Raw genomic sequence first — 72089 nt, 5'->3', positions numbered from 1 at the left:
AGTTGAAGAAGGAATAAGTGAAAGTAAACCAAAAACTCTTATTTTTCTTATTCTTAATCTATCTAACAGATAACAGTTTGTTTAAAATAACAATGTATTTGATTATGTACGCTTACGAATATGTATGCTTATGTGTGCTTACATATAAGTGAAATGAATAACAGCAATGATACAAGGGATGGGAGTAAGGAATTAGGATTATTTTGTTATTATAAAATACTTATGCTACCCAGGAAGTAGTATAGTGTTATTTGAAAATGGACTTGGATTAGTTGTAAATATATATTGCACTCTAGGGTAACCACTAAAAAAGTTTTAAAAAACTGTAACTGATATGCTAAGAAAGGAGAGAAAATGGAATCATACAAAATGCTCAATTAAAACCATAAAAGGCAGAAAAAGAGTAGAAGACAAAAACAGGAACAAAAAACAAAAGAAACAGGGGCCGGCCCAGTGGCGCAGCAGTTAATTGTGCGTGCTCTGCTGCGGCAGCTTGGGGTTCGCAGGTTCGGATCCCGGGCACGCACCAACGCACCGCTTGCTAAGCCATGCTGTTGCGGCGTCCCGTATAAAGTAGAAGAGGATGGGCACGGGTGTTAGCCCAGGGCCAGTCTTCCTCAAGAAAAAAGAGGAGGATTGGCATCGGATGTTAGCTCAGGGCTAGTCCTCCTCACAAACAAAAAAAAACAACACACAAGAGAAACAAATAGAAAACAGTAATGAATATAGTAAGTATACGTCAGCTATATCAAAAAACACTTTAAATGTCAATGATCTAAATGTACCAATTAAAAAACAGAGAACGTCAGAAGGGATCAAAAAACATGACCTAACTATATGTTGTCTACCAGAAACCCACTTTCAATACAAAGACACATATAGATTAAAAGTAAATGGGTAGAGAGAAATATACCATGCTAACAATAATCAAAACAAAGCAACAGTAGCTATAGTAATCTCAGACAGAGCAGACTTTAAAGTAAGGAAAGTTATCAGAGATAAATAAAAGCATTATATAATGATAAAGGGGTCAATTCTCAAAGAAAACTTAACAATTCTGAACGTGCATGTGCCTAACAACAGAGTGTCAAACTATGTGAGGCAAAAACTGATAGAACTATAAGCAGAAATAGACAAATCCACTATAATAGTTGGCGACTTCAACACCCTTCTCTCAGAAATGGACAGATCTAGCAGGCAGAAAATCAGTAAGGACATAGTTGAACTCAACAGCATCATCAATCAACTAGATATAATTGACATCTATAGAGCACTTCATCCAATGATAGCAGATTACACTTTCTTCTCAAGCTTGCATGGAGCATTCACCAAGATAGACCACATCCTGAGACATAAAACACCTTAACAAATTAAAAAAAATAGAAATCATACAATGCCTGCTTTCAGACCACAATGGAATTAAACTAGAAATCAATAATAACACTTTACATGTTTTAACTTTACATAATTCACTCTTTGTGATGTATATTTCTATGGATTTTGACAAATGCATAGAACTGTGTATACCATCACAGTCATGATCCAAAAAGTTTCATCACCCCAAAAATTCCTGCTTGCCGCCTCTTTGTGATCAACCCCTCCCCACACCCCACTCCTGGCAACCTCAGATTTGTCTTCTATCTCAATAGTTTAGCCTTTCCCAGAATGTCATACAAATGGAGTCATACAATATGATGCCTTTGGGTTCTAGCTTCTTTCACTTAACAAAATACTTTTGAGATTCACACATGTTGTTGCATGAATCCATCAGGGTTACTTTCTCCCTTGTGTTGCTAAGTAGTATTCCAGTGTACAGATATACCACAAACCGTTTATTCATTTATTCACATTTGAGTTGTTTCCAAGTTTTAACAATTAAAAATAAAGCTGAAATAAACATGCGTGTACAGATATTTGTGTGCACATAAGTTTTTAGTTCTCTTGGGTAAATATTTGAGAGTAAGACTGCTACTCCCATATAAGAATAAGTAAACATATAAGCACTGTATATGTTTAAATTTGTTTGTTAAAAAAACTATTAAACAGTTTTTCAAACTGGCCATATTGTTTTATAGTCTTATCAGCAAAGCATGAGGATTCCAGTTGTTCCACATCTTTGTCAACACTTGGTAGTGTCAGGATTTTTTTTTTTACCTTCTAATAGACGTATAGTGGTGTTTCATTGTGATTTTACTTTGTGTTTCCATCATGAGTATTGGCATCTTTTCATATGCTTATTTACCATCAATATGTCTTTTTGAGTAAAGTGTCAGTTCAAAACTTATGTTTATGTTTTTTGAGTTATTTCTTGTTGAATTTTGTGAATTCTTTATATTCTGAATAAAAGTCTTATTTTATTGAGGTATAATTGATATGTAACATTATATTAGTTTCAGGTGTATAAAATAATGATTTGCTATTTGTATATATTGGGAAATGATCACCACAATAAGTCTAGTTAACATCTGTCACCATGTATAGTTACAAAATTTTTTCTTGTGATGAGAACTTTGAAGATTTACTCTCTTAGCAACTTTCAACATGTGGTACAGTATTAACTATAGTTATTATGCTGTACATTACATCCCCACTACTTATTGATTTTATAACTGGAAATTTGTACCTTTTGATCTCCTTCACTCACTTTGCCCACCCCCCCACCCCTCAACTTTGGCAACCAGCAATCTGTTCTCTGTAGGCATGAGCTTGTTTTTTCGTTTGTTTGTTTTAGATCCCACATGTAAGTGAAATCCTACAGTATTTGTCTTTCTCTGTCTGACTTATTTCACTTAGCATAATGCCCTCAAGGTCCATCCATGTTGTCATAAATGGCAAGATTTCATTCCTTTTTATGGCTGAATAATATTTCAGTGTCTATATACACCACATTTTCTTTATCCATTCATCCATCAGTGGACACTTAGGTTGTTTCCATGTCTTGGCCACTGCAAATAATGCTGCAATGAACATGCAATGAATATGAAGTCTTTTGTCAGAAATGAGACTTCTAAACATTTTCTCTCAGTCTGTAGGCTTATCTTTTCCTTCTCTTAACAGTGATTGTTTCAGAACAAAAAGTTTTAATGTTTATAATTGCTCACGTTTTGGCAGCATTTGACATTGGCTTTCTCATCCTTCAAGACTCAGTTTCAGGAGGCCTACCTGAATTAGACTCCTCCAGCTCCTTTATCTTAACAAATTTCTATCATATTACCCTATACATTTTCTTTACGGCACCTCTCACAAACTGTAACTATTTTATTCATTTATTATGTTTATTATCTGTATTCCCCACTACATTATAAGCTCCGTGAGGAATGGGGGCTGCATCTGCTTTTTCACTAGTACTATCAATGACTAATACAGCGCCTGGCAAATAACTATGGAAAGGAAGGAAACAAGGAGAGAAAGAAGGAAGGCACAAAGGAAGAAAAGGAAAATCTTGAAGGAGAGGTCCAAGATTATTCTGAGAATTCAACTTCAAGAAACTAGCTAATTGTTATGATTTAAATGGAAATAGAAAATACAGGATTGAACAGCAACTCCCCACTTCCAGCCCACCCCCCATCAGCCCTTGGCAACCACCATTTTACTTTCTGTTTCTATGAGTTTGACTACTTTAGATACCTTATATAAGTGGAATCATGCAGTATTTGTCCTTCTGTGACTGACTTATTTCACTTAGCATAATGTCCTCAAGGTTCATCCATATTGTAGCATATGATAGCATTCCCTTCTTTTTTAAGGCTGAATAATATTCCATTGTATGTATGTACCACATTTTCTTTATTCATTCATGTAAGTTGTTTCCACCTCTTGCCTATTGTAAATAATGCTGTAATGAACATGGGAACGCAAAATATCTTTGAGATTCTGTTTTCAATTCTTTTAAATAAATATCCAAAAGTAGGATGGCTGGATCACATGGTAGTTCTATTTTCAATTTTTTGAGGAACCTCATACTGTTTTCCGTAGTGGCTGCACCATTTTAATTACCATCAACAGTGCACAAGTGTTCCAATTTTTCAACATCCTTACCAACAGTTGTTATTTTCTGGTTTTTTGACAATGGACATCCTAACAGGTGTGAGGTCATATCTCATTGTGGTTTTGATTTGCATCTCCCTGATAATTAGTGATGTTGAGCATTTTTCGTATACCTGTTGGCCATTTGTATGTCTTTTTTTTGTGTGAGGAAGATCAGCCCTGATCGGATGGCACCCTAACATCGGATGCCAATCCTCCTCTTTTTGCCGAGGAAGATTGGCCCTGGGATAACATCTGTGTCCATCTTCCTCTAGTTTATATGGGACACCACCACAGCATGGCTTGACAAGCTGTGCGTCGGTGCGCTACCAGGATCCAAACCTGCAAACCCTCGGGCTGCCGAAGTGGAGCACGCACACTTAACCGCTGCACCACCGGGCAGACCCCTGTATGTCTTCTTTGATGAAATGTCTATTCAAGTTTTTAGCCCACTTTTTAATTGGTTGTTAGTTTTTCAGCTATTGAGTTTTATGAGTTTCTTATATATTTTAGATATTAACCCCTTATTGGATAACTGGTTTGCAAATATTTTCTCCCATTCTGTAGGTTGCCTCTTCATTCTGTTGATGGTTTCCTTTGCTGCACAGAAACTTTTCAGTTTGATGCGGTCTCACTTATCTATTTTTGCTTTTGTTGCCTGTGCTTCTGGTGATATGTAAGAACAAACCTTTTAGCAAGGTACTCCCGGCTTTCAAATTCTGACCCCAGCCTGCCTTTCTTCTTTGAGCTTCACCATTACACCACTGCACACCACAGTCCAGGCCACTGGACCACTCCCAGTCCCTGAGAATGCCATGCACATGTATGTGTCTCTGCATATTGTCCTTTCTTCTTGGAATATTCACCCTCTGCTGTCTACCCAGCAGGTGCAGTATTACAAAAGTCTCTGGTGGCTTTCCTGATCCTCTTCCTCCCAAGGAAGAATTAGTTGCATTCAGCTTTGTTTGGTCCCCTAGTGAAGTATGTACTAGATTTGTTTACAAAATTGTTTCCTATTCTAGACTATATCCCAGAAATTAATATCTACCAGATAGTGTATGCTATTTTTTAAATAAATTTGGTCATTTTGTCTCGGTTTCTTTATCTATAAAATGACAGTGCTTTTAAATTTGCTTGTCAATAATAACCAGCCGAAACTCATTTTTGAAATACAGATTCTAGGCTCCCTCCCATAGCTTATGATTGCAGGGTTCCAGGAATTCATATTGGAAATAACCTCACTATGTGATTCTTATAATCAGGTATGTTTAAGAGAACTGAGTTAGATTACTCTAGGGCCCTACCCTGCTCTAAATTTTTTCCTTTTTTTGTCTATAATTTCTTATGGCATAGAAGAGAATAAAAGTGAAGGACAAAGGTGAAGGGCATGTTTTAAGGTGACTAGCCGGAGTTTTGGTAACTGACACCCATCCCCTCTCCTTCAGTTCTTATTTTCAAGGGCAATTTTGAAATTTTAAGCCTGGTAAACATGTGGAAATATGATTAGAGTAAAGAGAAAGTAAGAGGAGAAACTGATTCGATGTATATATAAATTACAAAAATGCCTTAGACAATTTTCCATCAATAATCAAAATAACACCTTACACCGGTACAATGCTTACAACTTGCAAAATACTTTCCACTTCCTTTATCTTTTTTGCACTTTATAACCACACTGTAAGTTCAGCAGGGAAAAGCAGGACAGCAATCATTATTTCCATTTTATACAAATAATTTTTAAGTGCCTATGTCATATGAGGAAAAAATAGAGTATTTCATATAGAAAAAGGCTATGATCTTCTATGTGTTTAAGAGAGGTAAAGTTCTCAAACTGTATATGCCCAGGTAAAGAGTTATTGGACTGAGTTGGAAAGATATATTATCCAGATATTTCGAGGCCATCGAAATCTTTTTTTCCCAACACCTATGCAAAGTTATTTAGGGAACTGCTATAAATGCCCTCTTGACTTTTCAAATTTGAAATAATTTCAGAATTACAGAAAAGTTGCAAAAATAGTAGTTTCCATATACCTTTCATCCAGCTTCCTCTAATGTTAACATTTTACATACCACAGTACAGTTATCAAAATCAGGAAATTAATATTGGTACAACACTAGTGACTAAACTACAGACTTTAAACATGTTTCCACTAAGGTCCATTTTCTGATGCAGGATCTAATCCAGGATCCCACATTGCATTTAGTTGTCAAGTCTCCTTAGTCTCCTTCAATCTGAGATAGTTCCTTGGTCTTTCTCTCTCTTTCGTGACCTTGACACTTTGGCAGAGATACTGGTGGAGTTATTTTGTCGCATATCCCTCGATTTGGGTTTGTCTGATGCTTTCTCATGGTTAGATGAAGGTTATGCATTTTTGGCAAGAACACCACAGAAATGGCATTGTGCCCTTCTCAGAGCATAAAGTCAGGAGACATGGTGGTCTCTGCCAAGTTTCTCCATGTAATTATTCCCCTTCCCTTGTCATTAATAAATATCTTAGGGGAAATACTGAGACTATGCAAATATCCTGCTTCTCCTCAAACTTTTCCCCACTAATTTTAGCATCCTTCAATATATTTTGCCTCTGATAATTATCACTATGGTGTTTGTCTAATGAAGATTTTCTTTCTTCTTCTTCTTCTTTTTTTTTTTTTTTTTGGATATCTGATCTTATTGGTTACTCTTAGAAAATTTCATTTTTGACTGGACTCAGACTTAGAGGTAGAAGCTCTCAGGACAGCCCCCGTCTCTTGGCAATCTGTTCCTGGTGTTTTTCTTTGGCCTCCTTCACTCTCTTGGCCAAAAGTTCAGCATATTCTGCAGCCTCTTCCTTGTTTTTCTTAGTACACTGTTTCTTCAGAGCAATAGGCCGCCGTTTGTGTTGCAGGACACGTGGAGTAACAAGATGCTGAATCCTAGTGGATATTGACAGACAATGTGAAGGATCATCACACTTTTCTGAGGCATGGTAGGGGATGGGCAGTAGAAAATTTTTTGGAGGGAGCTGAGGAATTAGAGTTCCTTAATATTATTTGCTCCTCCTTGTGAGTCCCATTCTTATGACTAAAATTTCACTTTCTGGCATTCAATGTAAAAACTCTGGTGTTAGACACAAGGTGGCAAAAAAAAATTATGTTGCAATGCAATGGGCTTCCTCAGTAACTTCCTGATCTGGGTATATATTCTCAGACCAAAGGCAAATTGGCTTCCAATAATTGTCAAATTTGCTCCAATCTACTTTCATCTGAGAACTTTGTTTAGAATTCCTCTCTTTTCTAATGTAGTTTCCAAAACTCCATGTACAGTCACTGCCACACTTGACATTTTTTATATTTCCCTACCAAGTTCTCTAAAGCCCTACCTCAGTGACTATATAGTTGGAGTTCTAAGACACTATTGGAGAAAGCCTGTGTAAATGATTTACTATTGCATAACACACACACAAACAAGTTCCCATTTTAGGGCGGGAAAGTCTTTATTGCCTGCTACCCCACCTTGATTCAGCCAGTTGCACTTTCTCTGAGGTTTGTTATTTCCAACCCCATTCACAGTCAAACTGGAGCAGGACTCTTCCAGTTGTAATTGGCTGAAATTCACTTAAACCAGTTTAAGCAAAGACATGACATTGTATTATAAGGATAAATTACGATAAATAATTCAAAGATAGGGAGCAGACTCGACCTTCTCAAAGGACTGAGATCAGGAATGGTAAAACTATCAGGAACGAAGGCAGCTATCAGATCCGTGTCTGATATGTCAGCACTGCTCCAGGAAAGCACAGACTCTGGAGTCACACTGCCTGAGTTTTATTTTAGCTTTAGCCCTTACTTAACTTAGTCAAGCTTCTCAGTTTCCTTACCTATAAAGTAGGGATAACAGTACCAACCTCGCAGAGTTACAACACTTAGAACACGGAGTGACGTGGTAAGTAATCTGAGAGTATTCTTGTTCTACAACACACCTCTAAATCTCCACATGCTGCTACCAAACATGGCAGCCCTAGCCTAAATTGATAGGTTTCTTAGAACAGATCAGCTGTCTGATAAACTTTCTCAATCAAGTTTAAATTCTCAGGACAATCTGATTGGTCCAGACAGGGTTCAGGTTTCATCCTTGCTAAAGCCAGAGGCATTAAGTCACCTAACACTTACACACCTGCTGAGGCCCACCCCTAAACGTCTGTGGATATTTCTCAGTGGTGGGGGATCACAAATCAAAGCTAAAATCCCCCCCTCCAAAAAAAAAAGAAAAGGATTTTTCAGTACTTCTCTCAACTCACTGCTATTCTGTTCTTCCATAGTCACAAAAAGTCCTGATATGAGTAACTTGCTCAATATCATATAGCTAATAATGAAGCTGTGGTTCAAAACTAGGTCTGACTCCAAATCCAAAATTTATTTTCATTAAACAATGCATTAGAGTTGTTTATATTTATTGAGACCATACTACGTAGCTGACCCTGTATTTAACCAAACATTTGAGATGCAAGACTTCGAGTACTTCAAAATTAGGTTTCCTGGGTTTTTTTTCCTAATTTTTAATTTTTAAAAATTGGGGTATAGCATATGCACAGTAAAGTTCACAAAATTAAAATGTTCAACTTGATGAGCTTTCTCATACATATACACTCATATCCACCCAGATCAAGATATGGAACATTCCCATCATTTTATAAGGCTTCCTTATGCCCCTTCCAAGTCAATACCCATGCCTAGAAAGGTAACTACTATCTTGACTTCTATCATCATAAATTAGTTTTGGTTGTTCTTGATTTCATATAAATGGAATTATATAATATGAATGCTTTTGTGTCTATTTCACTCAACATAAATTATTGTTTGTAGCAATTTATTCTTTTTTATTGCTGGGTAATATTCCATTGTATGAATATACTTCACTTTGTTCCAGTTTGAGGCCAAAATGAATCAAACTGCTAGGAAGATTCTTATACAATGCTTTTAGGAGACACCTGCATTCATTTCTCTTGGATATACACGCAGGAGTGAAACTGCTGAATTATAGGATAGGCATAAGTTTAGCTACAATGTACACTGCCTGTGAATTTTCCAAAGTGGCTGTAACCAATTTACACTCCCACCAGCAATAATACTTTCAGTTGCACTACAGTCTTTTTTTAAACAAGGAAAATAATATAATCAGTCTATTGTGCTAGTCACATTTCTTAGTTCTGCAAACGTATTTTATTTGAGGCTCTTTTGTTGCTGGTTACAAGCAAGGCTTAGTTTTAGGCTAAGTTGTTACGTAGAATAGATCCTCCTCATTCATTAGCACCCTTACCAAACCACAACCCCCACCCACTGAGATTTCACTAAAAGATACTACCTAGTTTGCCATCCTTTATAGCCGGGTTTCTCAACAATGGCATTATTGTCATTTTGGGCCAGATAATTCTCTGTTGTGGGGGGCTGTCCAGTGCATTGTAGGATCTTGAGCAGTATCCCTGGCCTCTGCCCAATATATGTCAGTAGCAGCCCCCACCCGATTCATTGTGACAACCACAAATGTTTCCAGATTCTTGCCAAATATCCCCTGAGGTGCAAAATCTCCACCCACCACTGCCCTGTTAATAACCACTATTTTCTAAATAAATATTCTGGCCTCTCCACACTTCATCCAAACCAAATGTCGTGAGTCAATGCAGTGTTAATACAATGATGTCCATAGTTTTTCAATACTAACGGCACATTGGAATCATCTTTTTAAAAGGGGAGCTTTGAAAGAACGCATATGCCAAGGCCCCACCTTAGAACAATGGAATGAAATCTCTTAAGGTAAGTCATGAGCATTTTTCTTTTTCTTTTTTTTGGTGAAGAAGATTAGCTCTGAGCTAACATCTGCTGCCAATCTTCCTCTTTTTGCTAAGGAAGATTAGCCGTGAGCTAACAGCTGCGCCCATCTTCCCCTATTTTTGTACATGGTTTGCCACCACAGCATGACTTGATGAGCAGTGCATAGGTCCGCAGCCAGGACCCTGAACCCGCGAACCCCAGGCCACCAAGGCAGACTGCGCGAACTTAACCATTACACCACCAGGCCGGCCCCTTGAGCATTTTTATTTTAAAGCTCCTTAGGTAATTCTAAACTTCGGCACAGCTGAGAACTACCTTCTTAACATATTACTCTTCCCAGGAATATATGCTTTCAAATAGATTTCTACCAAGACTTTTCAAACATTAGTAGAGCATGAGGCATGTATGTGGGGAGTAAAAGACTCACAGAAATTCTCAAACTACACCAATTAAGTGTCTATAGCCCATAATTAAAAACAGTGATATATAGTGTTCAGTTCCCGATAGGGAAAAAAAAGGTATATGTGTTAATTCTTACAGCTAACTCTAATATATTCAACCTCTCTTTCAAAGGGATATTTCCCACTGTCTTTGAAACACCTTAAATCTGTCACCTAAACAAACAAAAATCCACAAGCCCCCCCCCAAAAACAAACAGAAAAATTCATATTCACTCTCAAGTCAAAGTCAAACTGTCTGAGAGAGAAATTGAGACTCACTGATTCCATTTCTTCATTTATCACATCCCACTCCAATCTGGCTTCTGGTCCTATTATTCCAACAAAATAGTTCTTGCTAAGGTAAATGACCCTTATGTTACTAAATCTAATGGATATTATTCAGGCCTTAGTTCACGTGACTTCTCAACAGCATTGGACACTACTCACCACTCCTTCCTTGAATCATTTATGCCTTTGTCTTCCATTGCACAACACCCATCTGATATCTGCAACTCCTTAGCCAGCTCATCTTCCTCTACCTAGCCAAAAATTAATTTAAATTCTCCATTGCACACACCTAGGTTGTCTGCTAAGTCTATTTCATGTATACTCAAGACTTTAATTTCTCCCTACATACTTAACAGTTAGTTTTCAGTCTAGATCTTACTTCTCAGCTCTAGACTTCAATCCAAAAGCCTCTTGATGACTCAAAGGCATCAGAAACTCAGTAAGTCCTACACCAATGATCTCCACACCTACTCATCTCCAAACATATTACCTTTCAAACGGATGTCATCAATCAGCTCCATCCCATTCCATTGTATGCACAGCTTCCCTCCTCCTCCTGACCTTGAATCCAATTGCATCAACAAATCCCTCCTCGCGCCCAGTGGGGAAGGGGAGCGAGCAGGGAGCTTACGTCGCGCGGCGGCGGCGGCGGCGGCGGCGGCGGCGGCTACGACAGAGACGGCTGCGCTTGCTCTGTCGGCGTTATGGCGGCTGCCGGGAGCCAATAAGCGGCGGGAGCGGGAGCGCGCACGTGGCTGCGGCGACGACGACGGCTCGTTCCTTCTAGCTCTGGCTGCCCTCGCCGTTGGTGCTTCCGCCATGAACGGATTGTTGGATCCGCTCCGCAGGGATCGCGCGTGGGAGCCGCGGGCCGGGGCTTCCCCTCCCCCTCCCCCTCCCGGACTCCTGCTTCCCCCGAGACCCGGAGCCCGAGGACTCACCCGGCGGCGGAGACCTGAGTGGGCTCCCTCCGCCCCCGCGAAGCCTGCACGGCCGCCGGTAAGAAAGGGGGCGGCGGGGGGGGTCAGGATGTGGCGGGGAGGCCGGGAGCCGGCCGGGCGGGGGCGGGGGCGCCGGGCGAAGGCCGGGGCGGCTCTGCGAGGGCGGCGGCGGCGGCGGCCGGGCTCGGCGCGCGGGGGGCGCGTGAGTGGCGCGCGGGCGGCTCCGCGGAGCGCGTCCTAGCGCCGGCGGGCGGCGGAGCCCGGGCCTCCTCGGCGTGGGCGCGGCGGGGCCGCGAGGGCAGAGCCGCGGGGCACGAGCGGCGAGCGCTTGGCCGGCGCGTCGCCCCCGCCGCGACCCGGCCTCCCGGCACGTGGGGGGCGGCGGCGAGGGGGAGGGGCGGCGGCCCAGGCGAGCCCGGGAGGGCGCGGAGCGGGGCGGCGGGAAGTGTGAGGCGGGAAGAGAGACTCGGGGACCGGGAGGGAGGCCCTGGGAGGGACGGGGGTGGGAGTGTGCGTCCGGCCGGGAGACTGACTGGAGCGAAGCTGCGATGGACGGAGGCGGGAGGAGGAAGGCTTCCAGCCTCCTTTCGAGCCCCGCTTCGGAAACTCAGCAGGAGCAGAGTAGCTGTTGAAGGACCGGGCACAGGGGAGGAGGGTTGGGGAGGTTTGACTTCATTGTTGAGACGCGGGAAAGGCTGGAGAGAGCTGCGTGCGCCTGGAGCTGCAGCACTCAGGGCTGTGAGCAGGGCCTCAGAAAGAGGACCGACTCGGGGAAGGCAGATGAGGGGGAAAAGGAAGTTAGAATGTCCAGAGAAAGCCGTTTTGAGGAGCGAAAGGAAGGTGGAAAGGAAAACGAACAGAGGAGTGAACTTTCTCAACGCAGAGAGACTTTCGGGAAAGAGGCGGTTTGTTAGAGTCCCTAGATTTTTAAGACTTGTTGAACAGTAAAGCTCTTTGAGGGGTTGGAATTAATCTTTAACATGAGGAATAAATGTTGCGTGGAAGAGTTACTTTTTGGATAACCAGTTCTTGCAAAGAGTCTACTGGACCTTAGTCTCTGGAGAATTAAAATCTCGATCTAGATGTAGAGTTTGCTGTGATGAAGTTGGCAACAGCCTGTTTTCCTCCTCTTTTTTTTTGGAATGGAAATCATCGTAGGACTGAATTCTCTTTGCTGAGGTCGGAGGACAGCTCTGCTCTCAGTCGGCTGTCTCGGTCCTTTCTGGCTGGGGAAGGATCTGACGTCTCCTTCCCCCGCTTCCTCCTCTCCCTCCCCTGCCAGAGATCTCCTTTGTTTATTCGTGGATGGCTTGTAGGTGACTCTCCAGTGTTGTGCTGAAATCTTGAAAGGTGGGAATGCTGTGTCTTGGTCCGTGATTTCTGCCCCAAACCCGTTACTTAAAAAATCATAGTGTATATTCCATTACCTTTTTTTTTTTTTAATGGAATCTCCGCAAGTGCAACCTGGATAAATATTATTTAAATTTTATCATTCCAGTGTCGGCTCACCTGTGAAAGTACACGTTTATTTTGATCTGTACAGTTTTTGCGAAGATTGTATGATACTTTTATTCTTCTGTTCTTATGTGAGTATTTTCAAAACTTTGCCTCATTCAAGTGTATGAAGTTCTTGGTGATATGAATTAGTGTTTGATTAAAGGTAACCTTTTCCCCCCTTACTTGGTTTGACAAAGTATCTAATAAGACTCCGTTTTCTATTCTTGGAATGTATGTATATGTTATATATTACCGTTTTTCTTTAGTTAGCTAGTTATCCATAATGTGTATATATGTATCTACACAGCTGCAGTTAGTCTAAAAGTTTTATTACTCAGCAGATATTCTGATTTCTTCTGTCAAAAATAAGCACTGGTGTGCTGTAAATTCTAGTAAGTAGTCAGGAATGTAGTTAATGGAAGCCTAGGTATTTCTGATTGGCCTAGGTAGATTTGTATAAGTTCTAAATAGACTTATCTTTTTCTCTACAGGAAGTTTTCTTATTTTCTTAATATGTTTTCTTTAGGTGAATCAAAAAGGGTCCCAGGAAACCTGTGAATGTTGAAGAAAATTCGTCTGTGAATTTTTGGTATTCGAGGAGGAGTCAGTATTTATATTCATCTTTTAAACTGGGAAGATTTATGTTTTATTTTAAAACTTCTTGATATTTACAATGAATGGACACAGTGATGAAGAAAGTGTTAGAAACAGTAGTGGAGAATCAAGGTAAGCACTTTATTATCAAGTATTTATTATGAAGAGAATGGAAAACTTGTGTGACTCTTTTTAGTTTTCTTAGTAGATGGCAGTTTTCAGGTTCAAATTCTTCCTCTTAGGTATCCAAACAGTAAAAAGTTTCTAATATAAAGAGCTTTGTTGATAATACAGGTTTTAATTATTTTTTTCCTTTGAGATACACAAAGAAGAATTTAAGTATAGAAGTTTGGGTTACTTAAATCTCCTTGGAGGTATATATTGTTTGGGTTAATAACTGAAGCTAGAACAAGTAGGAAAAGAGATTTAAATTGATTTGACTGTTAGTGCACTCTCTAAATAAAGGCAATAAGAATTTCTTTCCTCATCTTTTTCTGGCATTTTATCTTCTACCTGTGCTGTCCAATATAGTAGCCACTAGCCACATGTGGCTGTTTAAATGTAAATTAATTAAAATTACACAGTATTCAAAATTCAGTTATTCAATCACACTAGACACATTTCAAATGCTGAATAGTCCCATGTGGCTAGTGGCTACCATGATGGACGGTGCAGATAGAAAACATTACTATCACTACAAAAAGTTCTTTTGGACAATGCTGATCTGGATATTTGTTAAAGTATTGTTGCAACTCTTTTTTCCTCCTATTTTCTTTAATTTGAGTTTTAATTATATATGAGTGAGTTAAGAGTTCTTACTTGGGCCATGTCTTTTTAAGGAAGATATAGTTTATGGGAATAAGCCATATTAAGCTATTTTAATGTGAAAGAAGCCTCTTCAAATACAAAGATTCTTTAAATTCTTCTGTAGCCCCCAAATTTTGAGTTATCTGCATATTAATAATAAAGTCCATGTAGTTATATATACTTATTGTATGTAGAGATCAGGAATATGGACATTGGAGTGAGACTGCCTGGTTACTTATCCTGGTTCTACTTCTGGTTAGCTCTGTGAATTAGGACAAACTATTTAACCTCTGGGGCCAGCCCCATGGCCTAGTGGTTAAGTTTGGTGTGCTCTGCTTCAGTGGCCCGGGTTCAGTTCCTGGGCACCGACCTACATCACTCATTGGTGGCCATGCTGTGGCGGTGACCCACATACAAAATAGAGGAAGACTGGCACAGATGTTAGCTCAGGGTGAATCTTCCTCAAGCCAAAGAGGAAGATTGGCAACACATCTTAGCTCAGGGCCAATCTTCCTCAGCAAAAAAAAAAAAAAAAAGAGAGAGAGAAAAAGAAAAAATTAACCTCTGAGGCTTTGATTTTTGCAGTTTTGAAATGGGGATTACGGTATTATTTATCTTATTTGAAGTTGAGGATTAAGTGAGATGCTACATCTCAAGGTCTTAATATAGTTCCTGATATAATGAGCACTCAATATTTGCTTATTATGATTAGCATTATGTTTTATGTAACATAGGGTACTAGATAACTAAAACATTAATTATAGTGATAGAGAAATGTGATGGACAAGAAACAGGAAAGTTTTGGCAGTTAGGAGGGTTTCAGAAAAAATGTTGGGGTAGAAAATGAAGCAGTGGTATATGTATTTGACCTGAGACTTGGGATTTTCTGGTCATTCTAGGAATACTTGAGTTTATCAGCTTTCACAGGTGCACTGTTTGGGTAACAAGAACATCATAGAGAAGAAGGAGTAGTTACAGAAAGCAGCATGATTTAGCAGAACACGTGTTGGTCTGGAGTTACAAAACCTGAGTTGACACCATCTAACTAGTTCTCTGAATGATTTCTCAACTGTAAAGTAATTGAGTTGAACTAAATGATTTTGAAGTTTCATCCTATCACTTTTACAATGTGTAATAAAATTTTAGATAACAGAGTTTCTGGTGATTCTAGTCAAACTCTGTTATCTAAAACTTTATGAATCACCAGAGTTGAGAGGTAAATTAGAAGACTTTTGAATCTCAGGTTTGATTCAGATCTCTACAGGTGTATTGACTATAGTAAGTGAATTGGAGAGTCACACTGTCCCGCATTGTCTTATTCATTAGTGAACAGTGAAATGGTTGATAGGTAGAAATACCTAGAGGAGACACAGGAACAAAACTACCTGGAAAATAGGAAGTAAGCCTCTTGAGAGTAAATCCTCTTGTTGAGTATGCGGAGAGATCGCGTGCTGTTATGTTCTGACCGCTTACCTCTTCGAGTAATCTTTTATATATTTTACTGCCATATCTAAAGCAAAGGTGAGTAGTAAGTCAAATTAGATGGTATAGTTGAAAAAAGTTAAACCCTGTGAAAGCAAATTTACTTACAGGAGTCTTTTATAATGCATACTCATTTAAAATAATTGCAAAGCATATTCTGTAATTATTCTGAGTCATCATTTCTACCATACAAGGTATGTGCTTCTGAGAAGTATGATTGTCGAGTTATCTAATTCTTTCAACTGCCTTGGTGTTTGTTTATCAGGAGGAGGAAGACCTGCTTCTATTTTGCTTTCATTTTCTTCCTTACTGCTGTTATGCTATCCTTTTCCTTTGCTCTACTGTCATTGTTACTAACCCTGAGACCCCCTCCCCAAAGCTTTTATAACAGGGCAGTACAGAGAAGGGAGATTGTGCCTAGTTAGTTAAAAGGGTGAGGAGGTGAACTTTGCAGACATAGGGATTTTCTTGCAAACAACAAAAGTTTCAGTAACTATGAATGTTAATATAGAGTGATGAGAAGAGAAATATGCTCTCCTTTTAAAATTAATATACACTGTAAATAGTTTTTAAAGTAAAATTTGATTTTTATTGGCTAGAATTTTTAAATGTATTTTTGCTGTAGCGTTTCTTTTTTCCTTTATGAAAATGAAGCTTATGAAATGAAATAGACTTAAGAAGTCATTTAGCATTTTTGGTTGGTATAATTAGCTTTCTACTAAAAAAAATGGTTTTTTGATTCTTTCCATGTAGAAAGCTCTCTATAACCATTGACTGAAGGGAAGAAGAATACATAGGAAAATGTGTCTTGGGCTGTGCTATAACGGACAGTTTTGAAACTTTTTTATTAAGAAATCTGGGTCAGGATGCACCTGTACGTCAGTTTCAACTCAGCACAAAGTTTATTATGTAACTGAAGTTAAGCTTTCTGAAGATACTATTGGAAGATTTCAGAGCATCAGTTCCTCACTGTGTGGATGTGTTGTTATTTGCAACCAAATTTTTCAAATCCTGGGTAGATATTTTTTATTTTAAAATTATCTTGAATGATGATTTACTCCAGGACTAGATTTATGGGTAAAGACCAGAAATATATTATCATATTTTGCTCATTTTTGGATGATTGATACATGCTTAATACTCAGAAGAATTTCTCTGCTTGCCTGTAGATTAAATTTTTAATAATATGTTTGTCCATGTAAATTTGAGAATTTATTTGAATGACTTTAATTAGTCTCTATCTATTATGCTCTTGAAAAATTCTTACAGGGTGAGGAAGGTTGTTAGTGATGTGCTGTAATGGTCTCAACCATTTAGAATTAATCTCTAGCTGGCAATGGAGCTTTGTGGACTGTAACACTTCAATTGCCTTGGCTTATAGAAAATATTTTAATTATCATTTTATGGTTCAAGAATCTTTGGATCTCAACTTGTAAAGTGTTCTGGGTAGGCAGTGAATAGGGACTATGATCACTGGAAATGTTCTCAATGAAAACCTCCTTTTTAGAAATTCAGAGTTTTAAAGGCTTTTTAGAGGCTTTGAGAAGCCCTAGAGCCTCAATGACCTGTGACATTTAAGGAAAACCGATTCAGAGTTAATTTGAACACAGGGCACGGTTTGCACCATGGATCTGTTAGTGTCCTGTTGAATTCTACTATGGTATACTGTGTTTGGAAACATTGTATTTATGTATACACATACCAGAAAGATTTCTTGCCATCAAAATCAGTTAGTTTCTTTCACTAAATAAATTTGAACAGTTTTTAAAGTCAATACCAGTTAAAATGGTGTTTGCTGAGCTTATTTTGCAGTTATCTCAGAGTTTTAAAAAAAATGTCATTTTTTAAATTTCCAAAGTTTGTGTTAAGAAACATTTTAAGGAGGATGGGAAAGTGTGAAATCACAAAGCCAGAATGGCTAGAAATCATTGAGTTAAGGAAACTGGTTTTTAAAATTTTCTGTGATGTCATTAATTGCAGGAAAGTATGACTCTTTTACATCTCATTTTTGTTATTCCCTATTTCTCAGTTCAGTATGTGCTTTCTTCATCTTTTCCTGTTTTTTCTCTCAAATATCCTGTATATGCTACTAAATCTAAGATCATCTAAGATCGCTTCTTATCCTTTGAAAACTCAATAAATCGTTAAGCAGGAGCCTTAATAATAGGATACTCTGTTTCCAAGCAGAATTTACCTAATTAAAATTTTCACATAATTTCCTAGGATTGTGGTTAATCTAGGTTACTGTAAAGTATTTAGGCTTTTTTAACTGATAAGGCTAAGAGAATTGTATATGACTTGACTTTGCAAGACATTACTTTTATCTACATAGGTATGAGATAATGTGGGGGCAAACATTAATGTGTAGTTACCCCTTTTTTATACAGTAGCCTCCCCTCATCCACGGGGGATGTGTTACAAGACCCCAAGTGGATGCCTGAAACTGCGGATAATACAGAACCCTGTATATACTATATTCTTTCCTATGCATTCATACCTGTGATAAAGTCTAATTTATAAATTAGGCACAGTAAGAGATTAACAACAACAATAATAAAATAGAACCATTATAACCATATACTGTAAAAATAGTTCTGTGAATGTGGTCTCTCTCTCTCTCAAGATACCTTATTGTACTGTACTCACCCTTCCTCTTGTGAGGATGTGAGATGATACAATGCCTACATGTTGAGATGAAGTGAGGTGAATGATCTAGGCATTGTGATGTAGCGCTAGGTTAATATTGACCTTCTGACAATACATGAGGAGGATCATTGAGCCATGATGATGTTGATGGTTGGATGTCATAAGCAGATGATGTCCATGGTTGTTAGAACACAAGCACTGTGATACTGCGATAGTCAATCTGATAACTGAGATAGCTACTAAGTGACTAATGGGCAGGTAGCTTATGCAGCGTGGATACGCTGGACAAAGGGATGATTCACGTCCCAGGTGGGATGGAGCGAGATTTCATCATGCTACTCAGAACAGCACGAAATTTAAAACTTACGAAGTTGGGAATTTTCTATTTAATATTTTCAGACCACAGTTGACTGCAGGTAACTGAAACTGTGGAAGGCAAAACTGCATATAAGCGGGGAAGACTGTACTGTTGAAATAGTTGCTTATTTAAGATCTTGACGACTGGTGGGTTACATATGATATAGTTGGGTTTAAAAATAAGAGTATTTTTTGTGATGAAGAGATAAAGAATAGATGGAGAAAACTTTTTTGTATTTTTTTAAGGAAAATTTAAAAACATGCAGAAATAGAAAAGTTGCAGCCCAAATTTCGGTCCTTGGACCAGCAGCATTGGCGTCACTTGGGAGCTTGTTCAAAATGTAAAACCTTGGCCCCTACCCCAGACCTTCTGAATCAGAATCTTCATTTTAACAAGATTCTCCAGTAATTCGTATTCATATGAAATTCATACGCATATATATGAAGCGGTTCATTCAGCACCTTGCCGCTTTTTTTGTTACTGATGTTGTTATACATCGTTTTTATTTTCTGGGAACTCCCAAAGAACAGTGTCATAGGCCCTGCCATCAAGAGGCTGGGTACATTTCATTGCTCTAGAAACAATAATGCAACCAATAATCATTGAGCTCTTAACTCTGACTGAGCCAGGCATGGTGCATTATGTGAATGTATCACAGTTCATCCTCACAAAACTCCTGTGATGTTCACAGTATTATGAGTCCCATTCTCTAGAAGGAGAAACCAGATTTATAACCATTAAAAAAAATAAAATAAAAAAAAAGCTATTGGGGCCAGCCTGGTGGTGTAGTGGTTAAGTTCACATGCTGTCCTTCCGCGGCCCAGGGTTCGCAGGTTCGGATCCTGGGCGCAGACGTATGCACCACTTATCAAGCCGTGCTGTGGCAAGTGTCCCACAGAAAATGGAGGAAGATGGGCACAGATGTTAGCCCAGGGCCAGTCTTCCTCAGCAAAAAGAGGAGGATTGGCAGCAGATGTTAGCTCAGGGCTAATCTTTCTCACCAAAAAATAAATAAATTTCAAACTTCACTTGGATTTCATTGACTTTTCCATTAATGCTCTCTTTCTATTCCAGGATTCAACCCAGGGTACCATGTTATGTTTAACTGTCAGCTCTCTCCAGTGTCCTCTGTTCTGTGAGAGTTTCTTAGCCTTTGTTTGATTTCCTTAACAGTCATCAGAAGTACTGGCTAGGTGTCCTGTAGAATGTCCCCCAGTTTGGATTAGTCTGATATTTTTGTTAGGATCAACTAGGGTTATCAGTTTTTAGCACGAATATCACAGAGATGAAGTGTTCTTCCAGTCACATCGTATGGGGAGCATAATATCCACGTGACATTACTGTTGATGATAACGTCCATCACTTGGCCAAGGTAGTATTTGCCAGGTTTCTCCGCTGTAAAGTTACTGTTTGTTTTTCCCTTTCCGTGCTGTATTCTTTGGAAGCAAGTGACTGTGTCTGGCTCACTCTCAAGGGGGTGGAGGGAGTGGAAATTAAGTTCATCTCCTGCTGGGAGGGAGTGTCTACATATATTATAATGGAATTCTTCTGTAGAGAAGTCATTTCTCCCCCGTTTAGTCACTCATTCATTTATATAAGCATGGACTTATGTATATGTATTTTATACTTTGGGCTATAATCCAATGAATTTATTTTGTTGCTCAAATTGTTCTAGCCTTGCCCATTGTGAGCTTTCTGTCGAGTTGGCTTCTGTGTCCTTTTGACACATTCCCATTCTTTTGCCCTCGAGTCACTCATTTCTCCAAAGAGCTCTGGTCCCTTTTATTGGAGAAAAGGGTATTAGAAAGCAGATTTGGGTGCGGGGTATGCTCATTCCTACTCAGGTGTCACTACTTCTAGGCCCTCTCAGCAGACAAAGCAGACAGAGCTAGTAACATATGTATATATAGTAAACCACGTATATCGGCATATCTGTAGTTCTTTCTGTGTCTGTCCATCTGTATACATATTAAGGTAAACTTGAGTTTGTACTGATGTCTCCAGCTATAATCCTGAACTACAGGATTCATCCTAACCTTCCTTTCTTGCTCCTTTATAATTTCTATCTCCAACAGAGAAACCTGGTTCCCACCATCCTCTACCTACCATCCATACTCTTCACCCTCAGCATATGGGTAAAGCAGTTGCAGAATTTCTAGGCTATTCTCACAGAAGAAACAAATTTACCAACTAGAATACAGTGTTTACATACAGTGTACAGTTCCTATTATATTTAGCCTTACAGTTTCTAGTCAAAACACCCGTTTTCCAAAGTTACTCAAGTTAGCTTCTGCCCCCCAACCCCCTTCAGTATGGTGATATCATAAATTTATAATAATGTTAGATTCATTTGTCACAGTTTGCATTCCATCCTGGGATACTCAGTCACATGGGTTGATTTTTTTTTAAACTTGCACGTATTACATACACTCTGTGCTACACAGTTTTGTGGGCTTTGACAAATGCATAGAATCATTTATTCTCCGCCACAGTACTGTCAGAATGATTCCGTCATCTAAAAGTTCCCCTGTGTGTCCCAGATTTATGGAATCAAAATTTTCATTGTAACAATATTCCCAGGAGATTTGTATGCATATTAAATTCATATGCATATATATGAAGCTATTCACCTGGAGTCATTCAGTATCTTGCCAGGCGCACACCAATGCACCACTTACCAAGCCATGCAGTGGCAGGCATCCCGTGTGAAGTAAAGGAAAGATGGGCATGGATGTTAGCCCAGGGCCAATCTTCCCCAGCAAAAAGAGGAGGATTGGCAAGGGATGTTACCTCAGGGCTAATCTTCCTCACAAAATAAAAAAAAAAAAAACCAGTATGGAGATTCCCCCCAAAATTAAAAATAGTAGTACCATATGATCCAGCAATTGCACTTCTGGATATTCATCTGAAGAAAACACAAACACTAATTTGAAAAGATATATGTATCCTATGTTAATTGAAACATTATTTACAATAGCCAAGATATGGAAGCAACCTAAGTGTCCATCGATAGACGGACACTTCTATATACCATAAAGAAGTTGGGGGGGATATATATATATATATATATATATATATATATATATATATACATACACACACACACACACACACAAGGAATATCACTCAGCCATAAAAAAGAATGAAATCGTGCCATTTGCAACAATATGGATAGACCTAGAGGTATTATGCTAGGTGAAATAAGTTAGAGGAAGACAAATACTGTATGATTTCACTCATATGTGGAATCTAAAAAACAAAACAAATGAACAAACAAAACAAAACAGAAACAGACTCATAGATACAGAGAACTGGTGGTTACCAGAGGGGAGGGAAGTGGGGGATTGGGCAAAATAGGTGAAGGGGATTAAGAGGTGCAAACTTCTAGCTATAAAATAAATAAGTCACGGGGATATAAATATACAGCATAGGGAATATAGTCAATAATATTGTAAAATTTTCTATGGTGACAGATGGTTACTAGACTTACTGTGGTGATCATTTCATAATGTATATAAATGTCGAATCACTGTGTTGTACATCCGAGACTAACATAATAATGTATGTCAACTATGCTTCAATAAAAAACCAAAAAACAAAGTTGATAGGCACTATAGATGTCATCTGACTGATCTGTTTTCTTGATGCCAGTACCACACACTGCCACCAATGAATAAAACACTTACAATCAGACTCAGAGAAATACACATTGTAGAAAGCAGGAACATGGAATCCTATGTTGCCATGACAACAAGAAGATAATTCCATTTCAAAAGGATCACCAGCTCCTGTATGAAAAATAAACTTCTCTTCCAAGCAAGGTTTTTTAAATGTTGCATGCAGGAAGGAAAGTATTGAACATCTCACTCCAAATAACTGATTACATCCTTTGGTACCATCAGTACCAACTACAACCAATATGAAAAAGCCACTTTGCTTTCTCCAGGTGTCCCTAAAATGTGAGTGCCAGCAACAGAATGAAACTTCCAGATAGCATATCATTCCCTCTGCCAGGGAATAAAGTAGCTTTTCCTTGAATAGTAACAATCATGCAATCTCAGCAATCTCCTCAAAATGAAATGTTTTGATCTAATAAACTAACCTTATGAATAAACTCATATCCCAGAAGTCTTGCTGTTTTAAATAAATACACCCTTAAAAATTACATGACACTGATGTTCTTTGAGGCTATGTGATAGTAATATTATAGATATAGATTACTTTAGAATTACAAGTAACCCTACAGATCATTCAGTCCAAATTCTTCACATTTTGGATTAGAAAATTGAGACTCAGAGATGCTTAGTGACTCAATCAATGCCGCAAGATGAATTAATACTATTTTGTACTATTATACTGTTTTTGTACTACTGCAGCATTGATACTATGTTTATACTGTGCAGTGTTTTCTATTAAAAATAATCAAAGTACCCACACTTCCAGCAATTACTTACATGAGCAATACTGTAATCTCTAAGGATACTTTAAAATATTTTGCCAATATTATACTTCAGCATGTAGAAGTAACTTCTAATGTAATCTTTTTAACTGTAAGGAGTTAACGAAAGAATAAACTGATGTGTTTCCAAATCTTCCTTGTCCTTTACTGTCTTTTGAAAAACTGGTACTGTAAAACTTCATCAAGTTTTTATTAATTGTAAAAAAACTATCTTATCTAATGAAAAGTGTCCATTATTATATATCTAATTATAAATATAGTATAATTTTAAGTGTATGGCTTTATTATCCAGTTGTTTACATTAACTGAGCTACTCAACATTACAGTCCTACTTTAATGAATAGATAAAAATAATTTTAATTAAATTATTGAAGTACCTGAAATCTAATTTATATACTTATTTCATAAATAGCAATTATACTATATTAAGTTTAGAGTGTTTCTAAACTTTTAGGCTGAAAATAATTATTTTGCCTAATTAGGTAGATATGCCATTGAAATTTCACTTACTATTAATTTTCTTAGCAAAATTTTCATTGAAAACATAAAGGTGAATTTCAGTTAAGCCCCTCTTCAAATTAATATTCATTCATAATTAATGAAATTTGAAATAAAATATTTTATATGTTAATAGTGACAACATTTAAATAACAAAAAATTAAGTGTGCAGGAAAATATTTATCATGATATTTTCTAAAATGAAAAGAATAGGGAAGCTTGAAGAAAAGAGCTTACAAACAAATATATCCTTTTCCACCAGCCCCTTGTCAACCTTAATTACTTTTTAAGCCTTAGCATTACAAAATAATCAATTTAGAAAATAGACCTATCAATATTCTGCCCCAAGTAATTCTTCATACATTTTAGATAAAGGTAGAAGAGCAAAACTACAGAGAGAGGCAAATATATAGACTGATATGGTATGAGCTTCCTTCCCATCTTTTCCGGCCACCAGAACCTTCCCTTTCTGAACTTTTCATTTCCTCTGTAAATGTCGACCAACCTTAACAGTCTGATCATAAGACGGACCAACTCCCTCCCAGATTCCCCCACCACCGCCACCAGAAAATGCTGAAAAGGAGATTCAGTCTTACTGCCACTATTGGCCATACATTAGGAACAAGACCTGAATAAAAGCAGAAGCAATGGGATACCTACCAGTCAGCTCATCCCCTGTGCCACCATATCTAATCTGATGCTTATTTAACAAATGTTAAATTTAACCTTTCTTTGATTTAACCCTTTTTCCATCCTGGCAAAGTTAGTACAACATTGGAAAGAGATTAGCATTCATATGTTTTTTCAGAAAGTAGAAATAATAAATACCCAAAAGGAGTAAATGATTTTAGGAGCAGGAGAAGATTTACAAATTGTCCCTTTATCAAAAGAACACTACAATCTCCTTATTCACACACATACCTGTGTTGAGTTACTGATAGAATGACATAAAAATATGATTTAAAATAATAATAATAATAATCAGGGCTAGATACTGGCCCAGGATATTTGTCTCTATCTCAGTGTAAAGGTTCTTAGCACAATCATAAAACATAAGTTTTCTTGGTTTCTGTTTGGCTTGGTTTGGTTTCAGAATAATTCTTCTTGCCCATCTAATGTAAGGGAACTGGCAACAAATATTAATGTGAAAATTAAAAATTCAAACTTCATTTTAAAATTTATTTCTATTTTTAATATAACCAGAAGATCAAATTTTTCCAGCACCACCACTATCACTTTCTTTTAGAATGCCAAAGTCTAACCCCAATGTGGGGACTTAGGAACCAATCCATCCTTTTGCCAGTTAGGTGGCCTTGGGGGAGAAATTGTCCATTAGCTTTCTCTCCATTTCTTTCCCCCTTCCACTCTTCTCTGTAACAGCCTGAGCACATCAGCATTTCTCTATGGAAAAGAAGCAGTCATCATTGAAGATATTTGATGAGCAAAACTGAAAACTAACGAAATGAGAAAGATTAAGAGACTGTGAGTAACTCACCACCTAGGAACTAAACAGGAGTAAATGAGTACAAAATGGCTCTGAAATATGTGGAAATGAATGGTTGTACTCCTTGGGTATTCTAGATTACATTTTCAAGCACTAAAAGAAAATAATACTTCCAAACTCACTTCTTAAAACTAATTTCAGAATTTCCATTATACTGCAATCCGGATGTGTCTTGTAACATTTACATGTGTAAGGAAGGAAACATAAGTTGCTCTCATCACGCTCTGGGCAATGTTTAGTGCATTTCCAATGCCAGTCCCTTAGGGACAATGGTCAGCTCTCCTGCCTTTTCTTTTCCCTTAAAGACTAGTAAACACCACACTAGATTAGAAGCCCCACTAATTAAGAAATACAGAAGAAAGAACATTCATGCCTCTTGAACAATGAATGCCCTACCCTATAAACGGGTAGTCTGATTTATATTATTTGAGTTTAGTTAGCAAGAAGGGGATCAAATTTTTTTAATCCATAGTTTAAGATATTTGCTGTTGCTTAGAGATAGAGAAATGAGAAAATAAAATCCAACCCCCTCAACTTCATCAAGTCACAGAAAAACACCAAAGCAGACTAGGATAACAGCCAAGAATTGAAGTATAATTTACCAATGTGAATCATGAAATTTACAGATTCATTTTCTATATGGAGAGAATTTAAGAATGCATATGAGTATAATTGCAAAACAATACATAAAAGCTTGAGTCTAACAAAATGTTATTTTAAGGGTTCTATAATATGGTTGGATATGCTCTTAAGATCTAATTTGTATATAAAACAGATATGTTTATGAGTTTCTTTATAACTCTTCGCAATATGTTATATAATAATTTTACTTGGTCAACAAATATTTTAGAGATAGTTATTACTATTCAGAGGTGGTTCGTAGAAATATTGGGTATAATGGAATGCCTCAAACAAAGAGTAGCACTTAAAGAATTTTATGAGAAAGGAAAAGACAGAGATTAATAAAATGTATACACTTGAACAGCATTTTTAATGCACCGGAAAGATGCTGTGCTATGTACATGCAACATTTGAATTAATAAAACACTACATATACCCCAAACATCTTTATGTATACCAAAGCCTTTGATAACTAGCTCTGAAAACCTCTATGCATGTCTATGCCTATTTTATTATCATGCACGTGAAAATTAGTTACTCAAATCATTCTGTGTAGCACTGAGAATATCTGAGAGCCTGCTTTTTAGAAAGAAAGTGGACAGTCACACTCAACAAACAAATTAAAAATGACAATAGCATTCCTTTTGGTTATTCTTTCTCACTCAGTTCATTCTTGCTGGTTAAGGTATAGAAGGAAGGAAGATAAACAAGTCCTTCTCCAAAGATGTTTACTTGCTCTAGAAGCTACCATGAATTTAATTAAGTGCCACCCACCCCTTCTCTGCAGAAGCCTTAAAAAAAAATATTAAAAGGCTGTTTAGTTTTCATAGATAGAGTCTTCTAGATCAACTCTTGAGAAAGGCTAAGAATGTCTCCCATATTCCATTAGCTTGTCTCTAGTTTGATTTCAAAAGACTCTAATTCTCAAGGCAGCCAGGGGCCACAAAAAAAGGTAGGGAGCAGAGAATATCAGAAAAAAAGAAAACGTAAGCAAACTCAAGAAGAATTAAAAAGAATGAAAAGACTCAGAAATGTCTTTCTCTTTTCTTTTACTTTGAGATTATCATAATTTCATTCTTTAGAATCTTTCCTTTTTCTTTATCTAACTTCCATTATATTACTTCTTGGCCATGAGATAATACCTACTTAATCTGCCTAGCATTTATGTCTATGTCAGATCATTTAGTTACACCCTTCTGCCTCCACTCCCTGAAACAGGCCCTCCATAACCACAACCACACCCCAGGCATTAGGAAGTTGATTAGGAAGATTAGATTAGGAAACTGAGGCCCAGAGAGACTGAGCCTTGGCCATTGCCTTGAAATTTAATTGTCTTCTTATGATCAAATGTAAAGTTTTGATATTTTGCACATATATTGTCAACTAACCCCTAATGCAACACCAGGGAGCTAATAAGCTCTATCAAGACGCATACCCAAGTTTCTCTGGCAGTCACCTTATTAACTGCTTCTTTTTGAAAGAATTTACAGGGATATCTCAGTGTAAAGCCAAAAAAGAAACAGAGTTGAGGAAGACTGGCAACTCAAAAAGCCTTATCTAATTATTTCAGATAGAATAACCTCCCACTACTTATTTCTATATCTGATTGTTTTATTTCCTCTTTAAAATTCATCTTTAATGAAAAAAATATAGAATATTCAGAATTTTTACCTAGAGGAGATCCTATATGAATCCTTTTATTTTTCTCCCAGAAGTAGAATAATTCAAACCAAGAAAAGAACAAAACTGAAAAGATTAAAAAAAAATTATACCCACACATAATAGTTGACTCTTTTCCTCACCATTCTGCACCTTTATCTGCTGAATTTTTTTAAAAACCATCAATTTAAAAACATGTAACTTGCACTTTTATTCTCTAGTTCTTTTATGTCTGTATGTTTTCCAACACATTATGCACTGTTGTACATATTAATTGCATTTTTAATATAAATGTATTCTTTTGCATTAATAGTTTAAACCTGTAGACCATTCATTATGATTAGTTATTTGAAGTAAACAAATGAGTCCTTGAAATCAGTTTGTTATATACCACGAGGAGAGAGATTGTTCAGTAAATACAATTGATAAACTATGGGACTGAGGACCTCTGCTGGCAGTTTTAAGGCATTATTTTTTTTAAACCATAATACTGACAAGAGGAAAGGTGAAACTCTCTCTTTAATCTGAAGTATTCCTTTTTACTTAGAATCCTTTAATTGCCTTCCTAAAACTTTAATTATTGGTTCTACCGCACTTTCAGCAATTTGAGTCTTTCATTTCCACAACAGTTGCTTTACTTTTTAAAAAGAAAAACATTAAAAGTAAGACTATTGGATGAAAATATTAATTTTAATATTATTAATGTTTTAAAGCAAATTAAATTTGTTCATGAATAATAACTTCATTTTTATTTGACATAGTGGCTGCATACAGATATATTTAGATGAAGTGTGTATATATAGATATAGATACATCCTCATGACACAGAACATGGAATTTAGTATCAAATTAGAATAAAATTTTAATAACATAATTAAGAAATTTCTCATTTTTCCAGAAACTAGACTTGTTTCATACGTAATATATATCTAGACACCCTTGGAAGACAAGTTTTTATCTAAATGTTCAGAGCAATTTTTTAAAGCTTGAAAAAGCAATTGGACTGGTAACCCTTCACTCCACTTCACCCTAATGTCACTTACTTGTGCATTCTTTCTATTATTCATAAATTCATGTATTATTACGACTGAAAGAGACCTTAGAAGTCGTATAGTTCAGCCCTTTCATTTTACAAGGAAGACATCTGAGACCCATAGAGATGAACAACAGCCTCTACCTGTCCTTGCCAAGTCAGGGCGAGATGAACAGATAACTCCCAGAGACACTCATCTGCTAGGGACATATCTCCTCAAGCAAGAGAAGGGACATGGACAGCAGAGTTGCAGCTCTGGGCCACAAGAACCCAGTTCTGCTGTGGATACAGGAAGACCTAATCTGAGCTTGGTTCCAAGCATTCAAGCTGCTAGGAGGAAGTTTGGATTCAGGGGCAGGAGCAATAATAGTAATCATGACAAACGTTATTGAGCACCAAGTATGTGCTAGGCAGGCACAGTCCTAAGCACTTGACATGGGATAACTCACGTAATCATCACAGCTATCCTGCATAGGATAAAACTGCTAGTATAATTAAGGAAACTGAGGCACAGAGAGATTGAGCCACTTCCCCAAGGTCACTCAGTGAAGGTTCAAATCCATGCAGTATGGATCCACAGCTCATGCTCTTAATCTCACATTATGAGAAAACATAACAAGTCCAAAAATTGGTCCCAAAGGGTCCATCCTAGAATTATAGGTGCCCTGCATAACCTTGAATCAGATAGAGATCTCCCACAGCCCAATTCTATTAGATCTAGAATTCTAGAAATTTAAGAGCTGGAAAGGGCCTTGGCGAACATGTAATCTGGTGCTCTTTAATCTCTTTTGGTTTACAGACTTCTTTGAAAATCTGCTAAAAGGAATAAAACTTGTCCTCTGAAAAATGCATCAACACACATGATGGCACAGCAACAGACACACACAATTATGCATAAAATTTTGTGTTGCTTATGGAATCTCTGAATCCCATTTCTAGATCTTAGGGGACCACAGGACCCCAGATTTAAAATTTCTGACTTAGACCAACCTTCACAATTCACATTTTATATAAAATTGTCTGTCTCGTATCTCTGTACTCAAAGCAAAGAGGCTAGCTTTGTAAGTGACAGTGCTGTCTGACTGTTTTCATGTGATGGCACATATAGAAAATGATAATACTGCATGGCACCCAGGCATAAAGAAAGAAACCTTCTCAAGACCAGAGGTGACCGGCCCCAAGAACCCAGCATCCCCAGACCTCACCAAACCACCCAAGGACTGAGAAGAATCAATATCTCCAAATATCCACACCCAATCACAGCATAGCTGTTGGGAAGGCCTGCCTCAGAGTCCTCCACTAGATGACAAACTGCAAACTGGCTTAGGACACCAGGGCTTAAATTTCCTTCTCACTCCCGAATCCACTTAAAATTCTCACTCCCACACTAGCCCCAACTTAGTTTACATTTTAAACCTCACTTCCCAGATCTTCAAAATAATAGCTAGATGGGGCCAGCCCAGGGGCGTAGTAGTTAAGTTCGTGCACACTGCTTCAGCAGCCTGGGGTTCACAGATTCGGATCCCAGGTGTGGACCTGTGCACCGCTTATCAAGCCATGCTGTGGCAGGCGTCCCACATATAAAGTAGAGGAAGATGGGCACAGATGTTGGCCCAAGGCCAATCTTCCTCAGCAAAAAAAAAAAAAAAAAAGAGGAGGATTGGCAACAGATGTTAGCTCAGAGCTAGTCTTCCTCACCAAAAAAAAAAAAATCCTAACAAAATAATAGCTAGATGTATTAGTTATTGATTGCTGCTTAACAAATTAACCCAAACTTAGTGACTTAAAAGAGAAGTATTTATTATCTCACAGTTTGGGTGGGCAGCAGCTTAGCTCAGTGGTTCTGGCTCATCGTCTCTCCATCAGGCTGCAGTCGGAGTGTCAGGTGGGGCTGCAGTTATCCGAGGCTTGACTGGGTCAGGAGGATCTGCTTCCAAGCTCAAGCAGAGAGCTATCGGCAGGAAGCTTCAGTTCCTCGCCACCTAGGCCTCTCTGGGACTGCACACAACATGGCTTCCCCCATGGCAAGTAATACCAAGAGAGACAGAGAACCTCAAATGGAAACTGCAATCTTTTTATCACTTAATCTCAGAAGTGACGCTTCTGCTGTATTTGATTGTCACACAGACCAACACAGGCACAGTGTAGGAAGGAACTGCACCAGGGTGTGAATACCAGGAGGTGGGGTCATTGGGTGCCATCTCAGAGGCTGGCTACCACACTAGTGTTTATTGAGTGTCTACTCACTTACAAGCACATATTTATAAAGTATTATCTCATTTATTTTTTACAGTAGTACTCTGAGATAGATATCCCCATTTCACCATATTGGTCAAAGAGCCTAAGACCAAGGGATGTTAATTGCCCAAGGTCATACAGATAATAAGTGGCAGAAGAGAAAGTCAAAACAAGGCCTATCTGTCTATAAAGATTCACATTCTTTTCAACATGTTATTATATTTCCATGATGTGCTTTGCCTTCCTGAATCTCAATTTTTCTAGACCTCATTTCTCATCTATGAACCCCCTGTCATTTTCTTTTCAGTTCTGACCCATCATTCTATATTTTGCCCACTCGTGCTGCCAATTCCACACCCTCTGATTACTTAGGTCAACAGCACTTCCTCAGACCATATTTCACCCCATCTTCTCAATAATCATGTGAGATGTGCAAAGCATTATGTATCAAAATATAATTGTAACTTTAGTAATAGCTATTGTTTAAAAAGATGTAAAAAAGAAAAGTGTAAAGATGTTGAAGAACAAACCTGAAACATGTAATTGTTTCATTTGCAGAGATTAACAAGTGTATTCCACTGCCAGTAAAAACAGGCTGAAGTTTCAGTGCGGAAGGAGAATGAGGCAAAGTGCAGGTGCCACTGAGATGATTTCCACACGTTTCCTGAAGACTCTACTGATTAAAATGGATACACAACAAGCTACAGGATGAAAGTGGCCCTGTAGAATATCAGCTGGCCATTCAAGTTGTCACTTCAAAACAAACAGGAGTCAAATATGAGAAACTGCCTCACTTGCTGGCCTTTCTGTCTACCAGCTGCACTAAGTAGGTTTTACTGAATGGACTGGTGGGTGTATATTAATTAAAGGAATCCCATCCTAATACCCACCTATCCAGGTATTAACTTCCCTGGATATCAATTGGTCAACATGATATGAGCCAAGTAGATATGTCTAATCTAGTTTTCTTTCCACATATAAAAGAGCCTTAAAAATTGTGCTTCTTGAGATGCATCAAATCTGAAGTTACCCCTCTCTGGTCACTCTGAATAGGCAGTGGTAAAAATGTGTTGGAAAGATGGCGTATGCATATGTGTGCGTGCATTTGTGCATGTGTGTGAGTATGTGTATGTTTGCATGAACGTTGTTCTGTGATTAACAGTGAAAATCAGACTTCTTGTCCTATTTGTACATTGTTCTAAGTCACTCTCACTAAAGTCATGCATTTGTAGATATGACTTTCCCATTTTGGGGGAGCAGGGGATGTAGTCATAATCTTCCCCAACTTAGAAAAAACCCTGAAGCTTAGACAGAAGTTGTGGACCATATAGAAGAACCAAGACTTAAACTCATGTCTCCAAGCTCTAAATCTAATTCTCTGTCTACTACACCAAAGCAGAGAATCACAATCAGAGAAAAACTATTGGGAGACGAAGGGCTTATGATATCGAAGTAAGAAATAGTATCTCCTTTCTCCATCTGATTTTAAAATTAAACAAGAAAAGGAGGTCCTCAAATTCTTTGAAGGGATAGAGCAATCTTACAAACACTGAAAAAAGCTAAATGGTATAGCCCACCAGCCTTAAAATATTTTTACCACTGTCTAAAATGTTCTCTAATTAGTTTCATTGTATTCTTTCCAAGAGACCCTTTATAAGACAAATGTTAATTTCTCAATTAGGAGCACTATACATTAATTCATGTGATGAAATAACCATGTTAGTATAAGCTAGTGCAGAAATTTTCATCGTCCATGGAATCCTGCAGCCTCTGGAACAGGATCTTATAAACTTCCTGGAAGACGAGGTGCGTGGGTGAGTCTCTACCTCTCCCGTACGTCTTCTTTTACAGAGCTATCTCATGATTTTGTCAGTTTTATGTGTTGACATTTTGTTTGAATAAAGAGTTACATTGTTTTTAAAACTCTGAAAACCACTGTATTAATTCATATTATAAGTTCTCTTTTGGTATGAAGATGCTGGGTAAACATTACATCCCTAGGACAAGTAGAAGGAATCACAGGACAAGGCCATTGAAAAAAATCAAACCCAGGGAAAATGTGAAATTCATGAATTCTGTCAATAGAGGGAGTGCTAGGCAAGTATGGAACTCAGAAACAAAAATTTAAAATGAGGAGACAATTCCAATGAGATGAGGTGGTGAAGGGTTTTCCTCTCCCATCTGCAAGACTCAGGGTTTGTTGTATGCTGGGGCTGGCCCTGCAAAAACTGGTGTGCAGCCCTCCAAAAGAAGCTATGTTCAGTGTAAATCTTGAATGTTTTCAAGAACATCTTTGGCAGAGATCTTATGAAGCTAGGAAGGATACAACTGTGCCAGCAAGTTATATATAAAATGCATAAACCTGAGCACAGAGGATTTTTACAGGAGTGAAACTATTCAGTGTGATACTACAATGGTGGATGCATGTCATTATACATTTGCCAAAACCCACAGCATGTACAACACCAAGAGTGAACCCTAATGTAAACTATGGACTTTGCGTGATAATGATGTGTTGATATAGGTTCATCAATTGTAACAAATGCACCACTCTGGTAGAGGATGTTGATAATGGAAGAGGCTATGCATATGTCAGGACAAGGAATACATGGAAAATCTCTACACCTTCTCATCACTTTTACTGTGAACTCTTGCTCCAAAAAATACAGTCTATTTAAAAAATCTGTAAACTTGTCTTTTCCCACTATCAATTGTTATTAGTGAGAAAATTGGATATATAAAGGCCAATTTTGCCCAACTGCTCTGTACCACACACAGATTACAAATTTGTAGTTTTTTTCTAGAGACCTATAAACTATTCTCTCTTAACTATGTTTCTCCCATTAAGAATGAAGAAAGACCTTCATCAAGAGAGGTGGCAAAAGTAATCAATTATCTAGGAAATCAATTATCTAGGAAATGCAAATAAGAGTTTCCCCCTCATCTGAAGTGACAATGGTCATAATATTGCCCTTTATTTATATAGCTCTCAAAAGAGTTTTTACATCAAAAGACCACTCACGTGGTCATCAAAATTACCCTAAAACATGTGTAGAGTAATGAGAAATGAGAAAATCATGCCTCAGAGTATTAAGTGACTTTCCCAAAGTTGTGCCACCTGTATGTTGAACCAAACCTTTTGCTCTTAGACAGATGCCAGGATTCCTGTTAAGAGGGAGAAGAGGGAGAAGACATGAAAAAAATCCAAGTCTGGGCTGATTCTTCGCAAATTTGGTAACAGAAAGGGTAGGTGCCTTTCTCCCAAGGCAAATCCTTCATCTTTATTTTAGATCCTATCCAATCCTACTTCCCAGGAATTGTACTTAATCAATGATACCCTATTCTTATTTCTCTTCATATCTCCATTTCTACTGGATTTTTTCCTCTGATATATATATGTGACTATCCCAAGTCTCTCAAATACCAAACGAATAAACCAAACTTTTCTTGACCCTATGTCCTACTTAGATAGACACCATTCTATCTCTTCTCAGTTAACCTTCTCAAAGACAGTCTATAATAATTGTCTCCACTTTCTGACCTCTTATTTATCCTTCAGCCCACTCCCCTGTGCCTTCTACTTCTTCTATGCCATTGAAATAATTATTGCCCACTTAACCAGTGACATTTTTATCAATAATCCCAATGGGAATTTCTCAGTTTTGAATGACTGGACTTTTGAGCTGGTTTTGACAAAAAATTGATTGCTGTCGTCTTATTGATACTCTTTCCTTCCTTGGCTTTTGTGTTGGAGGAGGATGGAATGGAAAAGGAAAAGAAAGCTTTCAAGACAAAAACAACAACATATATAAAGACTCCAGGGCACAAGGGAAGTGAATCAAAGAATTAAAGGATAGCTATTGTGATTGGAATATAGATAGCAGGGGTGAGCATAGCAGAAGGTGAGCTGGAAAGGTAGGTAGAAACTAGGTAATGCAGACCATTTTTAAGACTTTAGATTTTACCCTAAGCAGAAAGGATGAAAACTGAGGAAGGACGTGATATAAATAGTTCACTAAAGACCACCCTGGCTACAGTCAGGAGAAAACATTGGTAGGTTGGATAGTGTGGACAGGCCACGTAGGAGGCTACTGTAATAGTTCAAGTAAAGACGATGATGGTTGAAAATAGGCCGGGGGTGATGGAGATGAAGAGAAATAGCTGGAGGCCACTTTATTCTGGTTTTGATCTGACTTTTCTGGCCACTTCTTTTTTTCCATGTGACTCCTAATTTACCATCCCTAAAATATCGATGTCACCCAAGATTAACTTTTTTCTACCTTTGAACCTTCTTCATTTCATTATTCACCATTGTATCTAAGTTAGACATATATATTAGTATCACTTGTATAACTTTCAAAATAAAAATATGTCCAGAACTTATTTCTTCTAGCATTTGGCATACGCGATGGCCATGAGAATGGGCCTCTCAGATCTCTGCCTGCAGGCAGTGTAACTGCGTCAGTTCACTCAGGGCCCCAGCAGCGCTCTGAAACCATCACAGTTTTATTGAGGCCATGCTGGAGGCCAGGCATTTCCCTAATTAATGAATTTCTTCTACATTTAACCCTATCTCGGTGTCTGTTTCCTGGATGACTCAAACTAAGCTCAGCTGTACCAAGAGTAAACCAAGATAAAGGCAGTAAGATCAAAATTTGGGTTGGTTACCCTGCTACCTGGCAGTTGAATAGGATGTCATCTGGTTAGTAGAGTGGGCACGGATTGTCCTTGACACAAGGTGGCAGCACAAATGTTAAAATTTCAACTGTAGAAACCTGGGGAAATGTCCCGGTGGAGGAGAATGCTATGCCATGTGCAATGATAGGCATTTGAAAAATGATCCTAGTCATTGCCAAGTTGTTTTGACACACTGCAGAAGGATAATGAGAGACTAAGGGATGTTAACAAGCCGTTAAGGGTTAAATGTGAAAGCACTATGTCCTCTCTAATAACCCACAGGATGTCCTTATCTCAAATAGAAGAAGGGCAGACAGACATAGCTGAGCGGTAAGCTAAAGACTTAATTGTTAGTCTTAGAGTCCCAGAGATGTAGGAATGCTCAGCCAAGGCAGGTGTGTTATGTAAAAGTCAGCTTCCTGGTAGGAAAACCTAAGGCCCTTAAACATCCCGAATGGATGCCCCTGAGGATGTTGACTCTGCAACCCCTGAGACCTACAGATTTACACAAGTGGTCCACACTTCCCTAATAAGAGCTATCACTTCTGCCTTGCTAGAACATGCTGCAGAGGCCTCTCCCTCACAAAGCATTATGTGCTCCTCTCAGGAACTTCCTATTTGATCTACCAGGCTGATAACTACCAGAGGTAAAACCCAGCAGAACCGGATGGGATACATAATGGATCAGATAAGAGAGGAAAGAGATGATATACCTAAAGAGTTGCAAGAATTAGTCAGCATTTGCCAGCAGGAGCTAAGGGAGAACTCCTAGCACAGGGTTTTGAAGGTATTTGATCAAGTGAAGGAAGACTATAAGACTGGAAAAGCAATAATTCAGTGATATGGGGGCATTTTCTTGGGACACAGGATTTAGCACCTTAGCAATGGCTCCAGGCCAATTCACTGCTGGGATGACTCTTAGAGGGCTGGAAAAAATGACAGCCACTGTCAACAAAGCGGAAATGCCTGATTTGTCCTAGCAGAAAATAGAGAAAGGAATAGAGACACTGGGAGAAGTGGAATAATATGTGAGGGCAGAAGAACTACCAGAGGATTATGTTCCATGGGAGGGCCCAGAGTCCACACTGTTCACCAAGGCCATCAGGAATGTGCTGGTGAGAGGGGCGCCCGCACCACTGAAAAGTTCAGTGGCAGCTCTCCTCGCAGACCAGGTATGGTGGCAGGAAAGACCTTCACGGAACTGGGCTAGTTTTATCTGAGGAGATGATGGGATCCTGAAGTAATTGAGATCAGGTGGTGTGATGCTCAACTGCTGGACCCACAAGGCTACAATTACTACGAGGACCAGCAAGGTCAGAGGGGTAGCCAAGGCCACTGGACATGCAAGGAGTTGAGACAGTTAATAGAGAATGGTTGAGGGCCAGCCCCGTGGCTTAGCGGTTAAGTGCGCACGCTCTGCTGCTGGTGGCCCGGGTTCGGATCCGAGCGCGCACCGACGCACCTCTTCTCCAGCCATGCTGAGGCCACGTCCCACATGCAGCAACTAGAAGGATGTGCAGCTATGACATACAAACTATCTACTGGGGCATTGGGGTGGGGGGGAAATAGAGAATGGTGAACCAAAAAGCAAAATAGACAGCCAGCCAACCAAGGTGTTGTTAACGTCTCTAATGTTAGGGAGAGGGGAGCAAGAATGGAGGAACAGCACATCACATTGAAGGTGATTGCTCCAATAAAAATTTACAATCTTTTGCTCATTTTCCAGACCTGAGCTGATTTTCAGGATCAGAATTGGAACCCATTGGCTGAAAAGATGGCCAGGCCCCTAGGAAGAAGACCCTGCATTATATACTGGTGATGATTTTCCCAGGCCTTTCCCCAAAGGGACATATAGCCATTTACTTGGGTGAATGAACACTGGGAAAAGAATAAACATTTGTTGATGATTTAAGAGAAGAAAGCAAGCTGGCAAGAAGGCCAGAAGAGTTAGGGAAGGTTTTAAGAAGAAAATAGGCTGAATCAATAGGATTAATTCCCATCTACTACTTATCATTTTAAAAAGCTGTGAATCAAGTTATAGAAAGTATATTCTATGACCACAGTGAAATTCAATTTGAATTCAATAACAGAAAGATATCTGGAAATCCCCAAATACTTGGAAACTAAATAGCACAGTTCTCAATATCTCACAGTTCTGAATACATCAAAAGAGAAATAACAAAATATTGTGAAATAATTAAAATAGAACATATCAAAATTTATAAGATACAGCTATTGCCTGTATAAAATACTCTCTGCCTCAGTCTGTAATAATTTTAATTAGTTTACTTTTATTCGGTTTAGTATCTAGAATATAAACTCTGAGAGCAACAATTTCCTCTTTTTCTACACTGTATCCCCAGTTCCTAGCATAATGCTCAGTCCCAATTAAAGAAATATATATGTAGATGAACTCCACCACTCAGAAGCAACCACTACAAAAATTTAAGTGCATATGCTTCCAGAATTTTCTAGGTATGTATAAAAATATTCATATTATTTTTTACAATAATGGAATAATATTATCCACATCCATTGTAGACATTTCCCCAATTAACAATATATTGAGAAGCAATTTAAGTGTGAATAAATAAAGATATACATCACTTTTTAGTGGTTGTATAATATTGTATTATATATATTTATCATATCATAAATTCTGGTTATTATTCAATCTCTAGCCATGGACATTTAGCCTTCTGGTTTTTTATACTAAAAAAATAATGCAATAACTCACACACACACATCATACTTATCTGACTATTTTTTTAAGGAAAAATTTCTACAGTTACAATGGCTCACTTAAAAGGTATACAGATGTAAATGTTTGATACAAAATGACAAATTCTAGAAATAATAATGTACAAATTTCACAACATATTAACCTAGATATTTTTTTTTAAAAGCGATTATCTTGATCTTGGAGTCAAGTGTACATCGATAATTCTATTTGCCCCTTTCACTCAAGTAATGGTTAAAATGACAATTTTTCTTTGCAGCTTCCTAGTAGTCCATTAATAAATATTGCTAACAATTGTGCATTTTAAGATTTTTTAAACAAGCTGTTTTTGTTGTTATTTACAAACTGTTGATGAATGAAACCACAGTACCAATAAGGCTAATTGTTGAGCAGAATGAACTTGATCAAGCACTTATTTTGCAAATGCCTTAAAATTCGAGCAGACTACTTGATGTAAAAAATATTTACTCGAGGATGAAGCTATTCTTTCTCTTCTCCTACAGATCTTTTGTAGCTACTTTGGAAAGTAAGTGCTCTAGGAACCAAATTCCAAGTTTAATACACTGTTATTCCAAAATAGTATTCATTTTAGCCTCAATTTCTCCATTGACAAGATACAGATTATTATCACTTGTTAGCACTTGTATAATAGCTGCCTGGCAGAAAAATGATGGGATGTATGTCAGATAACTACTAGATTCCCCCACATTAGTTCCAGGCACTTTACACTACTATAATTCTTGTAATCTCACCAGGAGATAAGTAGGAATATTATGAATGAAGGAACTGGAGCAACAAAAATTTAATAGTCAGGGGGCCAGCCTGGTGGTGAGTTAAGTTCCCGCATTCCGCTTCAGCAGCCCCGGGGTTCATGGGTTCAGATCCCGAGTGCGGACCTACTCACCACTTACCAAGCCAGGCTGTGGCGGCATCCCACATATAAAAGGGAAGAAGATGGGCACAGATGTTAGCTCAGGGCCAATCTTCCTCAGCAAAAATAGGAGGCTTGGCAACAGATGTTAGCTCAGGGCTGATCTTCCTCAGCAAAACAAAACAAAACAAACAAACAAACAAAATTTAATACTCAGTAGTCAAATAGGCAGAAAAAACCCGATCATAACTTAGATTTTCCCACATCACATTTCAGCTGTCAAATAACTGGCCCCTGAACAGGAAAATGCAGTGGATCATGTTCGTAACTAGTAAGTGATTCTTTGAATGTGACAGGATTTAAATAGCACTCGATAACTCAGATTTGGAGAATAGATGGCACCAGTCCTACATTCCAAAGGGAGGTTAAAGCAGGATCAAATCCTAAGCAGGATTTGGATATGCAAATAAGGCATCTGAGAAACTGTTTTGCTCCCCCATCCCAGGATCATGTGGGGTCACACAGACCCCTTAGCCAATCTGTCACCTCCAGCCAAAAAAAAAAATGAGATTGAAGAGAAAAGGGAAGGCAAAGATTAGAAGAGATTAGGAGGAGGAAGGAGGTTGCTGTGGCCCACTATGCATGCACTAACACCACCCTGAAGCCTGTGGAGAGGGGCATTGATGGCGTAGTCAGAAAGCTTGAGATATTTGCTCTGGAATTTGGAGATCACACCTGCCTGATATCAGACTCACGCCTGATAAATCTGCCTGGCCTGGTGGCTGACCATGGCTGGCCTATCTCTCTGAAGACTGAATCAAGAGAGATTGTTCCATTGTAGTCGATGTGTACCTGACACAAGAGACAATTGGCCTGGGTGTTGTCCTGCTCAAGAAGATTGCTTTCCTACATGAGATAATCCAGCAGGGAGTAAACCCTCTAAATTCGTAAGAATTAAAGGAGGAGCTATACACAGTCAGCCAGAAAATGTATTCCTCAGCATCAGGGAAAGGTAGGTGCAGTATCTCCAATGATGGAGGAGGGAAGGTGCAGTGCTCTCCAAAGGGCACACAGAACACTTTTGCCAGTAAAAGTTGACTTTACACATCTGCCATGGCCAGAGGAAACCAACACAAATCAGTGCCAGACAAGTAGTGTCCATAAATATATCTGCCTTCCCCACACCTCTTTCAACTCTAGAAAAAGAGTGAGAGGCAACCTCAAGAGTGGGGAAGGAGGAGAAGCACTCTGTGGAGAAATAAAGACGCTAACTAGGCCCCTCTTTCCACAGCTGGTGGCCAATCTAAAGAAGGGGAGAATCTTTAACTTCAATGAACTTAAAAATTCTATTTCATGCAAATAAATATTTGAATGACCTGAGATTGTCCGCAGGACCAAAAAGTAACCTGAAAAGTTATGAAACCAGCTTTAAGTTTATCCATGGAGCAAGAGGAGAATTGGCCCCACAGAAAAAGTAGTATAGAATAATGGGAGATGAAAATTAAGCTGCCTCGTGATTGCACACTCCCTCTGTGTCCCACTATTTCAATATAATGATTCTACACTAAACCAAAAGAAAAGTGTTATTTTTATTAGGCAAAATATAATAGCATCTGTAGACTACAATGCATCAAGTATGACAGTCACAGTCTGTCAAATAACAATTGGATATCCACAATAGGAAAAAGGCAAGTTCTTGTTATGGATCTTCAATTAAAGAGGCATTGTTAAGTAACAGACTTCAGCTTTATAATATGCATATCAATCAGTCTAAAGGTATTGATTAAGCTCCATCTATGTGTCCATTTCTCTTTCCCTCTCCCTCAAAGGAGTAAAGATTCTGATTAAAGAAGCATTAAAACACTTAAAAGGTGTGGTTAAATTAAATTAAAAGTTCAATACAGATTTTGAAATTAAAAAAAAAAGAATATTAGAAGAGGTTAAGAAAGCTTACTTTATGAAAAGTTGAGTTTTAAAAATGTGTGTTTTATTACTCACATAAGCTTGGGTTTGTTTGAATTTGACATGTGCTTATTCCTGAAAATAAATAGGATATTTGAGGGGCCAGCCCCGTGGCTTAGCAGTTAAGTGCACACACTCCGCTGCTGGCCGGGTTCGGATCCTGGGCGCACACCGACGCACCGCTTCTCCGGCCATGCTGAGGCCGCGTCCCACATACAGCAACTAGAAGGATGTGCAGCTGTGACATACAACTATCTACTGGGGCTTTGGGGGGGGAATAAATAAATAAAATTATTTTTTTAAAAAATAGGATATTTGATACTAGAAAATCCTGAAAAAGAGCTAGAAGTAAAGATACTATATCTAATTTATTCAAATCAGCAGGTGGCCCAAATCTATTTACACATCATAAATATTTCAATTATAGAAACAAAAGAAAACAGCAACACAAAAACCAAAGAAATCAACACCACAGAAACTGCTAACAGCATATGATGCTTTTAACCTCTTTAATATAAACATATTTTTCATATATTTTTATTTCTAAATATCTTTAGCAACCATGCATTTTTTTCTTACCTCAGGGTTCACTAACACACGATAAGAAATGGACTTTTTAAACAATTTACTTAAATGCATTTTTATAAAAATAATTTTAACAAAAACTAATTTATTAAATTTAATAATTAACAAATTAGTTAATTAATGTCATTAAATAATTAAATTATCAACTGCAATAAACCTTACAATCATATTTTATTGCTAAATTATTTTTATCTCCAAAAACAAGTAAAAAATGTTAAAAGAGAAACTTAAAAAACAACAAAAATTATACAGGTATACTGTCTGATTCTTTTTGAAATTAGGAGAATATTGAAAAAGAAGGGAAGGAAAAAAGAAGGAGGGGGATAGAGCAAAAGAGGAGAAGTTGAGACAAACCTTAAATAAACAAATAAGCTAATAATATATCAAGTGGTAAATAAACTAAAAATATACGAAATGGTTGCAGTTTCAGTAAGAGCAGGTAACATTTTGATTTACAGAGTCCCATTAAAATTGGATCAATGAAACTCACTAACTAGATTTTATTGACACTATAGGGGGAAAAATCTGTCTATGTCCTGGGGTTCCAAAATGGAAGAATAAATCCAGGAGCTACTAGAGGCCATCCTGCCCACAGAAGATGAGAGCCGGGCTGAGAATAAACACAAAAGAAAGCAGAGCTGCAAGATGGAGAGAAAAATTCCTGTCAACATCTTTGACCCCTTGGATACAACAGGGTCTATGGAACATAGCCCTGCGACTTTCATTTAGGGGAACCAATAAAGCCCCTTTTTTTGTCTAAGCCAAATTGAGTTTTTTTTAATAACACTTGCAAATGAAAGTGTCCTGATTAATGCAATTCAAAAGTGAAATTTATTATACACAAGTAGTTAGAAAGTTGAAACTGATTAGCTGAGTGTTGGTGTGGTAGTGGTTCCAAAGACGTTCATGTCCTAATTCCTGGAACTTGTGAATATGCCACCCTACGTGGTAAAAGGAACTTTGTGGGTGTGATTAAATTAAGAATTTTGAGATGAGGCGATTATCTGGGTAGGCCAACAAGGGTCCTAATAAGAGTGAAGCAGGAGGAGTCAGAGCAGAAAGAGAGCAAGCCAGACGCAGAGACTGGAAGAGGGAAGCAGAGATTAGAGGCATGAGCTTTGAAGACGGAGGAATGGGCCACGAGCCAAAGAATACAGGTGGCCTCTAGAAAAGGGAAACAGATTCTCCCCCCACAGCCTCCAGAAGGAATCAGCCCTGCCGACATCTTGACTTAGCCCAGTGATTTGTACTTCTGGATTCCATAACTGTAAGAGAATACATTTGCGTTATTTAAACCACCAAGTTTCTGGTAATTTGTTATAGCAGCCATTAGAAAATAATAGTAGTTGGGGCTGGCCCAGTGGTGTAGTGGTTAAGTTTGTACGCTCCGCTTCAACAGCCCAGGGTTCACAGGTTCGAATCCCAGGGGCGGACCTATGCACAGCTTATCAAGCCATGTTGTGGTGGCATCCCATATAAAGTAGAGGAAGATGGGCACAGATGTTAGCCCAGGGCCAATCTTCCTCAGCAAAAAGAAGAGTATTGGCAACAGATGTTAGCTCAGGACTAATCTTCCTCACCACAAAAAAAAAAAATGAAAATAATAGTTGGACATTTCATGGAAGCATTTTGTGTGTTATTCCAATATCCTCTACATGATTAAGAGAATTATCCTTCTAACAAAGCTAAAATTAGATTTGGGGTATGCTGAATTGAGAAACAAAATATTGGTTTGTACTTAAATATTTTCTCTACTCTGACTACTGAAAGATCCCAGGAACAGTGATACCCCAATAACAATGAGCACATCTAGCAATCAAATCTTGGTTTCTAAAACCATTCTCCATTAAAAGAAGCAGCACCCATTAGAGAAATGTCTGATTCTGGGGCTGGAGTTGGGAAAGTACAAGATGAGTCTGGAACATCTTTTTGAGCCAGAAAGTAATAAAGTACTCAGTGAATGAAAAGGACACGTCAAACTGACACAGAAGCCAATATAAAGGAACTTCCACTGACCAAATCAAGAACAGTGCGAGCATCAAAATAAATAATAACAAATTACAGCCCATTTTATAAAATAGGAGTTTGTGAATCCATATAAATAAATAGGGAGAAGAGAATCTTATACTATAATGGAAACTAGTAAATATAGAAGGAATGCTTAAATCAGAAAAATCAAATATTTAGCAACCATTATCATAATAATACCATTAATTCAGCCAAAATATATCAATGGATACTAAAATTAATGGGTGAAAGTTTGACAAAGAATAAGATATTTACATATTAAAAGAACCAGAGAAATTGCAAAAAGAAAAAGATAATTATGGCATTAAGCTAGTCCTGAAGTCTAATCTACCCTCTGCATAGAAACTCTCCCCAAATACTTATTAATTATAAAGAGAATCAAGTAACTTTTGAATGGACAAACCTTATAGAGACCACCTCAATCAAAGATTCAAACTGAATATCACCAATGATGGAACAAATTAAAATCATAGACCACCTGATAGGATGCAATAAAAAGAACACACCATCGCTTCTGTGTTTCTGTGATATTCCTGCCACATAACATAATCTGAATCTAAGGAAACATCAGACCTACCCAAATTGAGGAGTATTCTACCAAATAATTGGCCTGTAAAGGTCATGAAAGTCAAGGATGACTGAGATTCAAGATTGAAGGAGATTAAAAAGAAATGACAATTAAATGCAACATGTGGTCCTTGACTGGATCTTTTTGCTATAAAGCATATTATTGGGACAACTGCCAAAACATGAGGGGGTAGGCAACCATCTAGAAGTAATGTAGCAATGTTAATTTCCTGATTTTGATGATTATATGGTATTTAGGTGGGAGCATGTCCTTGCTTTTGCAATTACACATTAAGTATTGGAGCGTAATGGGCATTATGTCAGTAACTTGCTTTCAAATGGTTCAGAGAAAAAAAGTTCATTGTACTATTCTTGCAAATTTTCTACAAGTTTAAAATTATTTTAACATAAAAACACTCAAAACTGTGATTAAATTTTTTGAAAAAATAAACCCAGAAACTACAGTTAGATTTGTGTAGCTCTGATGCCAAAGTCAGCACCATGGACAGACAAGGTTAATTATGTTGTCTTGATTATGCCTGGTTCTTAATAACCAAATCCCAAAAAAGATGTGTATAAGTTAAAAGACCACTTGATGGAATTTGAAGATGCACTAGCCACAACTGTTTCCTCGTTTCAACATCTGTTACTGACACTGATGCATTTCTAATCTCCTCCTCTAGAGAACATAACCTGTGTAGTAGACACCATGGTTGTCTACACGGTATCTATTCCTCCTTCCTCTTTTCTAACACAATCCCACTCTTGCTTAGGCATCTACTCCTCGCACCATCACCAATGTTTTTAAATTTATTTATTTATTTATTTATTGTGTTTGTGTGTGTCTGAGGAAGGACGGCCCTGAGCTAACATCCATGCCAATCCTCCTCTTTTGCTGAGGAAGACCAGCCCTGAGCTAACATCTGTGCCCATCTTCCTCCTCTTTATATGGGATGCCGCCACAGCATGGCCTGACAAGCGGTGTGTCCGTGCTCGCCAGGGATCTGAATCCAGGCCGCCAGCAGCAGAGTGTGCGCACCTAACCACCAAGCCACAGGGCTGGCCCCAATTACCAATGTTTTTAAAAGAAATTTGATGGACCCCGGCACCAGAGTTGGGCCTTACTTATCTAAAAGTAATCCCATTCCCCATGCTAGAGATTGGTTCAGCTAATCCAATTAGTTTGTGGTAGTCCCCTAGCCTCAAAAATTGGTTCAGGAATTAGCTTGTAACCTAATAAGGACCAATGAGTCATGAAGGAGGGTTTTCTGGATGTTTCTGATAAGAAGCTTCTTAGCTTTTAGAAGCAAAATAGAATACTTGCATCTTCTCCATTATATGGAGCCTAGAACCTCTAAAAGGCATTTTACCACCAAGAGGCAAATCAGCCTAAGGAAATCCCATCACTCTAGAAGGAACAAAACCAAGGAAACTGCAAAGAAAAGGAGTTGTACTCATGGTGTTAAGCCAGCCCTGAAACCCATCCTGCCTTTCTATGTTACTTTGTGAGCCAATTTAAACTAGTGGGATTGAACTGAATTTTCTGTTACATACTTCCAAAGTATGCTGATACGATCTGTATTTTCAGGTTTGAAAAGGTGGCACACACAGGCCAATCTTTCCAGGTAATTTCTTATTTTATTCTCCTCTAAAGCCTAATATGAGAATAGTGGGAAGAAGAAGAGAAGGAAAAGAAGGTAAATAGTCTATTAGTTGAAAAGAAATTTGGAGTTAGAAAGGTATTTGCATATACATGTAAAATAGGGAAAAGTATTTTATTTATTTAACAAACATGCATATGGCACTTATGTGTCTGGCACTGTTTAGATGTTTTATAATGTTAACTCACTTAATTCCTATAAAAATTTATGAGAAATTGTTATTACTATCATCCCCATTTTTTTTTTTTTTGTGAGGAAGATCAGCCCTGAGCTAACATCCATGCTAATCCTCCTCTTTTTGCTGAGGAAGACCAGCTCTCAGCTAACATCTATTGCCAATCCTCCTCATTTTTTTCCCCAAAGCCCCAGTAGATAGTTGGATGTCATAGTTGCACATATCATCCCCATTTTTAATTGGAGAAATTGAGGCACGTGGATGTTAAGTAACTGGCCTAAGGTCACAGCTAGCAAGAGGCAGAGCCAGGATTCAAATCACTATGTTATATTAATCCCAGACAGAGAAAAGATCATCTAATGAGGACACTTCAGTATTACGTATGTACAAAAGGATACGGCATGTGGTCAATTCACATGCAAACCTAGGATTTGCATCAGAGAAAATCAACATTTCTCATATATCAGAAAACATAAATGGAACTATTAGTCATTTACCTAAAAAAAGATAATTACTGTATGTCTATGTTTATCTAAAACCAATACATGAATAGATAGTAGCACAAACTCAGTAATTATGAAGTAGGGTCTATTATAGTAGAAAAGCCTGTTAAAAATAGAAAAAGAAAAATTCCTCTTGTTAAAAATAGAGGGTGTTTGGAAGATATAGTGGAAAATGTGAATAATTTTAATTGTCAACTGGGAAACAGTACCAGACACAATTTTCTTTTTTGTCCAATACAATCAAGACTTTGCTTATTCAAGTCTGCCTAATTGACACCTGAACTTCATTTCCCATAACCTTTACCTAATTAGTCTAGTCTATGGTTTCCAGAGAAGGTAGGTCTAACAAATCTTCTCCAGGCTCAGGAGGGAAAGAAAAGCAGCAGGAAGACCTCTCAGCTATGCTAAAGAAAGTCCTGTGTTGTGCCACGGTTTGTATATGACTTAGAGGGGCTGCCTGTCTCCCCTTGAACAAATCCTCTTTGAATATTTCCCTTTCAAAGCTGTCCATCATGGTTGAAGTGAGTGTAGAGAAGAGGCCTAATGATAGAACAAAGAGAAGAAGAGTAAGATGGGAACTCTCTTCCACCCACCATGACTGAAGTGCTCAATGATGCCTTTAAGTGTTTAAATGCTGCACTGTCTAAATTTTAAATCGACAAACATAATATCAAGCATACAGTAAGGTTAACAGCATAATTTAAAATGTCTCTACTTGCTACAAGGAAATTGATCAGAAACAAGCCAGCAGTAAAACTTCACGGGACAGTTTTTAAGCTGCCTGCTCCATTCCAATCAGTCCCCAAAGCCCAGCTACATTCTAAGAAGGCGATCAACATTACTGGTAAACTGTTTTGTTGCTGTTGTAGTTAGCATCTTGATTCTATCTATATCAAATGTGTGTTAACTTTACTTTTTATGTTTTTTCCATTTCTGAATGTCAGAAAACATGTCTTTACATTGATATTCCCCACAGTATGTAGAATATAGCAGCTATTAAACAAATGCATTTGAATAAATGAATTACAAAGACCACGCAGCAGGAGTCGTGAGCAGCGGTCATAATTCATCGCCCTTAACCTGTCTTGCTCCTCTTCTGCGGCACCGCCTGTGGAAAGCAAATGAATGGTTGGTTCTGCTCATTCATAAGCTCAAGTTCATTTTCCTGCCACATTTCAGAAATCGCCTGGTTTCACTGATTGCACGATACGTGAGGCCCTGCTCTGGGGGTTCCTTCAGCCCAGAACGCTCTCTCTTCTCACAGTCTTACCCATTTTTTAAAGTGTATCTCTAAGTGTTCCCTTCCTGACATAGAAGGAACATTAGCTAAATTTAGAAGGACTGAATTTTAGTCCCAACTCTTACTCTGACTTGCTGTGTAATGTTCGACAAGTTATTTAACTTTGTTCAGTATCAGTTTGTTTTTTCAAGTCGAAGGTTGAACTGCAAGGAAAGTTACAAAATGACACCCAATAGGGTTGTATATATGTTTCCTTTGACCACTCTAGTGTGGTGTGTGTGTGTGTTTTAAATTTTAAATGACTTACCAACATTTTAAAGTTGAGTAGAATTTTTTGAGCAGAATCTCAAAAAATACAGAGAAGACATTTTTCTAATTTTATTGCACTTATAAAATAATTTGATTAATAAGTTTATTGTAGGCTTATCATTTTATCTTTGCTTTTATAATATGTTGCTAGTTACAATCTTGACTTATTTGATGGTGAGTAACTGAGCAGGAATGCAATTGCAATTTTAGGTTCCTGTGGGAAAAAGCAATGTGTTTATAATGCATTTTCCAGAAATGAATTGGAAAAAGTAACGGTTATCTTGTGATTTTTGTTATTTTATATGTTCACATGCCCACTAAACTAGATTTAACTCTTGTTATAATTAGTTGTGATTTCAGAGTTTATGAGGTTTGCTGATACAATCAAATTTAGATTGTGGCTAAGGTTGTTAATATTTTCTTAAAAGTAAGTTTAGTTGGTAGCTGTGGAGTATAAATAGTTGAAATTTGGTATCAGCACCAACCAAATTTGGTTCTGTTTTCTCTCAGCTGCTTGTCTTTCACATTAGAAAATAAAGGGGAAAAAGAGCCAAAACTCTTAGTCATGCTTACCAAGTACTTGACGTTAGTTTTCAATTGACATTCAAATAAATTGGAGAAAAGAAAAAATGGTCATAAAGGAGTAATACAGATACATGGAAAATTCTACAGGGGAATTTTACTTTAAAATTCACTGCAAGATTTAAATGAGTGTATACAAGTGTCTGTGTGTGGATTTCTGACACACATTAAATAACATCAATTAGATAGATGTACATGGGATAAAGTAAATAAGTTGCAAACCTATGATTAATGCAATGGTGTTTGTAGGCTTTGAATAGGCTGCCTCTTGGAATTAGGTTAGATAATGTCATCTTCTGAACTAGAATTGAATATGCTTTTATTAAATTAGTATTAGTTATCTGGATAAGTAACACACTGAAATAACATTTGTAATTGTAATGTTAGTGAATCTAGCATTTTAATAGCATTTTATCTAGCATTTTAATAGTCTATTAAAATCCTTTCAGGGAAACAAAAAAATAAATACAAAAAAAAAATAACCTGCAGTCTGTATGACATTTTTAAAAACTAGACCCAAAAGGTAAAAATTCCTTTGTCTCTAGTTCAGCCCTTTCAGGAAACAGAGTTCCTAGGTGTGATGGTTAACTTTATGTGTCAAATTGACTGGGCTACTGGGTGCCCAGATATTTGGTCAAACATTATTCTGGGAGTTTCTGTGAGTGTTCTGGGGTGAGATTAACATTTAAATTGGTCTGAGTAAAGCACATTGCCCTCCCCAATGTGAGTGGGCCAGGCTCATCCAATCTGTTGAAGGCCTGAGAACAAAAATGATGACCCTCCCCTGGGAAGAGACAATTCCTCTACCTGACTGCCTTCAAGCTGGGCTTCAACTTTTTCCCGCCTTCAGACTCGAACTGAAACATCGGCTCTTCCTGGGTCTAACGCCTGCCGGCCTCAGCCTCAGCCTGGAACTACAGCATCAGCTCTCCCGGGTCTCCAGCTTGCTGATCACCCTGCAGATCTTGGGACTTGTCAGCCTCTGTAATCACGTGAGCCAATTTCTCATCATTAATCTATTTTTTATATATATGACCCATTGGTTCTGTTTCTCTGGAGAACCCTAATATACCAGCCTTCCACAACATTAGTTCACTGGTCTGTTCATCACATATGTTCCTATTTTAGAGATGGGTCCATGACACTATCTTATCCTGAAGGCATTATGCTTTAGGAATATCCATCTCTTTTTTATTTTCTTTAAATATTTTTATTAACTTTCTGATATTAATTTTATTTCACATGAAGTCTCTGTTGCAGTAAAAGAATAGGTAGACCACTAAACATGTATTTTCCAGACTTCTCATCTAGCAATTTCGTTTTTAACCAAGTGATTTGTGAGATTAATAAATCAGTTTCTTTAGAATGTATCTGTCTCACAAAACCTGGTTGTTCTTGAATGGACTCACAATTCACAGGTGCTCACAACAAAGGCTAAAGAGCAAATTCCAGGTTCAAGGTGGGCTCCCATGGAGTACTTGCTCCATATGACCTCTCTGAATCTTCTCTCCTTCTCCCCCACCCTTCATCTTTCCACTCCACTCCACCCCATTGGCATCATAGTTACATTCCAGAATTTTCCACATTATACAATCTTTAGGGAACAGATGGTAAGCGTATTTGAATCTCAATTTCTGATTCAAATTCATTAGTACTGGCTGTCTTACCCATTATGTTGAGAATTAACAAGCAAGTGTAGACCATTGGTAGAAATGATTAATTAGCTATGTCAGCCATAGATGAGACAGAAAGCAGTGGCTGCAAAAGTCATGCATTCACCATCCCTGCTCCAGATTTTTAAGTTGACACCCTTCTAAAATATACATGAAGAACAATGTTACAGGAAAATTTATTGAGATAATAATTTCTGTCTTATTCCCACTCCTCTATGAGACTCTCACAGGAAATGCAACTTTAATTTCATTACAGTTACCCAGACCCTTAGAAATAGGGACTTCCAGCATTGTACTCCCATTTCCTTTAGTGTTCAGGCTTGTTCACAGCTTTGGGTTTCAGAGGCAGAAACGGAGATTGTCTGGCATCCAGGAGACAACTCCTTTTTAGGCTTTTGTTTGGGACTCAAAGCACCTGTGGTTACTAGGTTGAGTAATCCCAGTGGGGAGAGGGGAAGAAGGCTGTGCTTGGAGTAATTTTAGAAAATTGCTCATCCTAGAAAAGAAAGAATAGCTTCTGAGAGACTAGTGAAGGCACAGGAGGACTTTATGGTTTTCATATCTGGTGCACATTCACAAACCCTCGGTCCTAATGGCAGATACTAGGGAGGACTGAAAGCCTTTGGACATCTGTGGAAGCCTGGCCTCTAAGTCCTGAGATTCTTCATCACAGAGAAAAGAGTCTCTGTGACGAAGCCTGAAGTCAGTACAGAAAACCTGTGTGAAGGCATCTGAGTCCTTCTGGAGCAGCATGCCTGAATAATGGTAGAGAAGCAGCTCTTTCCAACAGCAGCACTTGATAGAAGGAATATTAAATGAAAACCAACACAATGGACTAAGGACCAGGGTCTTCTTCCGTTTTTCACGCACTCGAATATTTGCACAACCCTAAAGAGAGGTAGTTGTCTACCAATCCCCTACAAAAAAAAATATTAGACTAAAAGTAGGGGGCTCAAATCCACATTCAAGTTGTAAAAAAAAAAAAAAAAAAAGAATGTTGTCTATTGTTCCCCAAGAATTGCAGAGCAAAGTCATACCTAATACACAAGAATTACAAAATGACAGAAAATACATGATAATTTAAAATGAGTTCAAATTCATTGGTATCATCAGAAATTCCACAAAGCTGGGAGAAGGGGTCAGAGAATCTCATGGGTGAATGAGAGAAATAAAGAATGAGGATTGAGCACATATGTGTGGTGATGGATTATAATTAGTATTTGGGTGGTGAACATAATGTAATCTATGCAGAAATAGAAGTATAATGATATACACCTTAAATTTATACAATGTTATAAACCAATGTTACCACAATAAAAAAAAAAGAATTAAAAGAATGAAGATTGAGGCACTAACAGCTTAAGCCATTTGTCCAAGATCACATAGCGAGTATGAGAGAACTGAAATACTAACACAGGTTTTCTGATTCCTGTGAGACTAAAGGAGCCAGGGTGATTCAGTATTAGGAAGCATGATTCATGTTGTAGTTTTGGGAACCATGTAGGGGGCCAGAGATCAGGTGGCTGAAAGTGATCCATGGGGGCCCTATGCATGATAGGGAGGAGTGAACAGAGTATCATCAGGAACAGGGCGGTACAACCATGACACCCCACAACATGTGTGACAGGTGAGGCATCACAGCAGATTGAGAAACTATAAATGGGGTTTGGAGTTAGGCAGGTCTGAATTCTTCTCGCTTCTTTGGGAAATGTATGTAATATGCCCAGGACGTGGTAGGTAACAGATCAACGTACTTTGAATAGAGGTGCAGTGAGCTTGATTTAAAAACTTAGGAAAGAACCTGCCACAACAAATCAAAACATCACAGCAAGCTTCTTGAAGAAAATGATCCAGGAAAAGAATTATCTGTTGGTGCAGGTTTTTCACCATGGTTTGCTTTGAAAGCAGATGCTTTTTAACCTTTTATTATAATTTTTATATTTGTATGTATATTTTGTTATATTCTGCAACATTTATCAAATTTCTGTTGATTTCCAAATTTCTATAAGACCTTGATCTTACCAAATCCAGTTCTGTCGTGCCCATTAAAATTCAGGAACATAATTCTGAAAATTGGCAGGAAATTAACATGTACCAAATTTCACAATTCCCCTAGTCTTTTAGTAGACGCTGTTTTCTATATTTGCAGTCAATATTTTTGCTTTAAAAAAATTAAAGCAAAAGATAGTGGAAAAAACTTATTTTAATTTTGTGTGTGTGTGTGTGTGAGGAAGACTGGCCCTGAGCTAGCATCCAATGCCAATCCTCCTCTTTTTGCTGAGGAAGATTGGCCTTGGGCTAACATCCATGCCCATCTTCCTCTACTTTATATGGGATGCCGCCACAGCATGGCTTGACAAGCAACACTTCAGTGCACGCCCCGGATCTGAACCTGCAAACCCCGTGCCACCGAAGCGGAGAGTGCACACTTAACCACTGCGCCACCGGGCCAGCCTCTATTTTGATATGTTTTGCTTCTTTATGGCACTCAACCAATCCAAACTGCTGATTAAACTATTCTTGAATCTCTTAAATGAATCATTCCTTATAAATTTTAAAGTCTTTAACAACTATTCAGTGTGCTATTACATATATGAGATTTATAATTGTGCTCATATTTAGTTCTATTTATTTTTATTAATTATGGAAGTACATATATCACAAAACTAGACCAATAATGGATACACACACACACACACACACACACTCCTATACAGATGCTTTATACCCTCTTAGCCACTTATTCATATAAATACCATAATAGAACTGAGAAGAAAGGAGCTTCCCACTTAATCAATTTTTCTGTTTGACTAGTTTTATTCACATTATATAAAATAGATTAGGATGTGGCTGAACAGTCAGCTTGTTAATTGCTCTCTGAACAAGTTCTAAATGTGTCGTTATTATCTAAGTAATGAATAATTGTGGGTGTGATTTCAACATGGAATAGCCCGCCCTCCGCTTTTATTTCTTAAGAGGTGTAATGTAACTTCAGTTGCTTTCAGTCGGATGTGACATCTTCTGTACATTGATAGATGTGTTACTGACACGCGGGGTCTTGATGTGGCGAATTCGCTTTCGTCTTTGATTAAGATGAACTGTCCCGTCGCAACAGCCGCTCTCCCGTCGTCAGTCTCACAGCCAGCTTCCTGCCACTCCCCACACTGAGGCTTTAACAGCATGTTCAGCAAGTGTCTTTGTGTTTCTATATCTGCAGCCCCGTTTCCTGTTTCCTGATACGAGAGGCACGTAAACCTCTACTGCCCTGCAGTAGAGATCTATTGTTCTTGCCTGACTGCCTCTCCACTCCTGCTCACAGCAGCCCAACCTTCCTTTGGAGGATCTCCCCTAACCCCTTTCAGTCCTTGTGATAGGAGTGGGTCTCATCTTACCAGTCCCCCAACCACTTCACCTCTGAGAATAGGCATATGAATCAACTTGGCCAATGAGATTAGTCTGTCTTTGCTTACAGAAGCAATACAGGTAATAACTATTATTTGGGCATTACACTTAACAGAAAATTAAAAATTGGCCTATTTTTTATATATAAAAATAATATACCTATAGGATATAATATTAGCTTATTTCTGTAGTGTCACTGAAATTTCCATTTGATTGCAATTAAAATATCTAGAATATTCAGTCTCAAAGAAATTATAAATATTAATGGAACAACATTTTATTTATTTTGTTGCAATGGGTATAAAATTGAAATATGACATTGAAGGTCATAGGAGCTCTTGGGAAGGCTCTAATAGGATGAAAAAATGTGATAATTGCCATTATGGGCACAACCAATTTTGGGTTGGGTCATGTCAGCTGTTTAGTTCTAGTTCTTATATTAATTTGTTGTAATAATAAACCAGTTGCATATTAATACCTGTCTCACAAAAGATTAGATAGGTTAAAAAATGCTTTGAATTAAAAGAAAACTCACCATATAAATTCAAGGAATCCTTCTCAGTTTTCTCCTCCCGATTCTACAAGACTTCTCCTAAGTCCATTTATATTTGGACCTCAACCCATGGGTTGAGAATCTATTCAAGTTCAATATTAAACGAAGTAATTCAACTAATAATGCTACAGACACTTATTTAAAGAGATGTTCTGAATAAATTATTCATAAAAATCTGGGTTAATTGGCCAAAGAAATGCTTAAAATTTTTCAAAATTAAATAATCAATGCTTTATTACTTAAAGGGAAAATTGATGGCACAGAGTTTTAATGATTCAATTAATGGAAAATTATAATGAAATTTCTTTAAAATTATTTTCAACATCCTAGTGTACCACTAGATTCATTACCATTGTCTTTACATTCAAAGGTATTAATATCAATGGAATAATTGAAGACAATCAAAATGGAACTCATTTATATCCAATTCTCCTTTTCCCAAGGCTTTATATTGCAGGTTTATGTAGCCTTTGGATTGAAAACAGAAAAAAAATTTTTCTTGGCTAAAAAAATTAGCTTTTCTGGTTCTTTCAGAATAAACAGAAACAGAAGAGTGGTATGTCGAATGGCTAATTGTTTCATTAGAAACCCAACCACCAGAAGACAATAATAAAACCATACTCAACTAATCTAATTTTTATTTATTTATTTATTTTTCCCCCAAAGCCCCAGTAGATAGTTGTATGTCATAGTTGCACATCCTTCTAGTTGCTGTATGTGGGACGCGGCCTCAGCATGGCCGGAGAAGCGGTGCGTCGGTGCGCACCCGGGATCCGAACCCAGGCCGCCAGCAGCGGAGCGCGCGCACTTAACCGCTAAGCCATGGGGCTGGCCCAATACTCAACTAATCTAAACGGCCAAACTGAAATAAATTTCCATTTATTTCAGATGTCCAGAACAAAAACACCAGCACTTCAGTTAAAAGCAAACACACAGCACAATTATGTTGTTGATATGACTATAATAATTAATCCCATCAACTCTAATTAAACCTTAATGATCAAATCCCTGGGAATTTCTTCAGAGTTCATAACAGGCAAGAATTTCATCTATTATTAAATCATCCATAGAAAGCTTACAGTGACACTGTTAGTGATATGCTATATTAAGCTACACTAGACCGTACTTGCTTGACTTTTTTAAATAAAAGAAAATGTAAAACGTAGCCTCAAGTTTTATTGTATTTGTTGAGAATGATACAGAAGAAATGGTGAATATTAGTTAGCTATTGAAGTGTAACAAATTACCCCAAAATTGAGTGCCATATAACAGTATTATCTCACTATTTCTGCAAATCAGGAATCGAGGCACAGCTTAGCTGGATCCTTCAGCTCTGGATCTCTCACAAGTATCACCTTGGAAGGCAATCAAGCTGTCAACTGGGTCTGCAGTCACCTTAAAACATGACTGGTGGTGGAACTATTTCTAAGCTCGAGAGGGGCTGTTGGCAGAATTTAGTCCTCTCCAGCTCTCGGATTAAGGGCCTCAGTTGCTCACTGACTGTTGGCCAGATGCCGTCTTCAGCTCTTTATCATGCAGGCATCTCCATAGGGTAGCTCACCACATGACAGCTTGCTTTATCAGAGCAAGCGAGTAAGAAGAGCCAAAGGGAGAGTCTGCAAGAAAGATCGAAATCACAGACTTTTACAACCTAATCTCAAAGTGACACCTCTTTTGTCTGTTCTATTTGTTAGAAGAAAGCCACTAGATCCAGTTCACACAAAAGATGAGGGGATCATACAAGGGGTGAACAGCAGGAGGTGGGGATCATTGAGAGTTATTTCAGAAATGGTCTACCGTGTGGTGCCAGTACTACTAAACTATAGGGGTTGTCTGAGTAGAATAGTGTCCCCCTAATATTCATATCCTTCTCAGCACCTCAGAATGTGACCTTATTTGGAAACAAGGTTGTTGCAGGTGTAATTAAGTGAAACTTATGTCATACTGGAGTAGAGATCAGCCCTATAATCCAATATGACCAGTGTCCTTATAAGAAAAGAAGACACACAGAAACATACAGGGAGAATGCCAGGTGACAACAGAGGCAGAGATTGGAGTGATGCCCCTACAAGCCAAGGGATGCCAAGGATTTCCAGCAACCACCAAAATCTAGGAAAGATCCTACCCTAGAGCCTTCAGAGGGAGCATGGCCCTCGCTTTCAGATTTCTAGCCTCCAGAACTTTGAAAGAATAAATCTGTTGTTTTAAGCCACCAAGTTTGTTCATACTTTGTTACAGCAGCCCTAGAAAACTAATATTTTTATATAGGTGCTAATTTAAAGAATAACTATATAGATTATCCCAGTAACAGAACTTTTTCTTCTGAAGAAAACAGTGTTTCTTCAGGTTAGATTAAGTAATACACAGATCTCTCTTTAAAGAAGAAAAATTCTCATGTATTACCAGTGATAAAACTATCTTAGGGGCCCGCCCGGTGGCGCAAGCGGTTAAGTGCGCGCACTCCACTGCAGTGGCCCGGGGTTCGCCAGTTCGGATCCCGGGCACGCACAGACGCACCGCTTGGCAAGCCATGCTGTGGCGGCGTCCCATATAAAGTGGAGGAAGATGGGCACGGATGTTAGCCCAGGGCCAGTCTTCCTCAGCAAAAAAAGAGGAGGATTGGCAGATGTTAGCACAGGGCTGATCTTCATCACAAAAAAAAAAAACTTTATTAATTATATTAGTTTTATGAAAGATGATATTGCTTTGCTGAACATAAATGACACTTGTTGGGGTTAATAGATTATTTGCAAGTTTTACACTTCATTTATTGTGGGACGGACAGACTTGTAGGTGGCCTCAGATACCCGCCTCCTGGTATTACACCCTTGTATAATCCCCTTCCCTTGAGTGTGGGACCTGTGACTCTCTTCTAACCAAAAGAATACGGCAAAGGTGCTGGGACATCACTACCACAGTTACAGTATGTCATATAGGATTCCATCTTGCCAGAGACTCTCTCTCTCTACTGCTGGCTTTAAAGAAACAAGTTGCCGTGACTCTTACAACTGCAAGTAAATGAACTCTGTGAGCAACCTGAGCGAGCCTGGAAATGAACTCTTCCCCAGTCAAGCCTCCAGATGAGACGTAGTCAAGCAGAAGCATTGACTAAAGCCTTGTGAAACCCTAAGCAGAGGACACATCAAAGACCTGCTCAGACTCCTGACCCACAGAAACTGTTAGATAATAAATGTGGGTTGTTTAAAGCTGCTGTGGTTGTGGTAATTTGTTATGCAGCAATAGATAACTAATGCTCAACTTGATTCTTTTGATTTTAAGCATGATGATCCCTCATTTGAGTTATTATTGTCATTTTTTGCAGGGGGAAGTTTTAAATTTTTTAAAGACTTTATTTTTTTAGACCAGTTTTAGGTTTACAACAAAACTGAGAGGGAGGTACAGAGATTTCTCATATACCTCGTCCCCCACATATTCATAGCCTCCCCCATTATCAACCTCTCTCACCTGAATGGTACTTTGTTTTTTTTTGTGTGTGTGTGAGGAAGATTAGCCCTGAGCTAACATCTGTCGCCAATCCTCCTCTTTTTGCTGAGAGAGACTGGCCCTGGGCTAACATCTGTGCCCATCTTCCTCTACTTTATATGGGACGCTGCCATAGCACGGCTTGACAAGCAGTGCATCGGTGTGCGCCCGGGATCCAAACCCCAGGCCGCCACAGTGGAGCGTGCACACTTAACCACTACACCCCAGAATGGTACATTTTTTACTGAAAAGATGAACCTACATGACACATCATAATCACCCAAAGTCCATAGTTTACCTTAAGGTTCACTCTTGGTGTTGCACATTCTATGGGTTTAGACAGATGTATAATGACATATATCCATCATTGTGATATCATACAGATTATTTTCACTGCCCTAAAAATCCTCTGTGCTCTCTTATTTTTAAATAGTGTATTTCTTTCAAACTATCAATCATTTTTTGATGAATCAATCAATTACCTAGTGCTGACATTCAACACTAAAAAGTAAAAATCTCTATTTAATTAAAAAGTCTTTTGTATATTTATTATTACTCTTAGTACAAAGAGAATTCTCCAAGTGGTGGGTAAATAAATTAGAGATTTTTACAATACGATTTTTTGCAATGTTAATATGATACGATCACACACGTAAGAAGACAATTCTCCAGTCACTTTTCCCAATTTAAACTACTGTGAAAATTTCATCCATACAGCACATCGTGATGTCATTTGGCCGTTACTGGGTAAAACATAAGTCATAAAAATAAATGCACACTCCACAGAAATCACAGGGCCATTCCCAGATATAAATGATCAATCAGATGATCCAGAATATACTTATTTTTGCTTACATTAAAATTTTAAATTATTTTATAAACATAACTGCAAAATATAAAAGTTCCCATTAATTAACATTCAAAATTATTCCCAAAGACACTCAGATCTATACTCTTGTTATAAAAATAGTAGAACAAAAACAAGTAAAAGTGATATAAAGGATATAAAAGGATAACTTGAATAATATTAATATGTTAACTTTTCTAATATAAATAATTTGCTACATTTGTTTCATTTATCAGTACTAGTTATGTAACAGGCATAAATGCCCTTTGTGACTAGCTTGGGATACAAAGATAGGCTCCAGGGGCCAGCCTGGTGGCGCAAGCGGTTAGGTGCGTGCGCTCTGCTGCAGTGGCCCAGGGTTCACCGGTTCGGATCCTGGGTGTGCACCGACGTACCGCTTGTCATGCCATGCTGTGGCGGCATCCCACATAAAGTAGAGGAAGATGGGTGTGGATGTTAGGCCGGGGCCAGTCTTCCTCAGCAAAAAAAAAGAGGAGGATTGGCAGATGTTCGCTCAGGGCCAATCTTCCTCACCAAAAAAAAAAAAAAAAAAGATAGGCTCCAATTCTATCCCTAAATCATGGGTGACTGAGGCCCTCCCCCAGTCCCCTGAGTTCTCAGTTATTCCCTAGAGCTTTATCAGGGTCCCAGGAATATCCCCATGTGGTGTTTAGGGAAGATGCTGCACTCATACCCAGGTGGTGGGGTACCCTGACCTGGTCATCAGCCCTGGGCTGAGCTGCTAGGTGGGTCCAGTCTCTGCTCCTGGTAACTCACTTGAAACTCCCACAGTCAATGCCCAGATCTTAGAACGCTAAGACTTCTCTGCCCTTGTCAGAAGGATAGGTATGGAGGGGCAGGTAGGAAAAGGAATACATTCCAACCTTCACTGATGACTAGCCTATCACCCAAGGACAGACAAGAGGCTTCTTGATAAAGCATAAAAAAAGAAAAACAATCAATAAAGTTCCTTGGTGAGACCTTCTCTCTTCAATATTCAATTTCTAGCAGCACATCTCAAAGCTGACAACAAAACAATGATATGCTACGATAATGTAGTTTTTTTAAGAACGATTGCCCAATTATACATTCATATTTACTTGGTGGATTTCAAGAAAAAATTGAAATACAATACTTAAGTATAGTCATAATTATGCATTGCCAAAAAAAGGAACACTAAAAATCTTCATTAAGCAATTCCACTTCTAGGTATTTACCCAAGAGAACTAAAAACATGTCCATCAAAAGACTTGTAAAGGGCTCACGTTTTCCGGTGCAGCACGTAAAGAGCTTGGAAGTCATCACTCCAGCATCACAAGCAAGAAGCTGAAAAAACTGAACATCAGCAATTCTTCTTAGACGCATCAGAGAATTGAGGTCACAGGGCAGGCCTTCTTAAGAAGAACAGAATGCTCTGGTGTGTTTCAAAATGTTTCAAAATAGGATTTTTCTCCAATCTTCACTGTGAGAACCCGGTAGAGCTCCTGGAGGAAAAGCTCATGAAAAGGTGGGCGTGGCCCCTTAAGACTGGCCCCCGGGAGGTGGTACATTTCAGACTTGTCTGAGCCTCCAGCAATTCGTCAGTTACCATTTAGGTTTTCTCACCCCACACTGAGTCCCAAGGAGGTTTCTGCTCATAGGTTTCTGCTCCAGGGCGTTGTGGTTCTCTGTGTCTGCCTGTCTGTTTCTCCAGTTTTTGAAGACACAAGCACTAAGCAGTTTGTATGTATTATTCTCACTCAATCTTGACAATAATTCTTTGATTCAATTATTTTCTCCACATTACAATGATTAAATGGAAGGTTAGAAAGGTTGAACTGTACCTAAAGTCTGAAGCAAAGCCAGGCCTTGAGCCTAGACTGCCCAACTCCAAAACCTCTGCTTTGAACCACCCTACTGTATGGCCTATTCAGCCCCATTTCCTGTCACGCGACTTGGAAGCTAAGCAGGTTAGCTGTCTCCTGATGGGGTAGGGGAGAAAGCAGAAGATGAGAGAAGACATGGGTGGCGGCCTATTAAGGCAAGTGTTATTACTTGTAATCCTAGATCTACCACTATTTCTATACATCACCTTGGCTGGATAACTTGATGAATAAAATGAAGGAAAATGGACAGACCGGATCCAGATTTTTCCGTTAGATTGGAATATATTAATGGGTTTGAAGGGATCAAAGAACACTGAAATTCTGTGATGGTGATACATATGTGTGCACATGGTAGGGCATATACCTTTTTCTGGGAAGAAGATCCATGGCTTCAGATTCTGAAGCAAGTTTGTAATCCAAATATTTTAAGATGATCTTTAAGGTCCCTTTCAACTCCAACAGTCTGTGCATCTTCCACTGAGTCATAGTTCTTCTTTACCTTAATTTCTACCCATTATAGAGACAACTTGTTTTCCTTCCAAAATGTATAATGTTTGAGGGGAAAAGAAGAGAAATAATTTTTCATTTTGAAACATTGTGCTCTAAAGTTCTTTGGTGGATGTTTGTATTTTGCCTAACAATTGCATCTGCATCTTTGAACAAATACATTGGATATGGTCATTTCCACATCAATATCACCTATACAGGTAGACTAACTTGTATTCACTTTGTACAGTTAGAGAAGTTCTGGACAAAATCAAATAAGCATAACTCAACCATTCCCATTTTCACCTATATAGTCACTGTGCCAATTTGTTGAAGCTAGAAAGTCTGGATTTTTCAGTGATTTTAAGAATCTTATAAACTAAGGTGAAAAATAGAATTTTTTTCTTAAAGGAAAGGCTTCCTATGTTATGAGGAGAAATGTTTTATTAAGCATTTTTTAGTCAGGAAGTTATGACAAGAATCTTCACACATTCTCAGAGAAACCCTGAAATGGGTAAGTAATTCATAGGCTGGATTTGTGCAACATAATTATTCCTTGGAGATTCTAAGAAATACCTAGGGAGGATATTAGACTTTCATTAGTTATACATTTGGGACTTGACTGTGTTCACTGAATCTTAAAAAAAGAGGAATCTCCCATGAAGGACAGAAATATGAGAACAAGCAAGTAGTGATATGCTGGTAAATGTTTAACAACTGGGTTTCCAGAAAAAATAAAAAGCCCTGATTTGTAGTGTTTGCTGGTTTTTGAAAGACCTTCTGAGACAGTAAGAGTAAAAATCAACGTGGACTGAAAAACAAAAGTCAGCCCTGCTGTGAATCAGGCTGGAAGGACAAACATACAAAGTCAGCTGCAAAGTTAAGAGGACAAATGGCTTATCCCAAGGTTCGGTGGGTGTAAAATGTCATAACGCCCCCTTTATGAGTGATCACTACTTTCTCACCAATGACGCTCCCAGACGCCCTTTGCTATTCACAATTGGATTCCCAATTGCTAAACCTTCCTACCCTCATGGAGGCACACAACCCCTCGTTAATCCCCAGTTCTCTAATCCTGTCTCAGAAACAGCAACCAACCCAGAATGGATCTCCCCTCCCATAGGCCCTCCTTGGAATCCTCCAGCAGGCACCCAACATTTATAGACCCGTCCTCTCCTCCCCCTTGGTCAGGTGACCCAGCACAGTTCCTCCGACTGCACTCCCTTGCTGTGCGTCAGTCAATAAGTCAGATTTTGCCAGACTACAGGCTGGAAGTCTTTGGCTGATGAGATTTTAACATTTTCATGGTGTTAATACTCCCACCAACGCTGATTTTAAGCTGCCCAAATGATGCCCCTGAACATGATCTGGAAAAACATGAGCACGATCAGCAGAAGTTGGTACAAGCTGGCTCCACGGCCCAGGTTACACTCTCAACAGCCATGGAAGAGATATTTTTTAATCTCTATTTTATAGATACGGAAACCAAGGCTTAGAGTTTACATAAATTATTTAAGGTCACAAAGCTGGTGGCAGAGCCACCATTTAAATCTGTGTCATTCTGATTCAAAATACTATGATCTTTTAACTAACACCACCCTGTTCAATACATTATAATAGTATCATCTCATAGTAATTTCATAGGTGTAGACCTTTTTAAAGACTGCACATTCCATTGCTTGTACAGGCTGCATTTTATAATACTTTTGTGTATCTTCCACACACTGTATGGTAGCTGTGAAACTTTAGGTAAAATATTTATCATCAATGAGGTCTCATCTGTAACATGGGGACAAATACAGTGCTTATCCCATAGGGTTGTTGTATAGATTTTAAAAATTAATAAATATAAACTGATAAATATAAACTGCTTAGCGTAATGACTAACACATAGTCAGTACTTAATAAATGTTAGCTATTAAAATTACAATGCTATATATGTAAAGTGCAAAATAAATGTCATTTTTATGGGCATTCAACTTTATAAGTCTCTATAATTCTCATTCAAATCACTTTCAGATTTTCCTATACAAGTGAGATGGTTTAAAAAATCTTTCTATAATCCTGTTTCCATTAATTATTGCTGCTTTACAAACCAAAACTCATTGGTTTAAAACCACAATGATGTACTGTTTTTCACATTTCTGTGGGTTGTCTGGTGGTTCTATTCCATGTAGTGTCAGCTGACGTCTCCGTACGGCTATGTTCAACTGGAAACTAGGCTGGGGAACCCTGGTCTTCTTCCAACTGGCCTCTCTCTTCACATGTGTCTCATCCTCCAGGGCCATTCCACATGGTGTCTCTCTCTAGCAATATAGTCTGGACTTCCTTACGCTATGATATCTAGGTTCCAAAATGGAGTTTTCTAAGAGGACAACTTGAATGAGCAAGCCCTCAACAAACCCTACTGTGTCACATTTGCTAATGTCCGTTGACCACAGCCAGTTACACAGCCAAGCCCAGAGCCCTTGTGGAAGGGAGCTACACAAGGGCATTAGTACTGAGAGGCATAGTTTTTGGGGGGCCACCAATGCACCAGCCTGCCACAGATTCCTATGCATATTCATGTACAAACCTCTTTCAGAATCAATGAGAAGATGCCAAATAACTGATTTTATAGAGAGAGTCTTTAGTCCTGTGAATAATGAAAGCAGAATTGGAACTGACAAAGTTCCTGTCAGTCTGATTCTCTGCGCCATATATGCATGGCCCTATCACACGATGAGAACTGAGAAATAATGGCAAAGTCATTTTAATGAGCTAGGGAAGAGTGAATCAATTATGATCCTATAAGTACCAATTTCCATCTACCTCTTTATGGACTAAAAAAAGTGTCACAGATTATGCTAATCATTCATCTAACAACACACACACAACGTCATCATCATTAGGATTGTCATTATACCCGTTACATTTTTATTAACGTTTTCTCCCTGAAATTTCCATTTGAAAGCCAATGGTAATTTCATTTTGAAATCAATTCTGACTACGAATGGCTCCAATACATATTTTGTTTCTGAAGTCAGCCTCCCCTGATAAAAGCTGGCCTGTTTCACTTTTTTCTTGTTCCTTTCCTCTGTTCTTCTGAGGGTGAAAAATAATAGCTCTTTTCTTTGAAAAGAGCTATTATTATATGTCTACCGTAATTATAAGCAAGATTCAATTACACTGCTCTAAAATATTCATTGCAAATTTATGATTTAAAGATATTTCATTTCCTATTCATGTGTATTTCCCACACTCACAGTATAAATATTTACAGTTAATTATAGAAAATTTCACACATTAATCCCAGTAGCATGAAAATATATTAATAAATTTACATTAATAAGTGATTCTTTGAAAAATTATTTAGAAGTGGGAAAAGAGAAGAATGTCATATAACTATGGTAGTCAGAGGCTTAGGCTTTGGGGTCTCTTATTTACCCAGGGCCTTTCCAAGACCATGGTCACATAATCGTATGTTTTCGTAAAATCTATAAAATGAGGATATTTTATCTTATCTTAGGACCTTTGTCTCTTTCCACTTTGAATTCCCCTCCATCACACGTCCTCTCATGTAGGGTAGCATTGGAACGGCTGTGGCATTTTTAGACTCTGGTAAGGAAAAGTTAAGTGAGGAATACATTTAGTTTGGGTATTGTGGGACGTACTTAAATGGCTTATGGTCACATCGATGTATAATTGTTATGCCCGTGATCTCAGCATAGGAAAGACCTTCAGAAATACTTCTTTCCAATTAAGATTATGCACACTCACACATTGTGAAGGTGCAGGCCACATGAATGTATCTTACAGTGTCTAGCATGGAAATTTGTTGGAGTAGAAGAGAAACACAGTTTGAAATTTATGGACTAAATTGTCTTTTTATTCTGAAGTGAAACCAAAAATACACACCAAAAAACTATAAAGGGGAAAAAAGTAATGTACAGGTATATCGGGCAATTCATTAATAACAAGTACATGTTTTCTTTGTGGATTTGTTCTGTTTACAGTATTGGTCAGCTTTTAAACTTTTGTAAATTGTTATGATTCCTCTTCTCAACCTAAATAAATATTCACCTTCATACTTGATTAGGTAGTAGTACTTTTGTATTCTCTTCTTAAAGAATGCTCCCCAAACTATGCAAGCAAAACCTGGATCTGCTCCCAATGGTAACCAATCTCTAATACAGTAAAATCTTCTATTTGAGGGATTGAGCTATTGGACAATAATAAAACCATGTTAAGTAAATTCTTTTTGTTTCTGGATTTCCATTTTTCTTCTCTTTACTCATGAAGACTGATTCACTCATCTATAAAATGTGACTCTAGTCTCTTACTTTCACTTTACACTCTGACACGTAGGATTAGAGATGAATTTTGGCCAGAGTAGATCATTAATCCTGATTGACTGAATGTATTGGCCAGGGTTCTCCTGAGAAACAGAATAGAGAGAGCGAGAGAGAGAAATTTATTATAAGGAATTGGCTCACCCAATTGTAGAGGCTGGCAAGCATGAAATCTGCAAGATTTGTTTTTCTGCCAGTCTAGGCCTGCAGGCTGGAGGCCCAGGAAAGAGTTGATGTTGCAGCCGGAGTCTGAAGGCAGACTGCACGCAGAATTCTCTCTTCCTTGGGAAGTTGGTCTTTTCTCCCTTAAGGCCTTCAATAGTGACGGGTGAGGCCACTCACATTTTGGAGGGTAATCTGCTTTACTCTAAGTCTACTGATTTAAATGTTGCTCTCATCATAAAGTGCCTTCACAGCAACATCTAGACTAGTTTTTGATCAAATATCTGGGTACTGTGGCCTAGTCAAGTCGACACATCCAACTAACCATCACACTGATGAACACACAGCGAAGGTAGGAACCAGCATTGCTACATTTACTTAAGTCATGACATGAAAATATATATACCATATTCTATTCTTTTGTAGGATGATGGATTCTACGAAACTAAGTATCCAAATTAATAAAAAGGGACCAGATAAAGAAATCACTTTTTGCGTCACTATGTGAAACAAACAAGATGTCAGAAGAACACAAAAGGGTTTGACTGTAGAAATAGCAGAATGTTGAGATTTTGGCCAAAGTTATGAGACTGGCCCAGTCCCTACGAACCAGCTAGAAAAAACAGACTACTTTGAATTATAATTCCTCCAATCCCTTAGAGAATTCCAGAAAAACCAAGAGATCACAACTATGTGAACCTAGATCCCTTACAGTTCTAATATTCTGTAACTCAATTTGATGTTAAAAAATGAGATTCATAGAAGATGGGGGACGAAATATTGAAACAAGAAGATTTGATAATAGTTCTACACTAGATGTGTTAATGGCATATGCTACCTTTTGCCTCAAAGAGCCTATTAAATCATCATCTTAAATTATCATCAAAAAAGACAGCTTTGAGAGGCAAAGGGGGTTTAAAATCAAACATATTTATAGTTCACATCATAGTTCAGAATAGCTGATTCTCTAAACAGTGTCTCGAAGAACTGCTTGTAAAGTGACTTTTAACAGGTGCTGACAGAAGTTAAATACAAAATAAGCCCCCTTTGTCATCCATAACTTTAACATTTTGAAAATAGAGTTTGTGGGGTGGAAAAATCTTTAAATAAATTTTATTAGATGACATGTCATATTTAACATCTTAGCAAAATCCCATTGTTAAGTGGAAATTATCACTCCAAATGCCAATATTCTTATTAGGAGATTTATGAGCCTTTTAGTTTACATTTCTTCCAACAAATATCACGCTCTCATGCCACTGTGCAATTTAATACAAGACAGTAGGGCCATATAGCCTATCAGTTCTAGCCTCCAAACATTTTCTCCTGTTAGTCTCTCACTTGATCCTCCTCTACATTCTAGTAAAAGGTCTGTCTGACGTCATTCTCCTGCACTTTCTTCACTCTCCAGCTCTTATGTCCTACTTCTTTATTCTAATCCAATCTAATACCTCATCCAAAGATCAGACCAAGTCTTAACCCCTTAATGAATGTGAGTGCATAGAAGGGAAGCATCAAGATAATAAGGCATTCAAAATTTGTAGCAGTGGTTTTCAAACTAGCGTCTTATAAAACAACGGTTTCCCTCACGCTGATCTGAGATATTTTAACTACTAAAATCTTAATATTGGAAGTTTTTTCCCAATCTGCATATTAAAAAATGTAATTAGTAGATAAAATTTTCAATGCTAAAGAATTCTTTTGTACATTTAAAGTAAAATTTTATTGTCAGCTAGTACCCACCAGACGACAAAATGAATGTATCAATAAATGAATACTAATGAAAATTGAAAAAATATTCATTTTATCTTGTACTGGATATTAGCTGTTGCTAAATTTTACATGAACGTTCTCGTCGCTTGAAAGGAATATCCCCACTATACATTAATACATCAACATTCTGAGTACTTGTTAGCTTCTTTTGAAAGAATAAGTTGCTGATATCCCAGTTAGCTCAAAGTGCACTGACAAATTGAGTTTATCTGAAGTTGTAGCATTAACCGTGAGCTTGGACATCCCCACCAAGGTATCACCACCATATGAGACCACACAGAAACAGTCAGCCTTCCAACCCAGCATCATCTCTCATTTTAGAAACATGACACATATTTTTTTTTTATCCAGTTGTAAGTTCTTCAAATGCATGGACTAAATTTCACTTCAAATGCATGGACTAATGCTCCACACCACCTATCACGTTACTGGCATATCAGAGATGCTTAATTATGATATTGTTATTTCTACCATTAGATGGCACCCTCCGACGTTAGATCTACCAGTCTTCACCCCACTACCCGCACATATCTTCCCAACACCAATCCTAGCTGCGAATCTCTTGATCAGCATCAAAGAGTAACCGGAGACCAATGTTTTGTTTTGTCTTGTTTCCCGCCTCCGTCCCGTCCCGTCCCCACCCCCCCCCCCCACGTGTATCTAGTTTCTCTCCTCACTCTTAGTGACTGAAAAAGGAGCAAAAGAAAATGGTAACCTCACCCACCTCTTTTCTGGCAACTAGATCTACGGAAACCCAACATACATTGGCTGAGAACAAGAACAGCAGCATCAACATTAACAATAATAATTACCTTTATTAGGTGCTTAATTTGTTCAGGCATTGTGCTAAGCACTTGACATGGATCATCTTGTTAATTCCTCTTAATGCACCTACCTGCATTAAGAGGCATTTTGTAACTGGATAACCATTTTCCATAAATCCTAAAATGGGTCTGACGTGGAAGAGAGAAATAGGGTACCCAAAAAGGCCTTGCAGTTGGGATGAGGGAAAAACAGCAGCCTTGGTGACTAAACCCCAGCCCAGCGAGAGAATGTCCCAGCTGATGCCAGCAGGGATAGATGATGACACCCAGGATCATGTGCTCTCCCTGCCTTACCTTAGCACCACTTAGAGGAAAAAGAACATTTCAATATATAGGGGGAAGTTGAAGCCAGGTACCTGAGGGATACTGTACATGTTAAGCCAATTTGCTATTTTTTCCTGTTTAATTTGAGGGGTGATTCAGGGGTCTCGAGGATTTGTGAGCTTGTTTTCTAGAGGATTTATGAGCTTGTTTTGCAGAACAAAGAGAATGTCTTTGGGGAGGTTGTGATCACAAGATGGCTGGCCCTCAGCAGCTGGTGGAGCCCAGAAGTCAGATTGCCCCCGGGCGTATTGGGAGTGAGCCCTTCTTCCCTGAAGCTCCTCCTGCCCAGCCCTTTAGCTCTATAAAACCCCCTGCTTTCTGTTCTTGGGCAGGGGGATTTGAGCGAACCCAGGCTCCCACCTACTCGTTTCGGCCAATTCAAATAAATCTTTCTCCATCTCCAAGCACTGATGTCTCAGTATTTGGCTTGCTGGGCATCGGGCACACGAACTGGAGATTGAGAGGTTCAGTATCAAAGTGACTCCTGAAACGACTGAGATTGTTCCCACCAATAGATGGATTGGGCATTCATAATAGATATTAATTTCAGTTATGGAAAAATAAATGTGTATTTCTTGCACATCTGAGTTTGTAGACCTGGGTATTAATATCACCCTATGGTTCACGGGGAAAAAAACCCCTGAGATTCAGACATTTGTCCAAGATCATACAGATATTCAGTGATGGTGTCTGGGTTTGAAGCCATGATGTCTGAATCCAGAGTTCAGTCTTTTGAGTATTGGATATATAAAAATTTTACAAACATAATGGGAATGGTGTGACATTAAAAAGGTAACCTGCCTCAGTATCATTTCTTCCAGAAGTTGTGTCCTTTCTGTGTATCCCTGGGTCACCAAGAAAAGGCACAAACGTATCTGGATCGTAGCACTGTCCTATAGAACTATAATTCAAGCTAAATATATAATTTCAAATTTTCCAGCAGCCACAGTTTAAAAAGTAAAAAGAAACAGATAAAAATAAATTTTCATAAAATATTTCCTTTAAAAAATATCCAAAATATTATTATTTCACCATGTAATCAATATTTTAAAATTTCAAATAAACTATTTTACATTTTTTTACACTAAATCTCTAAAATCTGGTATGTATTTTTTTAATTGAGGTATAATTGACATATAACATTATATTAGTTTCAGGTGTACAACATAATGATTCGATATTTGTATATATTGCAAAATGATCACCACAAAAGTCAACATCTGTCACTACACACAGTTATAATTTTTTTTCCTTGTGATAAGGACTTTTAAGATCTATTCTCTTAGCAACCTTCAAATATGCAATACAGTGTTATTGACTATAGTATCTCATGTGTATTTTATCCTGACACCACATCTCAGTTCAGATTAGCCACATTTCAAGTGCTAAACGGCCACATGTGGCTAGTGGCTACCTTTTGGACAGTACTGGCCCAGATAAAACAGAGTAAGGGGGTGATTCCAATTCATCACAAAGGATTACTTTATGACCCCAATTCATGGCGTCCCCAGGCGCTCCTTCCTCCACAAAGAGCTGCGGGAAGCACAGCCCTCCTGTCTGTCTGTCCCAGAACTTTACCTTCCTTTGAAAAAAGTCTCAAAATTCTTAGGCGTCAAGCTAGCATTTTCTTTTAGTAAGACAATTTTCATTTAACTTTTTCTTCTCTCACTTTTATGAACAGCCTTATTGAGGAATAACTGGCATACAAAAACTTACTTTAGTGAGAAAACATTTATTTCGTTTTAGTAAGAACAAAAGTTTATCAAGCTTTTACTACCTGTCCTGTACTGTCCTAGCTTTTATTAATCTAAGTGAAATCTTGCAACCTATGAGTAGGTACTACCAGTATTATCTATCCCATTTCATATATAAGGAAATTGAGGCTTAGCGGACGAAGGCCACTTGTCAAGGTGATTCAGCTAGAAAGAGTGGACGCCTGAATTCAGAATCAGGCAGGCTGCCTCCACTGAGCAATACTGCCTTCAAGGTACCTAACTGTAAATATCAGAAGGAGGTAGGTTTGTATTATCACACCATAAAATGCTAGAGGCAGAGGTGAGGAGGTGCTAGGAGCATTTTAATATAATTACCAAGAGACATAGAAGAAACAAAAAAGTCTTTATGCAGATTTCTGGCTAGTCAAGCTAATCTCTCTTTAGATAACACCTATTTACTTATTATAGGCATGTGACTCTTCAGTCTTTTGCAACCTTAATATTTGTAAACAATGAGCTTTCCATAATAATTCTGCATAAGGTTTGCTGAGCACATTACACAGTAGAAATACTTAATGAAACAGAATAGTGTTAGAGCACCTAATTTTTAGTATTATGCTCTCATGGTACATTCAAGAATGTTTGAAACTATACTCAGAGTTTCCATGAGATGTATTCTCCCTTCAAGACCAACTGCTAGAATAGTTTAGAAGCATGAGGACTGCCAGCATTTTCCACCTAAAGATGTTCCTTTCCCTTAACCTGGCACCACCACCCACTATCACCTTTGGCACCACTAATGAATATGGAGAGAACCCCCCTTGAGCCTAAGTTGCATTCTTCCTAGACTCAGACATGTCTGAGCATTTCTGGCAAACAGATAAATCAGAGCCACAAGGAATCGAGGGGCGGGGCGGGGGGGGGTGGCGGGTGCCTTTAGGCAAAGAAAGAAAGAGAACTGAAGCTCATTGTTTCTTCTATTAAAAATGTCCTGGGTAAAGAGTGAGAGGAGTAACATTAGGCCAGTGTGGCTCGTCACAATCAGTGCCTAATATCAGGCGAGTGTGGCTCATCTTGTTCTATGACTTCCCCTTCCTCCTAGGGCCCCACCTTCCCTCCCTCCAGGGACCTGGGCCAGATCCTGAGGGGAGGAGCATTTACAGAAATGGAGGAGAGCTGCCTAGCTCAGAGGTCTGAGAAATATTGGGCGCCCAAATCAGCACTGCTTTGGAAACTCTGAGAGACAATAAAACAAAGGTAGGAATTTTCCCCACTTGGAGAAGAAGCCAGTGCAGACTTAAGAAATCAAAGTACAGAGTGAAGCCTTGGCATAACCTGAGCTCCAACACACCAGCAGTGTTGGGGACATTTCCAGCCACAGAGCAAAGCCCCAGTGACCTCAGCTCGCCTCAACGTGGCAGGGGCAACATCCTCACAGCCACACGTTCATCAGCAGCCTACACCCACGCTGACAGGCAGCACCAGGCAGCCTACATACCCCCAGAGTCTGGCATAAAGGAAGGAAAATGTTTGCCCGGCGGCTGAGTGAGCTGAATGGGAGCACTTATGGGAATTTATGGGAACTCCCAGAAATAGTTGGGATGGGGATACCTGGAGGCAGCTGGAGGTTCCACAGAGAAATAATCCATGTGTTGCTAGCCTAATTTTATTGCTAGCTTTGTGTAGTGTAGGCACGGGTTATACATGCACTGTGCTGTCCTGCTACCATTTCTCAGACTCCAGCTCATGGTAAGTGTTCAACGATCGCTCAATTATTTGTTCCTGACCTCAGGAAAGAAAATAACATGTCAGCAGAGAACAGGCAAGGGAGATCACTGTGTGGGGGATGCCA

General features: G+C 38.3%; 1 long non-coding RNA gene across 2 annotated transcripts; it reads left to right on the top strand.

The window, feature by feature from the left end:
* Positions 1-13105: 13105 nt before the first annotated feature.
* LOC131402476 (uncharacterized) lies at positions 13106-47043 on the top strand. 2 transcript variants are annotated; one of them, XR_009218697.1, is made up of 5 exons: positions 13106-13231; positions 13527-13726; positions 34053-34145; positions 45918-45954; positions 47029-47043. It is a non-coding gene; the product is annotated as an uncharacterized LOC131402476 (long non-coding RNA). The 2 variants fall into 2 exon arrangements; XR_009218696.1 differs by lacking the exons at positions 45918-45954; positions 47029-47043 and having other exon boundaries at positions 34053-34211.
* The last annotated feature ends 25046 nt before the right edge of the window (positions 47044-72089 follow it).

The sequence above is a fragment of the Diceros bicornis genome, unplaced genomic scaffold (genome assembly GCF_020826845.1).
Source record: "Diceros bicornis minor isolate mBicDic1 unplaced genomic scaffold, mDicBic1.mat.cur scaffold_111_ctg1, whole genome shotgun sequence".
Classification (NCBI taxonomy): Eukaryota; Metazoa; Chordata; class Mammalia; order Perissodactyla; family Rhinocerotidae; genus Diceros; species Diceros bicornis.
This window is presented reverse-complemented; position numbering and strand designations above follow the sequence as displayed.